The following is a 72,089-nucleotide window of genomic DNA, read 5'->3' on the forward strand; positions in this document are numbered from 1 at the left end:
ATATCTGCTTCGAACTAGACTATCTGAGTCCACACTGCCATATAATCCAGTTCAATGTGGATTTTATACAGCTGTGTGGAAGGGGCCTAAGTAATTTCTTTTGTGATATAGCAGTAATACTTTTAGGTGTGTGGATTCATCATTTGGATTTGTTTTGTGGTGTAATGTTGCCTTGTAGTTTTGCTAAGTGTAGTATTTTTTTTTAAAAAAAAAAGCTGTGAAGGGGTAACAACTGGGCCCCCTGGTGGCACAGTGGCTCAAACTGTTAAGGTGCTGAACTTGCTGATGAAAGGTTGGTAGTTCAAATCTGGGGAGCGGGATGAGCTCGCGCTATTAGGCCCAGCTTCTGCCAACTTAGCAGTTCGAAAACATGCAAGTGTGAGTAGATTAATAGGTACCGCTTCTGCAGGAAGGTAACAGTGCTCCATGCAGTCATGCTGGCCACATTACCTTGGAGGTGTCTATGGACAATGCCGGCTCTTCGGCTTAGGAATGGTGATGAACACCACTCCCCAGAGTTGGACACAACTAAACTTAATGTCAGGGGAAACTTTTACTTTTACCTAAAGAGTAACAGCTTTTTCTTCATAACAAAATTACTGTTTTAAAATGCTAAGGGATTAGGATCCACATGATAGTTGATATATCCTAAACTATTTCCTGAGAACTCCTAGCACTACCAAGAACTTTTCATTCCTGTTTCCTAGGTCAGTTTAAATTCACCCGATGTTTTATGAAATGTAATGTATCTCTGCATTCTGTGTGTATCATCCCAGAATTATTGTTTTGGATATTTTTCTTGGACAACAACAAAATCAAAACAACATTTGATAAGGAATGCTGGATCTTTAGTGAGGTTTTTCTATTTGTATGGTTGTTAGTTAGTTGCTTATAGAAAGCCTAAGTAACTTAGGTTTATTACATGCTTTGGAGTGACAGAAGCAAAGAAAAGTTGTCTGAACCAATAAGGGCTGATTATCTTCAGTGACTGAGTAGCTGAGGAAGACTTTGATTCATGGGTGCCATGATGGAATTTTGCAAATGTGTAAACTTATAGCAGAGGGAGCAGTCTGTCCTTGAAAATGAAATATGAGAAACAAGGGTGATTCAAAATGAGGGGCAAATAAGTGGGGCAAAAAAAGCAGGACCTGACAGCAAGTCCAAACCCAGATCTGTCAGCCCTGTTAAATGCCCCCTCGGCATCCTGACATCTTCATTTGTAGATGATTTTATAAATCTGCAAGATGGATGGGGGACATTTGGCAGAAGTTTACTTAAATTTTTTAAATTGACACTCTGAGATACGCTGGACCTTATATGCGCTGATGCAGATATCTATATGTACACACAAGCAAATGCCTTATTATCTCTCCTCCCTTACTGTAAATTCAAGTTCTTTTTAATGTCATAGACATCCAAACAAAGGAATGCTTGCAGGGAGTTCTCTTGGGAATTGGATTTGGAAGTTGACCACAGAGTTGTGCTGAAAGACCTCAAGGTTTCTGGACAGACACTTCTCTTGGCATTTATAGTTCTCCAATGCAATTCTATAGTTGGCTTCTGGCAGACTTTGACCACAGAAAAACTAGGGATTCTTAGAGAGATGTTATCTCAGGTTATTTTTTTTTTTTAGTATTTTTTAATTCAGGAAGACAGAAATGTCATTGTAAAATGACAGTTCCAACAAAATAAAAATTGCAACATCCTGATATATTTGGTCTTTGGAGGAATACATTGCTTCCTTCCTGTTCCCTAAATAGCGATTTTAAATGCTACCATGGTCATAATAATTTTTTTTAAAAAAAACAGCATAATTAGTTGCATTTAAGATCTCTCACCCAATCAATACTAGGTCAAAGCATTGTTGGCAGCAATTCGTGCTGTGAATCTTCTTTGACAAGTATCAACTTTGTAGGCATGGATCCTGCAATTCTTGGTAAAATTTTGTTCCAGTCTGTCAGATCGGATGGAGATTGTTGTTGAACATTTATGTCTTGAATTCCTGTGCCCCTCCTGCAGAAATGCACATAGCAAAAACAGCAAGGACTGGGAAAGGGAGGAGGCAGGAAGACTACCAAAAACTCTGGCGGAGAAAATGACCACTGGAGGGCTGCAATAGGAACATCACAACTCTAGAGGCCACTGCAGTGTAACAAGAAAGTAAACATGATTTGCATGATTACAAATATCTCAAAAAGCAGAAAGAAAAGAGCTTTCAAAGGAATAGAAGTGTTAGTCTGATGTGTGTAAAAAGAAAGGGAAGAGAGAGAGGAAGGAATCTAACAGCACCTCTAAGACTGGTGGGGAAACAGGGAGGCCCTTCTAACAGATCAGGCAGTCCCCAAGTTACAGAAAAGATTGTTTTGTAAGTTTGTTCTTAAGTTGAATTTGTATTTAAGTTGGAACATGTACATTTTTAAGTGCAACTCCAGCCACACACACAAACATATGTACGAGGGTTATCTGGAATGTAAGGTTACAAGTTTTTTTTAAGATACAAAGAATGAATATATCTTAATAAAACTTACATGAATTGTAGCAGTATTACATTATTTTTCCAAAAGATCCCTCAAAATATCCCAATCAACAACCTTGTATTGCATGAGCGGTATGCGGACGCGCATTGTCTTGAAAGAGACAGACTCCCACTGTCAGCATTCTATGATGTAAGTTTCTTCATGGTCTCACAATATATTCCATACCCATTTTGTCACATGTTGTCTTGACATTATGTTCTCACCATAAATTGAAACAATTTCGTGATGAATTGCAACAGTGTTTATGCCCTTAGCATTTAGGTAGCGTATCACTGTGCAAACTTCACACTTGGAGCAAAATGGAATGAGGATGCTCATCTCTAACCTTCACCACAATGCCAGTCGATGAGCTACTGACAACTGGCAGTGCTCATTTGCTTCCATTGGCTTCCCACTACATGGCAGTGATACCAACTTCCCCTGTGAAAATTCCTTGCAAGAGCTACGTGCCTTGTAACCTTACTTTCTGGTTAACCCTCGTGTGTGTATGTATGTATGTATTTAAGTTTTGCTTAGCATAGGGAAGGGTGTTTGTTTTGCTTTCTGTGCCCTTCTTCAGAAAATTTCATTGCACTTTCTGTCCCCGAGATAATTGGATTTTGAAAAAAAAGGCTTTTTGAAAACAATCATCTTTTCCCTTGATGTGAAAATGACAGTAACATAGGGACCAATGGGGCCACTAAGGAGATGACATTGCATAACCTGGGAGCCACAGCAGAAAAGGCCCTTTCCCATGACTTCTGAAAGCATATTATTTTACCTGATAGTAGTAAAAAAACCCAATGCCCCATGGTTTCTGTATGATATTCCAGTCAGCAATCTAACAGCTACATTTTGAGCTACTGTAACTGTGATTCCTGCATCATCATCCATGTTGTTTTCTGCACAAAAAATACCATAGGCAAGTTTTGCACAGAATAATTCCCAAACTGAAAACAATTATCTAAAATTGTAGTTTTTAGAGACATTCTCACAGTAGAAAGAAAATTACTGTTTGCTTCCTTCAAGAACAAAGGTTACAAAGAATTGCATGCCTAGGTGAATCATGCCCTCAGTGTACATTTGGAGTACTGTATATATGTTCCTATTTCTTTTATAAGTACGAAACTTCTTTCTTTTATAGTTTTTAAATCTGAAGCACAAATGATGAAGTAATGGAAGAAAGACCTAATCATCAGTTAAGATTTTGTTTTTGTTTTTAACAGGAGAGGTTACAAAGAACCATAATCTAATTCATTATAATTCTTCCAATGATTTGATTCATTATTATTTGAAATCTCTGTTCATGACTCACCAAGGATTGTTTTATTACTGATAGCTCATTGCCATTTGTAAATATTATCTGTAAATACATTTGTAAATACTCTCTGACAAGAACTTGCTGCAAGAAGCTGGCTAGAGTTCCTAATAAGAACCAGAAGTTAGGATAATTAGATCTACATTTCAATAAAATAGGAAATAGAAATGATGATACTGAAAAAGGGACTAAAATAGCTAGGAGAATGTCTAGTTTCAGTGTAACTTGTCAATGTAACTTGTATGATTCTCAAAAGACTACTTAACCATGCTCAGAGAGCTAATGTGATGCAGTAGAGTGTTGAAAAATGGAGAGTGAATTGAGAGATCTTTGTGAAAAATCCCATTTGAAATATTTTCAGGCAATAGAAGAAAAACAGCTTAGTCCTTCTCCCCAAGTAAGAGGTTTCCTACTGAAAAAGAGTCGTGTAAGAGCTGCTTACTTCAAACAGGAGGCTCAAAAACAGTTCTCAAAAGAAATGAAGAAAACAACATAGGAAGGTTTGAAAAAAATGAGGGAACGTTCTACTCATGAGGTTTAAACTGGGTTTTCTTTTGTCTCATACAAATTCTACTTGAAGGTTTTGTCAAATGAGGCAGTAACAGGTAAGGAAAAAGTCATAGTTTGCATTTGGTAACACCCTGATTGCATAGTTTTCTGTTTTATTACTTCCTGGGAATCTGAGAACAAGCACATCTAAGAGAGTAAGGTAAGTCCTCCTGGAGGGATTCAACTACTTTGGAAACACTATTTCATTTAACCAAGTGTTCAGATCTGAACATGAAAAAAGGGCTTTCCCCTCACTCCTGGATATACAGAACCTTGATAAAGAGGAGATTTGACATTGAAATGTACTTGTTTAGCTAGCCGTTAGGTGAACATTTGTGTCAATGAAGTGTGAACATTTCACATATGTTTCATATATGTCTTCAAACATTTTGAAATGGTCTCCAGAATAGATATACTTTGGATAACGTGGCTGAAATTCGGTACCTCTGATACTGTGGGAAATAAGAGACTACTACCAAGGTTGAAATGAAGGAAATAGGTGACTGGTTTTACCAGAAATAGCAATAAGGAGCTTAATACTCCCCCGAATTGTTTTTAAAACAGGCAGCCTAAGGCCCCATCTACACTGCCATATAATTCAGTTTCTGAATGACGGTTAACTACATTGAACTGGGTTATATGGCAGACTAGACTCAGGTAATCCAATTCAAAGTGGTTAATCCACATTCTGAAACTGGATTATATGGCAGTGTAGATCAAGCCTAAGAACCTCATCACACTGATGTCCTTAAGCCAGGGGACAGCAGGGGAATCCATTGAGCAGTAGGGCAAACCAGCGTTAAGCACCCCACATTACCCGCATTGCCCCTTTTCTCATCACACAGAGGAAACCATAGCTGCTGGTTCCCCCCCCCCCCCCACCCATGCTGTCTCCAGCCTAGGTAATGAGGACACAGGTAGCCACCCATGTTCTCAGGGCTCTATCCTGTGATGTTTCCAGAACAGAGCCAGGATGGAGCCTTGCCAGAAGTAGCCCTGTGCCATGTGAAGGGCTCCGTTGGGCTCTATCCTGGCAGCATCATAGGATGAGGGAGTCACAAGTCCATGTGATGAGGTCCTAAGTCTTTTTCTGCCTTTAATGTGGCAGCTCAGGTACTCTGTGACATTTAAGAACATTTCCAGATTTGAAGTCATTAGTGATGAAAAAATGGAAGTACAAGGTAGAAATTGCTAGGAACCAACTAAGCAAAACCAACCGAGTTCCACATTAAATTGGCTAACATAAAGGGACAGAGTAGTTAAATTTACTATTTAGTAAAGTGGAATTTCAGTTAAATGTTTCTTTAGATTCAGACCATTGATTACATGAGCCACAGTACTGAATGATTATATGAATAAAAGAACATTTTTGGTTTTTCTAAAATCCCAGTAAATATTCACTGAGATGCATGCATATGATGTGATAATTTTAGCTACTGTCAAAAATGGCAATGAAAAAGCAAAATCCGCTGTGAGTCTTGAACTATAAGGCAGAGATATGTGAACCCATAGCTGCAGTGTGAACAGATTTAATTTACACTTCTCTAATGTAAAATAACAGTGTCATGGAACAATCATGGTGAAATTTCGGCAGGGGTGTAGCTATAGAGAAGGGCAAACTGGGGCCTAAACAGAAGTTCTGCCTCCCCCAAACGAAGGTGTTTTTCAGTTTCCAAAATTATAGCACTGCAGAAAGCAAGATAGTGAAAACTGATCATTGCCTTATATTTAAAGCTTTCTTAATAACTTTGCTCTTTTTCCTTATATGCCTAAACTATATTTCTAAATTCCCAGCTGAAGCTTTACATTTTTCCAATGGTAGGAATTTGAAGACATGTATGTGTCTTCCCATGGGGAAACAATAATCTTATTGGGTAGTTGTAGGGGTTTTTTTCAGGCGATATGGCCATGTTCTAGAGGCAATCTCTCCTGACGTTTCGCCTGCATCTATGGCAAGCACCCTCAGAGGTAGTGAGGTCTGTTGGAACTAGGAAAAAGGGTTTATATATCTGTGGAATGACCAGAGTGGGACAAAGTACTCTTGTCTGCTGGAGCTAGGTGTGAATGTTTCAACTGACTTGATTAGCATTTGATGGCCTGGCAGTGCCTGAGGCAGTCTTTTGCTCAGAGGTGATTAGATGTCCCAGATTGTTTCCTCTCTGTTGTTTTGCTGTTGTAATTTTAGAGTTTTTTAATACTGGTAGCCAGATTTTGTTCATTTTCATGGTTTCCTCCTTTCTGTTGAAATTGTCCACATGCTGTGCATTTCAATGGCTTCTCTGTGTAGCCTGACATGGTGGTTGTTAGAGTGGTCCAGCATTTCTGTGTTCTCAAATAATATGTTGTGTCCAGGTTGGTTCATCAGGTGCTCTGCTATGGCTGACTTCTCTGGTTGAAGTAGTCTGCAGTACCTTTCATGTTCGTTAAAATTACAACAGCAAAACAACAGAGAGGAAATAATCTGGGACATCTAATCACCTCTGAACAAAAGATTGCCCCAGGCTCTGCCAGGCCATCAAATGCTAATCAAGGTGGTCAGCTGAAACACACCTAGCTCCAGCAGACAAGAGTTCTTTGTCCCACCCTGGTCATTCCACAGATATATAAACCCTTTTTTCTAGTTCCAACAGACCTCACTACCTCTGAGGATGCTTGCCATAGATGCAGGCGAAATGTCAGGAGAGAATGCCTCTAGAACATGGCCATATAGTCCGAAAAAACCCCTACAACAACCCATTGATTCTGGCCATGAAAGCCTTCGACAATACAATAATCTTATTGTTCCCTTCCCACTGTTACATGCATAAGTTGCTTTTTAGAGCCAGGAAACTCACTGAATGATCCTGGCTAGTCACGGTTTAGCTTGATCAACCTCACAAGTAAACACAATGGGGAGGAAAAGAGCTCTGCATATCACCTTGAGCACACTGGAAAAAAGGAAAGTCAAAAAATGTAAATAATAAAAAACACAGGAGACTATTGAATTACCACTTACCCTGGCTATAGATTCTCCACCCACCAGTGAATACTAATCTTATCACATGATGTCACCTGCCATCCCTCGGAGACTGATAGGTAAATCATAGAGGAATAGTTTTTGAAAGACGGAAAAATCCTGTGTTTATCCTCCTCACTTCAGAAATGCATTATTTTGTGTGTGATAGATCAAGCCCATAGGGGAAAGGTGGATATGGGCAAGGTGAGATATCTTTTTTCCTTTCTGGGAACCAAACAAAATGTGACCTTTTCTCTTCGCCTCAGGTGCAAAGATAGTGGATTTACAGCTTGACACCCCTTTAGCTGCCCTGACTCAATGTTTTGAATCTTAGGAGTTCTGTTTTCACAAGATCTTTAGCCTTCTTTGCCCAAGACTGATGGTTCCTTCTCAAACTTCCAGAATTCCATAGTATTGTCGAAAGAGTATAAAGCCAAATGAATTATGCAGTATTAGATCCACTATTTGAAGCAGAGGAGAGAGATCTGACAAGAAAAGGGTTAACCTCTTTCATCTCCTGGCTCTTCCTCTAAATGGAGGCAAGAAATAAAGTTAGGTCTGAGTCCAGAAGTACACTCAAGTTATGAACCTGAAATTTCAAGGGGAGTGTCATCCTGTCCAGTACGGGCCAAATCCCTATTTCCTGATCTGTCTTTCGACTACTTTTGGAGTACTTGCCTGGATTAAACTTCGGTTTGTTTTCCTCATCTTGTTCATTACTGTCTTCAGAGATCTGTTTAGTACCAGTTGTCTTGGTGTTTGATTAAAGGGAGAGATAGAACTGAGTGTCATCAATATACAAAAATCCCAATCTCCAGGTTTCCTCCTTCAAAAGTTTCAAGTATAAATTAAGCAGTGCTGGGGGGACTCTTCAGGACAGTGGGCAAAATATTGAACAGAAATCTCAGAGTGTGCACCTTCAAGGACTGTGACCTGCCAAAGTCCCATTTCAGATGGGTGGCCCAGAAGATCACCATGGTCAGTGGTATCAAAAGTTGCTAGCACAACCAACTGGGACACGCTATCCCATTTAGGCTGTGCTACAGATCACACATCAATGTGACCTAATGAATCCTGTATCCTATATCCAAGCCTGAAGCCAGATTGAAATGGGTTACCCAGTGACTCCTGGAGTTGGAAAGCCTCCACATGATCCAGAATAGTGCTGGAATAGTGCTTCTTGGGATATTTGTTGCACAGGACTGACAAATATATAGGTTCTTGTAGATTTTTTCGGGCTATAGGGCCATGTTCTAGAGGCATTTCTCCTGACGTTTCGCCTGCATCTATGGCAAGCATCCTCAGAGGTAGTGAGGTAGTGAGGTCTGTTGGAAATAGGAAAATGGGTTTATATATCTGTGGAATGACTCGGGTGGGGCATATATAAATTACAATTATATATTTTTATTTTTTTTCGAACTTATATTAAATTTGCGCTCATGGGGCACAATTGCTTCTTATTTTCTCTTGAAAGTTACAAGGAACTGGCAACCAATGGCTCAGGGACTAGCAACAGTCCAGAAACCATCACTTTGTGTTGCACTGCTCTAGAAGAGTAGTTTCCAACTTCTCGTCCTCTAGCTTTTTGGAGTTAAACACTCCGAATTCCTGGTAATTGGCCAAGCTTGCTGAGTCTTCTGGGAGTTGAAGTCTCAAATACCTAGAGGACCCAAGCTTGGGAATCAATGTACTAGCACATATAAAAATAGTGGGGTACAGGCAGGGCTGTAGCCAGAAAAAAAATTGGGGTGGGGAGGGTAGGGGTTGAAACTTTTTTTAAACGAATCATGAAGAGTAGTTCCATAACACAAAATAATTTAAATAGTATGGTTCATTCTATATTTTATATAGACTTAATTAAATCAATTTTCTATTTTAGTTACAAAATTTCAAGTCTTAAAATAACTGAAAATGACTGTTAATTGGTAATTGATAGTTACAAAAGAATACCACAATGTCTGTTGGAAACACTTGAAAACTACATCAATACACTTTTACAGAAATTGGGCTCCATTTATAAACTTCAGTGGACACTCAAGAGTGCAAATCCAGTCAGTCTTTCTTGCCCCAATGTGTTTCGTATGAATGTTTTCAAATGTTTAAGAGTTGAAAACAACCTATATATACACACACACTTTAAACTGGCATATCTAAAAATCAAGATCAATGACCAATACATATTATCACATTTTTAGAAACTACACAAAATACCTTTAATCTGGTACCTGATTATTCAAAAATTACTTGATAGTTTAGGTTTAAAGTATAAACTTTTAAAGCAAGCACAAATTATCACAGTTGTAACATCATAAAGTGTATTTAAACTTAAGTTTTTCTTATTGAGTTTTATGGGGATTATAATCCCCCAAATGGATGAGTCTTGGCATAAGGCAAAAGCACAGGCCTAAAAGACACTGGCAGGATATTCACCATAATGAATATAAGTAATATAATGAAGAATTATATTTAATTTGAGTGTGTGTGTGTGTGTCTTACCATATGGCTGACAGATTGTGCCTGCTTAACTTCTGTGCCTTTCAGGGGGCTAGAGCAAGCAGGACCACCCCCCCCCCCCCCCGCCACAGGAAACTGTGTGGCAATTAGCTTGTATGTTGGGATTTGTGGGGTGGAATTCTGTACTGGGGAATGTAAAAAGATGACGTTAAAAGTCTTGCTCTTGATATAATTCACTAATTTTGCTATTTTCCAAGTATTTGACAGGAACATCCTGTGGGAAGATGACCTGCAAAGTTTCAAAGGGAATGCAAGCACACCATACAACGTAAATAATTTTCACTGAGACCACAGATATACAAATTTATTTATTTATTATTTATTTATTTACTTTACTTATATACCGCTGTTCTCAGCCCGAAGGTGACTCAGAGCGGTTCTATTCCTACATTCACCCCTAAACTGATACTGTTAGTCTTCCTGATGCATAGCAATTTCTGGTTTAAAAAAAAACCCGAGTTTTTAGAACTTAATTAGACTTCCCTCTGCATTAAGGGATACCCTGGAGTTTGCAGGACACTTCAGCGTGTCCTCAGGTCTGAGACTCTGCGGTTGTCTGGATTGGGTCTGTTTCAGCTCAATCCACCAGAAGCAACTTGCAATTTCTCAAATCGCTCCCAACATGAAGAAGAAGAAAAAGCTCAATCCATCATCCATATGCATATCAACACCATCACCCTTTTGCTGTGCTGCCTTTCTCACTGTGTCCTCCAACAGCCCATGTCTTATTATGTGCTTTAAACAACAGCAACAGCAACAAAACAGATCAGTCAGTTTCTCAACATAAATACAAACCTTGGCAGGGAGCCCAAAAAGGGGAAGTTCTTTGGCATCATCCCAAGTATAGCAATGACCACTGATTTTCTCTTTGTATTTTTTTTTGGTTCAAAAAAGTGCAGGAATTATTTATGAACAATGGCTACACTGAATGTTTATTTGTAAGGCTATTTACAAGCAGGGAACTAATTTTTGTGAGCTAAGATCAAGTACAAAAAGGGTTCTGGACTGCCTGGCTGTGGTGGAAAAAAAGGAGCCTGTATTTCCCCAGGTTGCCTTTCTCCCTCCATTCAATGGCAGGGAGGAGGAGGAGAGGAGAAGGAGGAGGAGGAGGAGTGAAGCATCTCCTTCCTTCCTTCCTTCCTTCCTTCCTTCCTTCCTTCCTTCCTTCCTTCCTTCCTTCTCCTTCCTTCCTTCCTTTTTTCCTTCCACTGTTCCCACACATGCCTGGTTTGCAGGCTTCAACTTCCCCTCAGACCATAAGCCTTTTTCCTTTCCAAAGCCTGAGCTATTCAAGCAGGTTGTTGTCTTCTTTCCTGGAGGCAAGGCCACTGGCTCTTTTCTCATGGACTTAATCCATGCCCTGCCTCTTCCTGGTGCTGAAGCTATTCCACGTGTGTAGTTTTAGGGGTGCAGGCTGTGTAGATTGGCTGTGTTAGAAAGTCACCAGTGTGTCAAACAGATAGCTTGAGCAGGAAAAGGATAGGTTGAGAGGAGACCTGGGGATGTGTGTCTGTTTTGTGTCCCTCATTTCTTGCCTCTCAATGTCTCCATTTGCTGGGCATTCCTTTATACATTCATGAAGTGCCTGCGAGTCTCCTCCTTGCGTGTCCTGCCACTGCATTTTTTCCTATTTTGATCAATCCATAAACATCCATTCAGTCTTGTCTGGGGGGCAGAGGCGCAGGGGATTAATAGCATTTCAATTGGAATTTTGATTTGACATAAGAGTGATTTGAGTTAAGAGCTCAGTCACAGAACAAATTAAGCTCAGAAGTCAAGGCATCACTGTATGTGTATATGTTTTATATGATTTATGCCAAGACAAACCTCAGAGGTCTTCACCTTTCAGTCACCCTGCAGAGACAGGAGAGATTGGGCTGCCTCCCTCCTCTCGGCTATCCCTGGCAAGATAACAATCAAGATCCATTGTGTGTACATGTAGAATGATAGATAATTTCCATGCTTGATAAAACCAGCCGATGATGGTGCAGCCAGGTATCCCACTTGGGCTTAGAGACTGCTGACCATGAAAACGTACATTTACAGACTCTTTTTATTCCAGGTCTGGGATTTGATTACAAGAGATGATCACCTTTTGTTCCAGGGACCCCTTGCCTTTGTTTTCCGAAAACATTTCCCATCACCTGGAGCTGGATGATTAAGTCAATCAGAAATTCATTTCCATTTTCCAAATATGAACATTGATCTTCTGGAGCTCGTCCCCTCCCAGGGGGAGCACCTCCCACAACTGATTGAGCCCCTCAGACCAATCCCCTGTGGCCTCCATCCCACCAGGGGAAGTCCCTGCCTGGAGGTGGCAAGGTCATCAGAGTGCTGACCAATCAAGGCACAGATCCAAACTGACTTCTCTTTTGGCCAATCAGGGTAGGGAGTTTGATATAGCTGTCAAATGTATAAAACCTTGTGTCTTCATATTCATATTATGCTATAACTTTGGAAGGAATTGGTTGTACACACATCCTTTCTGGCCGGATCAAATAAACCTCTGTGGCTTGTCTTCATCCTAGTGAGTGACTTCTCTGTCCCAGTCTATTTCAGTTTAGCCTGAAAGCTCACTGGGCACGGATTCTCTTATCCAAGGTCCTGACTCTAAATCTGACTATGTTCTGATGCTTATTCTGTACAGAAGCTCATATGCTATGACATCAGGCACAGACCTCTTGGTAGCCAATAAATTGGTAGTTGGTTGATTGGCTGATGGTGAACTCAGATTCACCATGGAGAGCATCCAGGTAGAGGAGAATATAAGCAGAAATGGGCTGAGCTGCCTGGCAGATAGATTTTGTATTTACTACAGGAATTGATGGTATTCTTTCTAAGCCAACCTTTCATGCTCTTTCATAACTTTGTTTGTAGTTTGGGACTTGGACTACAGCCATTTGGATGCAAGGTTGGGCCTGCATGCCCATCTTTCATCCTTTGGAGTTCATTTTAAGGAATCTTGGATGTCATGATATTCAAAGGATACTCAAGTTGAGAAGGTGAGGTCCTGCCTCACTCTTTGATTGTATGTAGAAATATCCAATGGCTGATTCCATTTGCTGACACCCTATAGTTCCTTCTGCAGGCTGCCTGGTTTGTAGGATCCATTGGTAAGCAAAGAATTGTTTGATGCCTAGAACCATTGCCCTATGCAGTACCAAGCTGGTGACAACTATAACCAATATGGTTACAGTAAATATTGTTTCATGTTATTTTTTTCTGGTTATAGTCTGATGTCATGGTTGTATGTTATACAGCTGAACAGTATAATGTATAATTGCATAGTTTTTAATATTGTCCAAATTTGGGGCAGTGTTATTCATCTGTTTATTTCCTTGATGTATTTGCAGATACCTTAGCTGTGGCTGACTTGAGAGATCTTCTGAGAATGCCTAGTGGAACAGTAGTATTCCTTCCCCCAAATGGTGCCAATGTATACCAAGCAGCCCAAGGGGCTCCTGGTACAACTATTATCCAAGCACCAGGGACAGTACAGTATGTACAGTATGGAGGCCAGCAACTGGGAACTTCCAGCAACTCATCTCAACAAGACCCTCAAGTGGGCTTACTTCAGAATTTTCTTAAAGCAGAGGCCAAGACTCTGGGGGTGAGTTTGTTTAATATCTGTTTCTGTTGAGATACCTGATCCAATGTGTGTTTTCTGCAAGAGTGATGTTGTTGCAGGAAAGACTGCCAATAAGCCCAATTGCAGGGGGGAGTGTTACTCTGCCATTATGAGTAATGGCCCCATTTGGACCCTGGACCACTACTGGGAAAGGTTACACTTCAATCAATTTTGCTTCACAAAAGTGGTGCCAAATAAGATAACTCTCGCTCCCTCGCTCCCTTCCTTCTTTCCTTCAAAATTCATTATGACACCACAGCACTACAGACAGGGATCCTTTAGATCCACTGACCAATAGAATATGTAATTTGACACACTGATGGGTTTTCAAATGGGATGCACTATATATATATATATATATATATATATATATATATATATATATATCCCACATAGTTTTCACACAGGTGCATTTATATGAAGAAATTTTCAGTTTCATTTTTTAATATTTTAATTACTTTCAAAATATTAACTGAATAATTATGGTGGGGAAAGTGCATGCAGAACCCAAGGTCAAATGGTTTGCCCCCAAACAGGTGCATTGGGATATACTTTTTACCAATGTTTGCCTCTCTAGGTTATTTTAGGCTTTCTGACAAACCTCTTCTTCTTCTTTTTGGCACGCTGCCAGGATGGAGCCAGGATGGAGTCTTCTGGAGCCCATCATATGACGCAGGGCTATTTCCGACGGGTTCCGTACCAGCTCCATCCCAGCAGCGTGCTAAAAGGAAGAAAAGAAGATATGGGTGACTACCCATATCCTCACTAAAGAATCTGGGGGCAGTGTACAAGGAAAGTGAGGACAGATGGGAAATGTTATGGAATGGCAACCCACAACCAACCACAGTAAGGGGATGAAGCTAGGCACATCCCCACAGTTTCCGCTCTGTCCCACAGTTTGTCCAACTGCCCCCCACCCCCCGGGTTTCAGGACCTCAATCTAATTAGGTTCTTGTTGGCCTCCTCTTGGTCTAAAACGGGCCAGAAAATACCAAAAACCTAGCAGAAGGCATGGGGGGGGGGATTCTTATATTTGGCAGAACTCCAGCAAAAGGTTAATATGGGTTCATTTTCCACCAGCAAACATTGCAAATGACTGTGTTTGTTTATTGAAATTAGTTACGTCTGATTGGAATGTGGGCATTTCTCTCTCTCCTTCATTTTATTATTGTTGGCTTACAGTCTTTATAGTTCCGAATATTTCATCTTTATCTCAGTGTTGGGGCTGTCGATTATTGATTGATTTACTTATTTGTTGAATTTATAGCCATAAAAGCAATTATTTTACAAAAACATCACTAAGATATATACAAAGCAGCTATTAATAAATAAATATAATCTATCATCATCTTGACGTTTGCATGATTTCTTTGATTTACTGCCATGAAAGAATTAACCGTTTTTACTTTTCTTTTAAAAAAACATATTTATTAAGAAAAACAGTAACAACATATAGTAAGATAAAAATTATACCAACAAAACAGAAACATGAACAATAGTTACATAGGACATGAATTATATTTTTATCATCTCAAAACACAAAATGAATTCCTCTGTAATTATTTGTTCTATAGGATTAATCCTTTCCAGATGGACCTATGTGTCAGTCAGAAAAAGTAATATGGCTTTTCTGCTCACCAATTTGATTTAACATATTTATTAAGGATAATAGGAAAGTTTGGAATAAATAGTTTAAGGAATGCTGATATTTTAACAGCAGCCACTTGTCCTAACCATGACAGGTTTTCTTCCATTAATTAATTTTTTTATTTGCTCTATTATAACATTATAATTAGGTTTTATGAAGCTTAATAAGGGAATTGGAGATGGGCTTACCTAAATATCTAGATCTAGGAACTATGGCAGGTGGTATCCACTGAAGGGAAGGCAAAGCTGTCTCTTTCTTTAAATATGATTTGCCACAATTTATTAATAGAAGTGGGCCATTTATAGAGAACATTCACATGTGAGGATATTCTGTCACAAATAATGCCAATAGCTGGCATTATTCCTAACATGGTGCCAATGGCTTTTTGCATTCAGATTTTTGGGTTAAACCGCACATAACTTGTGCTTTTAGCAACAGATGTTAAGATGACAATGCCTGAGCTTGTCCTGCTCTCTTAATCAGAAAGACTCTAAAAGTGTCACCAAAGTAAGAAACGTTTGGTGTCCCAGAAGAATGGATCACAAGTAGGCATCATCCCACAAGTCCAAGCCCAAATTTTCATAGTGTGGGGAGGAAATTATTTTCAGTGTTTGAATGCTACCAATATCAGCAATTAATTGCCTTAGAACTTGTGAATTTCTTTGCCAACTTATAAACTGCTTTAGTTTTATATTAATGGAGAAGGGATTTGAACAGATCAAGATACGGAGTCATCCTGTATTTCAAGCAACTATTTTTAGACAACGTTAAAAAGTATTTCCAGGGACCTGATATATTTTGTTTTGTGCATTTTCTTTCCACAGGCCATCCAGATCTTTATTGGATTGATGCACATTATCTTGGGTGCGATCTCAGCTACTTTTCCGGCTTCAAACTACATATTTTTGGTTGTTTATACAGGCTATGTATTCTGGGGTGCAGTATTTGTAAGTAGTATGTTCTTTTTCTATGCTCAAATACTCTACAGTTCCCATCTGTTCTTGGTAGCTCTGGTTTTTACTTGGATGGGAAACTATCAATGAATACCGGTTGCTGTAGACTATATCGCAGACTGGCAAAACCACTTCTGATTACACTATATATCACAATTTTTGTTCCTGGGTTATAAATGTCATTTCCTATTTGGTTATATCATTAAAAAAACATGGACAATGTTTATTAAACTGCAAAAACTTGTTTTTGAGGGACATCCTGCAGCACATTTTGCTATAATTTTTCAATAAGTATCTCATAGAGTCTCAACCAATTCAACATAGTTGTGGCAGCCATAAAAATGAAGTTTTTGGAGTATATCAACTACTTTCAAATTAAATACCATACAGTTTGACAGGAAATAACACTTTCAAACCAGGAACAGAACCCACCCCCCAAATTATGTTACATAATGTTATTCCTTGTCTAAGAAAAATGTGTAAGATTTATTTATTATTTACTATACCGCTTTTCTCAGCCCTCAGGCAACTCAAAGCAGTGTTTACATGTTTACCATATGTTTTCATGTGATGAAGAAAGGCAGGTGTGCATCTATTCATATGTATGTTTATTATATTTCTGGGAGAACTACTGTGATTAGGGATAATGAGTCTGAAGTGAGACTACGCAGATCTGCAATGAAATCCCACTGGGATTTCTTTAACAGCTTATAAAACCAGTGCCCCATACCCTGCCTCACCCACAGCGACACTTCCCGCTCCACTGGCCCCATTGTTCCCAATGGAACATGGGAAGCCTCCCATGTTCTGGGTGTACCATCCTAGACATGACCAGTCTTTACAAGGCTTTTTCCGAATTTGTCATCCCTTAAGTTTTTTTAGATTGTTTTTCTCTCTAGGTTATTTTATAAACTTTGGAGTCCACCAAATTCATTGAAATATTCACCTTGTTTATTACCCATAATACCCCTTGGAGAACTGTTTCTGTGTTTATGTAGCAAAGATGCAGGTGATAAGATATTTCCTCCTTTGAAAAGAGCATTGCTTTATCTTCAAGGAAGAAAGTCCCAACCCAGTTTTTCTAAATGCAGAAAAATCTTATATAAAGGTTATGTGGACTGCATCTAATGTGCATTTTATTATTCTTTTGGACAGTTCATCATTTCAGGATCCTTGTCTGTATCAGCTGAGAAACGTCTAACCCCTGGATTGGTGAGAGAGAGGGAAGGAGGGAAGAAAGGAGGGGTTTTTTTTTTTGTTTTGTATTAGACGGGAAATGCCAACAAATGAATTGCATCTGCCACACCAGCAATGAAGATTGCTACTTTCAATGTCACTGGGATAGTTAAATGCTCTGGGGCAGCCCTCTACTAAATACTTCAAAGGCACCAAATCACCAAATCCCGTCTTACCAAACCCATTGTGAAAAATAAGTAGTCCAACGATTTCATAATTGTTATTTACTGCATTCTAGTTAATTTCACTGATAGCCCAAATGCCTTAAAGACACAAGATTCAGTCTGGCCTTGGAAGCTAAGCATGGGTATTCCTGTTTAGTCCTTGGATGGGATGTTGATGTTGTACCAGATGCTGTAGGCTATCTTTCAGAAAAAAAGGAACTGGCAAAACCACTTCTGAATATTCTGTACCTGGGAAAGTCCTATAAAATCCATGAGGTTGCCATAGATCAGGCCTGCACAATATGCATCCCGGGGGTTGGATGCGGTCCACACAAAAAGTTTGTGCAGCCTGCAGAGGGACAAAGTGGAAAAGCACAGTGCCGCTGCCACCTTCACCTCTGTGTTCCTAGCACACAGGGCTTCTTCCCATCTCCTTGCCACTGTGCCTCCAGAAATGTGTGTGTAGGTTTGGGGGGGGGGGGCAACTTGGGGAACCTGAACTCTGGATCTGTATCTAGTTTTTTTCTCTCTCTCATTTGCTCTCTCTGGATATAGGGAATGGGAAGATGGGAGGAAGCCCTATATGCCAAGAGCAGGGGGTGATTGAGTGCCAATTGCCCATGGCACACATGGCTTCTTCCTCCTATCTCCTGTCCCTGTGCCGCTATGCCTCCAGAAAGAGAAGGAAAGACAGGGAAGCCAGGTGGAAGAGGGTTAGCCTATTAAATTTTTGCCCCTTATTATTGCCAACATGTGCAGGCCTGCCATAGATCAACATGTGACCTGAATGTACATGCACACACACACACACATTATTCCAAATTTTAAATCAGCTACCCAAGTTTCTGGACCTGGTTAGGGGATAAGGTCCTGCACCTGGGGCAGTCTTTCTGAAGTTGGGAATGAATCCTAGGGTGTATTCAATGACTAAAGAGCCTCAGGCCATTTAGGAGATAAGTATTCTCATTCTAGCACTTCCCTACTTTCTAGGCAGGGTGATCCTACTGATGAGCAAAGGTGTATTACTGCACCCCCTTCTTATGTGACATGTGTCTGGCATAACCAAACTTATATTTGATTCAAGAGACAAAACTTTGTTAACTGCTGCTTTGTTTTTCTTTAAGAAGCAAAATGAAATTGTGCCCTTTGCAATCTTTCAGTAATGTAATCCAATTTCTGTCTCTTTCAGGTGAAATGTAGTGTGGGAATGAACATCACGAGTGCTATAATCACAATAGCTGGCATCATTCTGCTGATACTTGAGCTGGCTATAAATTCAACTATGCCTGATTCCGATGAGTCTACAAATCTAGTTTACTATTATTGGATACAAGTAAGTGAACTTGTTAATCACTTTGATAACATCTCCATTGAAGAAAGGCCTAGCTTCTCTCTTTTTTTATCCATTTTTTAAAATCCAATTAGGTATAAAAATAAGGTGTTTAGTTAGAAAAGGAAATAAATTATAATTACATTGGTAATTGAATATACAAGCTCCTAGATCTTCCATGGACCAAATCAGGTGGAATGGGTGGAAGAATCTCTTCATGCTAATGTCTTCTTCTACTACTGTGGGGTTATATAGTGCTTGAGATAGCTTTATTTACCTCCAAAATATTTCTTATAGCAGGCCTTTAAAATAAGCTCATATTATTTTAGTGGGAGGTAGCGAAAGCTAGGAGAAAATATATGGCACACTGATTATTAAAGGATACCTGTCAGAGAGTTGAACCAGTGGCATCCAGATTGATCACTAGGACCTCATCACATTGATGAGATTGCACGAGGTGATTTGCAGCCTCCATGGGGAATCAGGTTGGCAGCAGGGCAATCCCAGTGCCCCATACCCTGTCTCACACACAATGACACTTCCCCATCACAAGTGGGGAAGCATTACCATACGGCTTCCCACTGCACTGGCCCCACTGTTCCCAACGGAACACTAGAAGCCTCCCGTGTTCTGGGTGTACCATCATAGGATGCTTTCACCCCAGTTGGTCAATGGAGGCCCAGTAGAAGCGAGTGTGCATTGTGTGATGGGCAGCATGGGGCTCCGTGGATCAACTGGGGCGAAAGCATCCTACAACACTTGCAAAGACACATATGATGAAGTCCTTAGTCTCCAGTATTATATCCATTACATCTGTCAATCAAATTTTAGGAGTTTCTGAATTTTCTAAAATACAAATGGATAAACAGTCAAGGGATGTCTCCAGGTGAACATCTTTTAGGGCCAGTGTTGCAGAAACTATCTCACAGAGGCCAGCATTTGATAAACAATTATCAAATTTCCCCCTTTGATAGGAAACTCTGAAATATGGCACACATTTGTTATAGTGGAAAGTAGGTTATTGGAAAGTGAGATTTCTGGTGAACAGGGATGCAAAACGATTTGGCTCTAAAATGCCCCAGAACCAAAATATACAGTACACAACATAACCTCCATGTTACGTCAGCTCCACTGGCTGCCAGTCTGATACCAAGCACAATTCAAAGTGCTAGCTTTAGCCTATAAAACCCTAAACGGTTCTGGCTTTGCTTACCTTATCTCCCTCTATGAACCATCACGGAAGTTAAGATCATCTGGGGAAGCCCTGCACTCCGTCCTGCCTTTGTCACAAGTGCGGTTGGTGGGATGAGAGACAGGGCCTTCTCAGTGGTGGCTCCTTGGCTCTGAAACTCCCTCCTTAGCAAGATTAGATCATCATCTTCCCTCCTGACCTTTAGAAAGAGAACAAAGACATCGTTGTAGGATCAAGCCTTTGGCTAATAAATAATGCAGGACAAAGAATAACTAAGGAACATGTGCATTGACAATTTGAATGGCTATAGTATACGATTTCTGGAGTTGGGATTTTAATGTTTATACTAGGATGTTTTTATGCTTTGTCTCAATGTTTAAATTTTATGTATGTCTTATGTTTAATGGTATTAATGATTTTAAGTTCATAGTTATATGTAGTAATTAGTTATTATGATTTCTTTGTGTGCTGTATGTTGGCACTGAATTTTGCCATTAGTATGTTGTAAACCACCTTGAGGTGGTATATAAATACAGTAAATAAATAAATATTACCTACAGAGCCACTGATCCAGTACAGTTTATAAATACATACAAGTACTAAGAATCACAGGCCTACATTTTGTCTGAAATACGACTTCTGTTTTCAGTTAAAATGGAATGGCAGGATCGCAGTGCCAGCAAAGGCCAATCCCATCCCTTGCTATGTCAGGACTAGGGAGAAAGGGCAATAAAAGTGAGGCAATACAATTTAAAATAGAAACAGAAAGGGAAGTTGCCTTGAGATCCAAGCTGTACCTGTTCTCTGCAAAGCTAACCGCCCCTTTCTTAGAGAACACTGAATTTCTCAAGTCATCTCTGTACAGTTGTATATGGGGAAAAAATAGACAAGACCGTGTAGATGAAACCTACCAGCTGTAGTATGTGACTCTTATATTGTCACTTTTCTTCTCCTGTATGATTTCTAACATCTCTGCCTGGTGAAGGAGCCAGAAAACGTTTGACGTTTGCATGACGTATTTTGTGCATTTTGGTTGGCCAATAAAAGTCTCACTCCTTTGTCGATTTTCTTCCACATTTTACTCCTTCTTTTATATGTCCACTGGGAAGATTTTTTTTTTTATGCATTTGGTGGCATCACTTCACCATTCAATACAAAGCCAGCATATAATTAATGCTTAGCTCAGCATGTGATGATTTTTCTGCATAGCCCTATTTCAGGGTTTTAAAGTGCCACAAAATAGTGTTCTCTGTGTTCATGCATCTTGCTTGAGAATTTTTCAAAAGACAGACTAAATCCATTTCCAAGTCACCATCAAAGATTTCTATTATTTTCTATTTCAAGAGACATAAGCAAATGCTACAGAACCTTATTGACCACATGACCTTTAATTCCACAATTCAACCTAGTTGGAGTGAGAGTTGGCATGTAACAAACACCTTTCCTTGTGCAGTCAGTAGGTGCTGGTATCTCCAGCCTGCTCCTCTTGTTATCTCTCCTGGAGTTCAGCATCACTGTTTCAGTGGCTCATTTTGGGTGCCAGGCAGCCTGCTGCTACAAGGATCAGGTAAGAATTTGATTCCAAGCTTGCAGACTCAAGAGGTCTTATTGGGATGCCCAGGGGTTGCTATCTGTCTTTTTCTCCTTCAGAAGCAGAAGGATCTAGAAAGATTTCCTTTCCTCTTAGATTATCATGGTAGTGAAAAAAAGATTCTGGGAAGTGCAGTACAAAGAGGGGAAATAGTTAATTTCCCACCCCACTCCACTCCACCCCACCCCTCTAAACACATTTAAAATCATTGCTGAGAATTAAGAAAAATCTTCTAGTGACTGGAAGATTGAGAGTAACTTATTTTGGAATATGAACTTAGGAAGCTGAGGGAAAATCTGTTTTCCTGCCTCACAAATGTGTTTCAAAATAAGTCCAGCATAATGGCTGTGGCAATAAGAAGCCTGTTTTCTTTCCGTACTGCCTCTGATAACTCAGACTCCAAGCAGAAAACACAGTGATATCAGGAAAGTAGATGGCATATTTGCTCAAATGATACAAAGAGGGGTAGTATGACGTTCAGAACTACTATGAAGCTGTTGAAAATGACAACAGTAATAATTATGACAGTATTTCTAGTAATCAACCATTTTTTGTGTGTATGTTACAGCAGCCAGTGGTTTTTGTGCCCTACGCTGTCAACGGAGGTGTTGTGGCTCCCAGTGAGGGCCTCTCTCCTCCTCCTCCTCCAGCCTATACTGTTGCAGACCCATCCCCCAAATAAGAATGAAGGACACAACGAAGAAGCAATGACTTTCCAAGTCAGCTGTCCTAGAAGTGATTCATGAGTACTCTGGATTTCTACCTATACATGTGATTCCTCGGTCATCATTTTTAGTACAGTAGATCAATCCATTTTGTTAATTCATTACAAATTATTGAAAGATGTCCTCCTTTTGTTCCATATAGGAGGAAATGCCTCTTCTGTGATGGTTCCCATTTCCAATTGTATGTGCACTTTTTATTTAGTACTGCTGTTTTCTTGATCTAAAAAAGGATTCAGATCACAGTTGAGAAACATTCAATTCCAATTTATAAAATTGAACCATATATATATATATATATATATATATAGGTGATATCTCATCTTTTTTGTTGATACAAGTGAAGAAATATGGGTCCGTCCCCGTCCCCGTCCCTCCCCCCCCCCCCGCCCACTTAGTCTGGTGATTTCATGTTATCTTTTTGTGAAGGAAAAGTGTTTTGTGATATTTTATATTGATATGCATATCAGTGGCTGACTTTTATTTTTTCAAAAATACAAAGGTTTGTAGAAAATAAAAGGTAAACCAGGATTATGTGTCAATAAATGGATGTGGAAGCTGTAAGGAGGCTGATGATCTGAAACAGTCAGAGCAAGATTGACTCCTTGGGCCTCAAGGTGACCCTTTCAATATGGGCTTCCGGCTGTGTTATTGCATAGAATCATAGGGTTGGAAGAGACTGCATGGGCCATCTAGTCCAACCTCCTGCCTTGCAGAAAAAGTATAATCAATGTATCCCTGACAGCCTCTGTTTAAAAGCCTCCAAAGGAGGAGCCTCCACCAGACTTCGAGGCAGAGACCTCCTCTGTTGAACAGCTCTCATGGTCAGGAAGTCCTTCCTAATTTTCAGGTGGAATCTCTTTTCCTGTAATTTGAACCCATTGCTCTGAGTTCTAGTTTCCATTGATTCTTTTGTTTTGGTTTGCATGGCCTACTCCAATTCAGATGTGATAGAGAGCCAGAGATAGATTGAAAATAACAAGAACAAGTTTATTAAAAACAATAGGAAAATATATTAATGGTAAGAGCTGTTGAAGTACTTTGGCCACATCATGAGAAGAAAGGAAAACTTAGAGAGGACAATTATAGGAAAATGGAAAGAAAAAGGAAGTGGGGCCAACCAAGGGCAAGATGGATGGATGGCATCCTTGAAGTGACTGGCTTGACCTTGAAGAAGCTGGAGGTGGCCATGGCCGACAGGGAGCTCTGATGTGGGCTGGTCCATGAGGTCATGAAGTGTTAGAAGCCACTGAACAAATAAACGACACCAAGAGCTGTTCGGCAATGGAATATGCTGCTGCTTCAGAGTGTATTGGAGTCTCTTAAGATGAGTTTGGATGGCCATCTTTTGGGAGTGTTTTGATTATATTTTCCTGTATGGCAGGGGGTTGGACTGGATGGCCCTTGTGGTCTCTTCCTACTCTCTGATTCTATGTTGGTGCCAGTCTGAATCTCAGAGGCAAGTTTCTGTCTTTTGAAACATTCTTTTCTCCCATGGGCCCCCTTTACAGTTTCCCTGAGCCATGATTTGCTGCCTTCATGCCAAGTCTATCTAGCACCTCCTTCCCAAAAATTTTCTGCAAGACCTGCTTCCCTGAAACATGAGAGGGAAAGAACAAGAAAAGTGCAAGACCTACTGTATATTCCTCAAAGAAGTGTTGGACTCATTCACTGGACAAAAACATATTGCCCTATTTCACTTCCAATGCCATGCCAACATCCTATGGAATCCTATGGTGTGAAGTGGAGCTTCATGAAGGCAGATTCTAACAGCCTCTCCCTTTAATAGTCAATCCCAGGTATGTAAAGGATGTTGCCATGGTAGTTGAAGAGGAATATACTGCTACATTTGTGACCAGGTCCTGTAATGATAAAGGCTTAGTGGATTATCATATGAGGATTCTAATATGGGTTCTATCATCACATAATCTTACTTGCTTGATACTAAAGTGCCATATTTACTTGAGTCTAATGCACTTCTTTTTGCTAAAATATATTGCAAAAATGACTCCATAGCATTGAACCAGAGCAGTGAAAGTGGTGCCAGACTGCATTAATTCCAGCATAGATTCACCAAAGGACTTTGGAATCACTTAGGATGTTACTATATTGTAATAATTTATTCTGTTTGATAACACTTAGAATGCAATCATTCAGTGCTATGGAATTGTGGGAAATGTAGTTTGGTGAGGCACCAGCCCTCTTTGGCAGAGAAGGCTAAAGACCCTTATAAAACTACAACTCCCAGGATTCAATAGCATTGAGCCAGAGCAATGAAAGCAGTATCAACTTGCATTAATTCTACAGCATAGATGAACCCAAGGAAGTTGAGGTGGGATGAACAACAGAGGCGTCTTGGGGGAAGACTTACCTCTTTCTCTGGTTTTCCTTTCCATTGCTGGAAGTTTTGGTGTTCTAACTCTTGTTTTTAAATAAGGAATTCTAAGCACGCAAAAACTGTCATGCACACCTTTTGGGGCAAATTACAAAGCATGCACTTTTGCCACTGCCCATTGCATTCGCCAGCAAATACTTACTAGTTTCAGGGTTCTGAAAACTGAGATGCGCATTAGATTTGATTACACATTAGCACCTGAAAATATGGTATGCCTACCTGGCCCAGCTCAAAGCTTACCACAGCTGCTGGAACATAACCCTCCCGATCCATGCATTCCCTGTCTTCAGACATTCCCCCTTCTTTGTTTCTGTCAGAATTGCAGAAATCCAAGAGTTCACAATATTGCAAGACCAGCCTTTTGTTCCCTTAGAGTAGTGGTTCTCAACCTGTGGGTCCCCAGGTGTTTTGGCCTTCAACTCCCAGAAATCCTAATAGCTGGTAAACTGGCTGGGATTTCTGGAAGTTGTAGGTCAAAACACCTGGGGGCCACAGGTTGAGAACCACTGTCTTAAAAGTTTGAAGCTGCACAACTCTATACTTCAAGTATTAAAGCATTGCTCATATGAACACTTAAAATGTATTCTGTTAAAATATGACTGTAAAATAAATAAGCATTTTGCCATTAAAAAGTCTGCTTCTAGTGTGTTTATCCTGAAGAGGAGATGTAATTTTGCATTCGAAACCTTTTTTAGTGATGCAAAGTCACACACGGGAGGGGGAGAGGTTTGCAAAACGACCTTGCCTCACAAGCAAAGGAATTGATTCCCCTCCTAATGAGAGGGAAAATTCATATCAGCAACAAGGGTTTTAAAAGAGGAAGAGATTGAGAGAAAACGGCCCGGGTCCCCTACGAGAGATGGGATGGGATATAAATGAAGTTATTATTGGGAAAACTTTCATCTTTGCAGCCAGACCTAGAATTATAGAGTTGGAAGAGACCTTGTGGGCCATCCAGTCCAACCCCCTGCCAAGAAGCAGGAAAATCACATTCAAAGCACCTCTGACAGATGGCCATCTAGCCTCTGTTTAAAAGCCTCCACCACACTCCAGGGCAGGAAGTTCCACTGTTGAACAGCTCTCACAGTCAGGGAGTTCTTCCCAATGTTCAGGTGGAATCTCTGTCTGCCTACTGAAAGTAAACGCCATACATGCCACTGGCCCCAAAGACACACCTGGTTGAAAAAAAATCCTTTGGAAGACAGGTTGAAACATAAGTTGAGCAGCCCAAAATTGGTTTGCTCATTTTCAGAAAGGACTGCTTCAACATGATTTGAAGATTGCTTTGCAGAAAGTTTCCAATGACTTTATGCAATGTGTTTTGTTTTACTTTGTTTTTTTATTTGCGGCTATAGAGTTTCCAGCATGGCTTTTAAGCATCATGCGATAATGCCATTAGAACAGTGGTTCTCAACATGTGGGTCCCCAGGTATTTTGGCCTACAACTCCCAGAAATCCCAGCCAGTTTACCAGCTGTTAAGATTTCAGGGAGTTGAAGGGCAAAACATCTGGAGGCCTACAGGTTGAGAACCACTGCCTTAGAAGGATCCATGTATTTACTATTTTCCCCATTGATCAATTGGGATTTGCTGCAATATCTATTTTTAAAATAATTTGGGATATAATTGTGAACTCTAACAAAGAGATGAATGAGTTTGGGGGGGGGGCGGTATTTGATAGTAAAATATTTTCAGAAGGTATTGTGTACAACAGATCTTGGCTGACCATATCATATCTATAAGCGTACCAGTTTACCAACTGTGAAATAAAAAGTTTGGGAGCTGTGGAAACAACCCGAAAATACAAACTTCTACCTAGTGGCAGAGTGGAGTTCTGTTGAGTAAAATGTACTGTATTGCAAAGGACAGCAGATACATATTAGGATAGCCGGAGTAAACACTGGCAAGGACTCCTGTATCTTCAGTGGTTATATAACCGAGAAAATGTCAGCAGATGCTCCTTTTCAGACTGTCAGGTAAGAAGCAACATCTGCTGAAAATCCTCTTATGCAACCATTAAAAATACAGGAGTCTGCACTTTCCCCAATGTTTTCTCCTTCCTCCCCACACCATCACTGCCTTCTTCCTCACTTCCCCACCCACATTTCTAATAAACATAAAGGATCTATGTAACTAAAACTTTAGATTATTAACATTTAGCTGAACCCATTTACCCTTTCTCACTAACTTTGATATCTCTGAGAATATCTGATAACAGAAGTCTAGAAGGTCATAGCAAAATGAGATAATAACACGAAGGGAGAAACTGGGAGGCAAGAATCAAAGTCCAATGAGAATGACACTATTATTTTTCTCATTTCTTCCTTGTGAGATTATAGATACAAAGGGAAACACATCTAAGAGTATCAGGTAAGTCCTTCTAGGGGGAGTTCGATTGATAGGGGTCACTGAATAACACTATGTAATAAAATTTGAAAAAAAAAATCTGTTCCTGGTTTGAAAGTCTTATTTCCTGTTTAATTGTGCAGTATTTACTTTGAAAATAGCTGTTATACTCTAGAAACTTTGTTTTTGTGGCTGCCATAAACTACGCTGAATTGGTTGAAACTCTAGGAGATATTCATTGAAAAACTGCAGCAAAATGTCCCGCAAAAAAAAGTTTTTGCAGTTTAATAAACTTTTTCCATGTTTTTGTGATAGAAACAATTAATTAATGACATTTATAACCTGGGAACAAAAATTGTGTTACATAGTGTAATTTGATCCAAAGGTCTGCATTGAATGGCTTTTAACAAATAACAGGATTGAATTGAAAGAATAATAGTAATGCCTTGAATAAATACCAGGAATTACATTTGAACACAAGCAGAGCTCCCTTCAGTTCATACTGGAGAGGCAGAAGCTCTCCAAAGAGAAAAATAGATATTGAAAAATGCAGTTCAAATTAGATAGCAGTGACTCTATGGATAAAATCCCATGGATTAGTCTTTCGGGTTAAAATAGGCCTGGCTTCTGGCTCATTTCTAAAACAATTCAGAATGTTGACTATGGGTGTGTCTACACTGTAGAATCAATCCAGTTTAGTGTGGCACCAGCACTCTTTGGCACAGAAAGTTGAAGATCTTGTGAAACTGGTAATTACAGCAATGCAGAATTAATGGAAGACTTCCTGATCCTCAATGTAGCTGCCTATTGCTGATGCTTTATATATATGTGTGTGTGTGTGTGTGTGTTTATCTCACATGATTCATATTTGTTGTCAGTGCTATCCATTGGTGTCTTTCTTTGATGAGCTTGCAGATACTTTAACAGTGATTCATTCCAGGCATTCTCTGAAAATGGCTAGTGGAACAGTAGTCTTTCTTGCCTCAAATGGTGCCAACCAAGATGGCCAGGGGATTCCTGGTGTTGCAGTTACACAGCCACCGGGAATGATACAATATGTAGGCCAGCAGTTCGGAAGCCTGAGCAGGCCACTTCAGCAGAACCTCCAAGTGGGCCCAATGGAGAAATTTCTCAACGTTGCCAAGACTCTGGGGGTAAGTATGTTGAATGACTGTTCATGGTGAAGTACATTGTCCATAGTGGTTTCGCTGCCAGAATGAAGTCATCACCATAAGCCCATGGTCCAAGTTGGTATGTAAAGGCTCAGAGTTCAACTCCCCTGGCTAATGGAATGACCAGAGGACAAACAGATAGGTGTACTGAGATTTTTCGTGAATTTTTGATAACCAAAATAATGAAATCTGGTGGTCCAAAACACTCTCTATCCCAGGAGGACTTTGAGAATTCTTCTCATCTATGACCAACAGTAAAAGTATACTTGCAAAAGTGACTGGGACTATAGCTCAGTTTTGTTTGTTTATTTGCTATCCATAAACATAATAATAATAATAATAATAATAATAATAATAATAATGCTTTTATTGGTTAAAACTTTTTTGATAGATTCATATATATATACTCATGTATAAGTCTATACATTTTAGCCAAAAAATCAACCCAGAAAGCCTGGGTTGACCAATCCACCCTTCATATAAATACTGTACCTTATCTCTTATCTGTCCCAGGAGAACCTAAAACAGTGTTTCTCAACCTGTGGGTCCCCAGTTTAGGTCTTTTTTAGTTTCCAAATGGTAGAAACCAACTCAAACCAGTTTAGGATTTCTGGGAGTTGAAGGCCAAAAAATCTGGGTTGAGAACCAATGGCCTAAAACAAGCGCTGGCTTCACTGTGGTGCCACTTCTGGTATTTTTGAATTTATAGGTTGGGAAATTACTTTTAACATCAGAATATCTACTTCTATGTAGGAAGCAGAGGTCCCTTTCTTCTTGTACAGAAGTAGGCATTCAGATCTCACATTTTCTATGTCCAGAGAGGCTGAAAGCCTGGCCCTTCTGGAGTTTCAAACTCTTAAATGTTCTTTCTCAAACTCATGTCAGCTGCTAGTGTAGATCCTGAAAAGGAAGACACGGGAACAATAGCAGTAATTTACAAAAAAAATTGACTGGCAAAGATCTCCATGGTATTATGTAGCTCTATTACATAAGTGTTTAAATTAACCCTTTGTTAATTGAATGTGGTTTGTTCACAGTTATTGAATAATGACATTTTAACAGGTAGGTGGGTAGAAGTTATGGATAAATTTCTGTTTCAGTATCATATTAATGTAAGAGAACAGATCAGGCCTACATTGTGGATCTCCTTGCATTTTCAACAGCCTTTTTCAGATTTTCTAAATCTTTGAAATTAAGATTTTTTTCATTTTTGTTCACTTTCTTCCCCCAGGCCATCCAGATCATCATTGGATTGATACACATTGGCTTAGGTGGTGTTTTAGCTGCTGTTTGGGGTCAAGCACACTTCATTTCTATTGCTGTTATTGGAGGTTATGTGTTCTGGGGTTCACTCTTTGTAAGTAATATATTACATTACTGGGAAAAGTGTAATCATAGTTTTAAGGTTCCAGGTCAGCATTCAAATTCCAGATTAGATGTTATTTTCCATGTACACATTTCCACAGAGGGTGAGTGACTTGTGTTCAGTGTGAAATATCTCCTTCCCCTCTTCCATATACTTATCCACTTTAATGTATGAGTCCATCTTCTAAGCCAGTGATTCCCAACCTATGGTCTGTGGACCACCAGTGATCCCCAAGAACTAAAATATGGGCCGTAGCCTCACCATTACTACACCGTTGCAACAAGACCAGCTGATCTTGCGAAAACCTCCCAGAGTGCCGAGGCAACAGAGATGTCTCGGGGGGGGGGGGGCTGACTACCCACAAAAGGTGCGACAACAAGCCTCTTGACTGCTGCTTGTCCTCCTCCCCCCTCCCCCTAAGCGGAGCTGTTCTATGTGGCACATAGAAGTGGGGACACCTTGGTGTCTTCATTATTAGGCCTGTTCCTGGGTTGGGTTGTTGTAGCCTTTTCAGGCTATATGACCATGTTCTAGAAGCATTCTCTCCTGACATTTTGCCTGCACCTGTGGCAGACATCCTCAGAGGTTGTGAGGTCTGTTGGAAACTAAGAAAATTGGGTTTATATATATATATATATCTGTGGAATGTTCAAGGTGTGGGAAAGAACTCTTGTCTGTTGGAGGTAGGTGTGAATGTTTCAACTGGCCACCTTGATTAGCATTTGATGGGCTGACATTTTTAGGTGTGGCTTGTTACTGCCTGGGGGAATCATTTGTTGAGAGGTGATTAGCTGTCCCTGACTGTTTCTTGTCTGGAGTTACTCTGTGTTTGAGTGTTGTTCTTTATATGTTATAATTTTTTTAATCCTGGTAACCAGATTTTTTTTTTCATTTTCATGGCTTCTTCCTTTCTGTTGAAATTGTCCACATGCTTGTGGATTTCAATGGCTTCTCTGTGTAGCCCAATATGGTAGCTGTTAGAGTGGTCCAGCATTTCTGTGTTCTCAAATAATATGCTGTGTCCAGGTTGGTTCATCAGGTGCTCTGCTATGGATGACTTCTCTGGTTGAAGTAGTCTGCAGTGCCTTTCATGTTCCTTGATTCGTGTTTGGGCAATGCTGCGTTTGGTGGTCCCTATGTAGACTTGTCCACAGCTACATGGTATACAGTAGACTCCTGCAGAGGTGAGAGGATCCCTCTTGACCTTTGTGAACACAGCATTTGTTGTATTTTCTTAGTGAGTCTGTAGATAGTTTGTAGGTTGTGTTTCCTTATCAGTTTCCCTATGCCGTCAGTGGTTCTCTTGATGTATGACAAGAACACTTTTCCTCTGAGTAGATCTTTATCTTTACTCTCATGGCTTGTTCTTGGTCTTGCAGCTCTTCTGATGTCTGAGGTGGAGCATCCATTGGCCTGTAAAGCCCGGTTTAGGTGGTTCAATTCATCTTGGAGGAAGTGGGGTTCACAGATTCTTTTTGCACAGTCTGCCAAGGCTTTAATGGTGCTTCTTTTTTTTTTTTACTTGGGTGATGGTTGGAGTTGTTATGTAGGTATCCATCTCTGTGTGTAGGTTTCTGTAAACTGTGTGACTTAATTGTTGATCTGGTTTGTGGATGACTAGGACATCTAAAAAAGTCAGTTTTCCTTCATTTTCTTTTTCCATGGTGAATTGGATGTTTGGGTGGATGCTGTTAAGGTGGTCCAGAAACTTGTTTAGTTCTTCTCCATGGCTCCAAATGGTGACGGTGTCATCCACATATCTGAACCATACAGTGGGCTTTTTTGTTGCTGTTTTCAGGGCTTGTTTTTCAAAGTGTTCCATGTAGAAATTTACTATGACTGGGATGAGAGGGCTCTCCATAGCTACTCCATCTTTCTGTTCATAGAATTCATTGTCCCACTGAAAGTAGCTGATGGTGAGGCAATGGTGAAACAGAGCTGTGATATCTTCTGGGAAAAGGTCTTCTGGGAACTTCTGGTTGATTAGTGCAATAGTGTCTTCTACCAGTACCTTAGTAAATAGAGACACCACATTGAAGCTGATCAGTTTGTTGTTGGTATTGAGCTTGAGGTTGCTGATTTTTTTTCTATGAAGGGGCTGAGTTCTTGATGTAGTGCATAGTGAGCCCAACATGGGTTTGTAACTGCGCAGCCAAAAATTTTGCCAAATCGTTTGCGGGGGATTCAATGCAACTCTCGATGGGTCTGAGTGGGGTGGAGTCCTTATGGATTTTTGGGAGTCCATAAAGCCTAGGTAAGAGGGCTTCCGATTCGCCTAGTTGTTGACATATGTCAAAGTTGATCGAGGAGTTCTTGATCAGAGTGTTAGTTTTTCTGGTTATTTTGGAGGTTGGATCTTGTTTTAGTGTTTTGTATATTGTGGGATCCAGGAGTTGTCTGATCTTTGTATTATTTCCATGATTACTGTGGCATTCCCTTTGTCTACAGGAAGAAAGATGATATCTGGATTTGAGTTGAGGTCTCTGTTGGCTTGGCTTTCTTTCCTTGTAACATTTCTGGGGAAGTGTTGCCTTTCTCAGGATTTTTTCTGTTTCTCCTTTTACTTCTTCCGCTTCTTCCTTGGGGAGATGGTAAATTGCTGATTCGACATTGGCAATGATGTTTTATACTGAGATCCTGGTGGTGGTCACAGCAAACTTGCCTCCTTTTGCTAGTATGGATACTTGGCCTTCAGAGAATTGTCTGTCTGTCAGATTGATGATGGTCCGCAACGTATCCAGTTCTGGTTTCAGCTGTTGCTTTTGGAGTTTGTGGAATTTTTGTTTTTGTCTATTGGTGTGGAGAGCCATGTCTTTCTCCATTTTTCTATAGGTGAGGTTGTCTATTTTGCCCTAGTCCTGGGAATTCATCTTCTGGCTGATGTTGATATGGAGTTGCAACAGTTCCTTGTCTGTGTTTGCAAGTTCTTTGTGGATGATGTGATTTCTCTCTCATAAGAGGTTGCATTCCAAGTGGTCATAGATACGGTGAGCCTGTGGTGTTTTGAAAGCCCTTTTGGCTGCCAGAAATTGTGGGATAATATCTGTGTCTCTGCAGCGTAGAAAGAAAGTCAGAGGGCACAGTATTATTATTATTTATTATTATTATTAAACTTTATTTGTACCCCGCTAGCATCTCCCGAAGGACTCGATGCGGCTTACAAAGGCCAAGGCCTCGACACACAGCATAGCAATACAATATAACAATACAATATAACAATATAACAATACAAAACCTAAGCAAATTAAACAATTAAGCAAAATAAACACAGGCAATAAACAATACACTAAAACACAATACAACTGGACAGTAGATGTTCTTTCCTGGTCTTTAGATTCAATTTGGTTATTTGGGGTGCTGATTCATAAAATTGTATTGGATAGACCACATCAGCTATAGATTGTTAAATATTTATTTATTTACAACATTTCTACCCTGCCTTTCTAAACATGGGCAACTATTTGATGCCTTAAAACAATGTACAATGTACCATATGGTTTTATGTGGGAGAGCAGATGGCAACTACTGGATGACATATGTTCTGTTTCAGAAACTTGAGCTGATGTGTTCTATCCAATGCAATTTTCCAAATCTGTACCCCAAATAACCAAATCGAATCTAAAGTTGACCAAAATTTGATTTGTAACCCTTTCGGTACTAATGTTGGAGAGTGGGCCCTGGTCAAGAAAAGGTTGGGAACCACTGTTCTAAGCATATCTGTTCCCCTCCAGACTTTCCCAAGGAACAAAAGCTACACCTTTAGTATTTGCCATTGCTCTTTTCAGTAGTATAATGCTTTTGTTTAAAGATACCTAGGCCCCATTTAAACTGATAATATGCAGTTTCAAACTGCATTATATGTTCAGTACAGATGGGGCCAACAACTCAGAAGCTCAGAGATCCCTCTGCAGTTACAGGACTAGTTTGCTTGATCTAATTTCTTGAATCGAGCACCAATATGAGAAACAGAAAGAGAGAAATCCAAGGAAGTCAGAAAGCAAAACTCATTAAAGACCACCACTTCCACCTTTCTGTGTCCTCCATGCATACCCAGTCCTTACTGGACCTTTAATTTACTTTTCCTTGACTTTTGCTACTAAATATTTTGGCGGACCTCTTTAAACTTTGAACTTCACCCATTTTTTAAACTCCTATTTGGTGTGTAAATCATGCTGTTTTAGCTCTGTAACACACCTTGGAGTACTGAGGGGAAAAATAACAGAAATAACACTTTTCTTCCTTTAAGGATGACATTAATTAACTTTCAAGGGTGATGTTAAATAAAGTCCAAAGAATTTCTGTAAAAGGAAAGTGGACCACATCTAATGCTTATTATTATTATTTTCTTCATTTGGACAGTTCATTATCTCTGGATCCCTATCAATAGCAGCTGAGAAACAAGCAACTCCTGGACTGGTAAGGAAGGCTAGTAACAGATCATATATTGTGTCCCTTTAATTGTTCTTCCCCAATGTAGGAGCCATTGCCTCATAGCGCATGTCTGCAGCCATAGCTAGAGAATCTAAGGCAGGTATGGGCAAACTAAGGGTTGGGGGCCAGTTGCAGCCCCCTGGATGCTTACCTCAGCCCATCCTTATTTTCCCTGTCCTCTTGACAGAAGGACATGGCAGTCCGTCTTGCCCTTATGCCAAAAAGGTGGGGGAGCAAGGCACGTAGCAGCTGAGAGCCCTCTGGAGTGCTCTCAGCCACCATGTGTCTTGCCCTCCTCTTGGCATAAGGACGGTGCAAGTGGTCCCATACTTATGCCAGGAGGATGGCTCGAGGAAGACACATAGTGGCTAAAAGCCCTTCAGAGCACTCTCAGCTGCCATCTGTCTTGCACTCCTCCCAGCATAATGGCAAAAGGACAACCCAAGGATTGGGGGAAGATGATCGGAGGGCAAGGTTGAGGCAGTCACCATGTGTCCCACCTTCCTTCCATCATAAGGATGGGACGAGCAGTTGTCCTCCTTATGCTGGGAGGACAACCTCTCCTTCTCCTCCTCCATCTCTCATGCAAGGAAGGCACCTCCAGCCCCCCTCCTCTTCCTCTTTTGTTCTTCTTACTAGCCTCTAGAGTAAGAGGCATGAAGGAGGAATAGGAGGGTGGCTGGGAGGCACCTTCTTTACATGAGAGACAGAGGAGGAGGAGGAGGAGAAGGTGCCCAGCCAGGCAGCAAGCAGCATCAACAACCCAAGGTGGCAGCTCCAAGAGCTGAGGAGGAGAATGCCTTGGCCGCTACACCCTCTCCAAGGAATTTTAAGGAGGCTTCCCACTTCCAGATAAGGAAGAGTGATGACTTTCTGGAAGAAAAGATTAAATAAGGGTTTACGTTTTGTTTGCTGGGGGATTTTGTGAGCATATTTTGTGAGCATAGATTAAACTATGCTCACAAAAAGCAGGCAAGGAAACAGTACCCACTCCCACTTTCTTTTGTTTCAAGCTAATTTTCATTCCGGGGGGGAGGGTCCTGTTTTGTGCTCCAGCTTGAAACAAAAGGGATGAAAGAACATATGAAACAGGAGAAACTGATACTGCACACACCTCTACTGGGTACAGGGAGCAGATGACTCCCCTGTTGCAGCAGCTCCACTGGCTGCCAGTCTGTTTCCAGGTACAATTCAACGTGCTGGTTATGACCTTTAAAGTCCTAGATGATTCAGCTCCAGGCTATTTGGCCGACCGCATCTCCTTGTATGAATCTGCCCGATCTTCAGGAGAAGCTCTTCTCTCGGTCCCACCTCTATCTCAAGCATGATTGGTGGGAATGAGAGCAGGCCTTTTTGGTGGCTGCCCGTCGACTCTTGAATTCCCTTCTTTCCAGGGAAGGCAGAATGGCCACCTCTGTGTTGTCCTTCTAAAACCTTTTTATTCAGGCAGGCTTTTAAAGATGAAGGTATTTAAGATTTAGTCAGGGATGCTGTGGTTTCTAACTTTGAATATGTTTTGATGGATCTTTAACTGTGATTTTTTTGTGCTGTTTGTGTTTAATTCTGTTTTAATGTTTGCATATTTGTATATTTTAAATTGTATACTAATACTTTTATGTTAAGCCACTTTAAGTACCCTTTGGGGAAAGAAAAGCAGGGAATAATAATAATAATAATAATAATAATAATAATAATAATAATAAGAAGAAGAAGAAGAAGAAGGTGGTTCTGGCATAAACCAGTGCAGGTGGTCCCAGTGGTCATTGGCACACTGGGTGCCGTGCCAAAAGACCTCAGCCAGCATTTGGAAACAATAAACATTGACAAAATCACAATCTGTCAACTGCAAAAGGCCACCTTACTTGGATCTGTGCGCATCATTCAAAAATACATCACACAGTCCTAGACACTTGGGAAGTGTTCGACTTGTGATTTTGTGATACGAAATCCAGCATATAGATCTCATTTGCTGTGACATAACTGTGTTTTTCTGTCAACAAGAAGAAGAAGAAGAAGAAGCAGCAGCCGCCGCCGCCTAGGAAAATACCTTATAGCTACAAATAAGAGGGTGTTATGTGTAAATAACAACAAAAATGGAAAATATGTGGGGATGGTACTGAGTATGATAATTAGGGGTCAATGACAGGAAGAAGCATGTTACCTAAAGCCAAGGCAAGTAGATACCTATATGAATGATGGAGGTGAAGGGAACTACTTTAATTAGGCTGGTGACAGAAGGCAAACCGTCTCCGTAGGTGAAGAAAAAATCTCTTTATTTCCAAGTGTGGCCACACTGGGACAAACAGCCAAGACAAGTCAGTGTCTTCAAAGAAGGCTGTCTGTGCCATTTGAACCTTTCAGTCCCCTCTTATACATTGTTTGTTTGTTTTTTAAATCCTCAAAAACTGCTCAATCCAAGGAGACAATAAATTCTTTACAACTACTTTCTTTTCCTGAAACAAATTTTTTTTTTGATGCACTTATTAACCGCCATTCTCAGCCCTTACGGGCGACTCATGGCGGTGTACAGTACACATAAAAAGACAGTTACAAAGGCCAGTATCAACAACATATAACTATACGACAAATACAAACTACATAAAAATCCGCTTCGTCTCTTAGTAGAGTCATAGCCAGTCTCATCTTCCTTATACCATTCCAGTTCTCATTACCGTAATGTTGTTGCTTAGCACTTAATTAAATGCCCTCTCGAACAGCCAGGTCTTAAGGCTTTTTCGAAAGGACATGAGGGAGGGCGCCTGTCTGATGTGTGCCGGGAGAGTGTTCCACAGCCGGGGGGCCACCACCGAGAAGGCCCTCTCCCTCGTCCCCGCCAGCCGTGCCTGTGACGCAGGCGGGATCGAGAGAAGGGCCTCCCCAGACGATCTCAAGGTCCTCGTGGGCTCGTAGGCCAAGATGCGGTCCGAAAGGTATTTTGGGCCGGAACCGTTTAGGGCTTTGTAGGCCAAGACCAGCACCTTGAATTGGGTCCGGTAGCAAATCGGCAGCCAGTGGAGCTGGGACAACAAGGGCGTTGTGTGCTCCCTGCTACCCGCTCCAGTTAGTAACATGGCTGCCGCACGCTGGACCAGCTGAAGCTTCCGGGCCGTCTTCAAGGGCAGCCCCACGTAGAGAGCGTTGCAGTAATCCAAATAATAAATCCAAATAATTTATTTCAGTGTCTGTCTCTTTCAGGTGAAAACCAGTGTGGGAATGAACATTTTAAGTGCTATAATGGCACTAACCGGCAGCATTTTACTGATCGTAGATCTGCTTTTGCTTACTCTCTCTTCTTGTACATACGACCGTGACCGTGAATATGAATGTTACATGGGAAGAGTAAGTGAGCATGTGAAACATAAATCCTTTTCCCCCTGCTAATGTCACAGATGAAAAGAAAAGTCCCAGCTTTTCTCTTTGGGTGCATTTACTCTGTAGAATTAATGTAGTTTGACATAACTTTAATTGCCATAGTTTAATGCTGTGAAATCTTGGGAATTGTAGTTTGATGAGGCACCAGCACTTTTTGACTTTGTCTCATTCTTATGCTTAGATGAAGAAATAAGGTGCTCCCTTGAAGGGATGAGAAAAGGAAAAGAATTTTAAAAGGGCTGTAAAAATGCTTCTGGCAGCTTCTGGTTCTGCATGAACTGAATGTCTTTCTGCTGAATGTTCCTGTTGAGCAGGACTGGGAATTGTGCTGTCCTTCAGATGTTGTTGGATTGCAGGTCCCAGCATCCTCTTATCAGCATGTAAAACAGTGAGGGATACTAGAAGTTGCCCTTCAACTATGTTTGAGGAGCATGGTTCCCATTCTTGCTACGTACTTTTGGAAGAGGACTGGAAAAGGCGAGAGTCAACACCATGCAATTAATTCAATCATCTGTTGAAGTTGCTTCATTGCAGTTTTCTGCCTTTGGAAGACTAAAATGGTAAATATGCACAAAACAGTATATTCAACTACATCAGCCTGAAATAATGTACCAAAATATTGAAAAGCTGCAAAATAACATTACATTACTATACTTCAATTAACATTCTATTTCTACATTTGCAAAAGGGCAAGCCAGCCCCAGACTCTCTCAGAAGCACCAGTATTTCAGTCAAAGTATCACTAAATTAGTTTCACCCATTTAAAAAAAGAAGTGGGGAAACTCTTTTTTTCTGTTGTTACAGACAAGATAGTTTCTGTAGGTTTAGGTACATTTTTAAGTGCAACTCATACATACACACACACAGAGAGAGAGAGAGAGAGAGAGGATTTGGATTGCATTGGGAAGGGTTAACGCCCTTGTGGTGTTTGTTTTGCTGTCTGTACCCCTCTTCAAAAGATTTCATCTCACATTCTGTCCCTGTGAGAATTGGATTTTGAACTATTTGGCTTGCTGTGGGCACAAGGATTGGTGAGAAAGCTTCAGTGGAGACACCTTTTTTCCCATGATAACTCTTTCGGGAGTGGATTTCCCTTCTGAGGGTTAGATTTCCCTCACTTCCCTCACTTTCCCTCACCCCCGTTCTTATCTATGAGTTGTTTGTAAGTCAGATGTTTGTAACTAGGGGACTGCTGGAATTCTACATCTGAATTTCAATTTCATTGCATTTTATATACAAAGACGCAACATTGTAGCTTCCTGCCTGCTTCAAGAAGACCTTTTCAGGCAAATGTTTTCTGTTATTGTTCAATTATATGATTCTTTGGGATGCATCTGTACTGTAGAATTAATGCACTCTGGCAGTACTTTAACTGCCATGGCTCAATGCTACGGATTTATGGGAGTTGTAGTTTTAAAGATCTTTAGCCTTCTCTTCCAAAGACTGCTCACCAAACTATAATTCCCAGGACTCCAGAGCAATGACTCTTTGCCATTTAAATGATATTAAACTCCGTTAATTCTACAGTGTAGATACACCTTTAGAGTGTGTTCCATGCTTCTTAAGCCACACCTTTGAAACAGGGTGCACATGCATAAGTAGATGTGTACTTTCCATCAACATGTTTGCATCTTTCCCTGCTGAGGCAATCATCCTCCTTCAGTTGCACATCAGGTTGCACATTTAGTTACTCATTCACTTCTGCATCCCGTTTCACCTTTCTTTGAGCATTCAATTAGGTTTTTTTGGCTTGAGCATTTAGTTGTGTAATGTTGCTGTGCATATCCATCTTCTTCCCCTCCTGAGGTTGACTATAATGCTCCTTTGGTTGCACATCCAGTTTCATATTCAGTTATGCATTCCATTGTGCATCTATCTGCATATTAATTTGTGCACTTGGACATGTAATTTGACAATTGAACAAGAAATTTATGCAGCACAAGCTGTGCCTTAATGCATTATTCCACACACAAAGATTTGCGCTACCCAGTCCTGATGTTGGATCTTAGCCTTAAAATTTCATTGCCTCCCAAACAAGTTATGTGTGAGTATGTTATGCTTGATGATTTTTCAAAACACAGATCCCATAGGTTTTTTTATAATTTTCTGTTTGGAGGGGAAAGTATGTATGTGTCAGTCAAATGATTTAAAACTGTCACTGCTATGTGTCTCATCTCTTCCTAAAATAGATTTATTTTGAAAAAAACAACAACCAACAACTTGATATTTTAACCACATTGCAAGTAATTTCTACATCACTTTGTCATGTCTTAGTTCAACTGAATGGGAGTGAGGGGTACATAGCATTGTTTTCTTAATATGGTCTCCATTCCACTTGCAGTCTTTCGGCACTGGGTCCTCTGCCGTGCTCCTTTTATTCTCTTTCCTGGAGTTTTGCATCACTATTTCGACAGCACATTTTGGATGCCAGGCAACTTGCTGCCATAGTGATCAGGTAAGCCTTTGGTAGTAGGTTTGGAGACTGAAAAGATATTACTGAAATGCTTGGTGGGTTGCTTCGTATCTCCTCCTTCTTTAGAAGCAGAAGGCTGCAGGAAAGTAACATGCTTTTTCTCTTGGGCTGCTTGGGTTGCATTTAGTCATGTTCTCAAAGGCCGGGCTTTAGCACAGCTGGTAAATCACTAGCAATGATAAGATCTACCAACCGAAAGGTTGCCAGTTCGAAGCCCCGGGTCAGCGTGAGCTTCCCGACTGTCAGCCCAGCTTATTGTTTACCTAAGCAGTTCGAAAACAGCTTGAGCTGTAAGTTGAGAAATTAGGTACCACTAAAAACAAGCGGGGGAGGTATTTTATGGCACCATAAATAAAAAGATCAGAAAATGTCCAGTGACCAAAAGGAAGAAGAAAATCCTGATGGCTTTTTGTCATAGAGGATGGAGTGATAGCACCCCCCATGGGTGGATTTGAGCACAACCTCCAAGGTGCCAAAATCCTCCTTTCTGTTCTGTCTGTCTCTGTCCTGTCTATCCAAAACACCATTGAATGTTTACCGTGTATGTGTACTATGAACCACCCTGAGTCCCCTGGGGGAGATAGGGCAGAATATAAATAAAGTATTATTATTAATATATTTATTTAGAGATATAAAAGTGGGAAAAGGATAATATAGCTAAACACATATGATGTGGATTATGGGGCATGGGAGAAAAATGCCTCCAAATCTTTCAGTTTTGATTAGATGATTCAGAGACTAAGTTTATTTGTTTGTTTATTTATTTATTGCACTTCTACACCACTTTTCTCACCTTTAGGGGACTCAAAGCGGTTTGCAACACCATAAATGGCAAAATTCAATGCCTCACATATGTATAGAAATAAATCACATGTCTAAGATAACATATAACTGTGGGTTAAAACCATTAAAACTACAAAACATCAGACATAGACATAAAATATTTTGCAATTTCATTATTAAATGCCTTTGGAAAAATAACTTGGGTGACAAGGAATTTTTTTTTCTTTATTCCGTAATGTACTTTCAGAATGACTCTAACACAACAGTTTTGGTATTAAGACACTCCCCTCCCCTCCTTAAATTTCTGGTGATTCAGCTACAATACAGAAAATACAGAAGGGGATAGTAAATTGAATGATGATGACTAGAGAGGTGTTATGGTACTCAGGACATTTCTGAAGATGACAAGAATGATGAAACTGACAATGCTGGCAGCAAGGACAGTTTTTCTTATAATGAATCATTATTTTGTGTTACAGCAGCCAGTGGTTTTTGTACCCTACACTGTCAGTGGAGGTGTGGTGGCTCCCAGTGACCGCTGCCCTCCTCCTCTTCCAGCCTATAATGCTGAAGACCCATTTCCCAAATGAGAATGAAGAACACAAAGGAAGCCAGCTATGTGAAAAAAACATGGATTCCCTTCTCCCTCCTTCATAGAATCATAGAGTTGGAAGAGTCCTTGTGGGCCATCCAGTCCAACCCCCTGCCAAGAAGTAGGAAAATTGCATTTAAATCACCCCTGACAGATGGCCATCCAGCCTCTGCTTAAAAGCCTCCAAAGAAGGAGCCTCCACCACATTCCGGGGCAGAGAGTTCCACTGCTGAACAGCTCTCTCTCACCGTTAGGAAGTTCTTCCTCTTGTTCAAGTGGAATCTGCTGCTTTGTGTCATTCCAAACCGTTTCCATTTCTGACCCCCAGTATGGATTTTGCTACTTTGGCTCTGATCTTTTGGGCTGTTCAGGTGGAATCTCTTCTCCTGTAGTTTGAAGCCATTGTCCCGCATTCTAGTCTCCAGGGCAGCAGAAAACAAACTTGCTCCCTCCTCCATATGACTTCTCCTCACATGTTTGTACATGGCCAACATGTTTGTGCATGGCCAACTCTCTATGTGGGGTTGCCTTTGAAGACGGTCCAGAAACTTCAACTAGACCAACGAACAGCAGCCAGGTTGTTAACAGGAGCGGCGCTCAGGGAGCATACAACCCCCTTGTTGCGCCAGCTCCACTTGCTGCCAGTTTGCTACCGGGCCCAGTTCAAAGTGCTGGCTTTGGCCTATAAAGCCCTAAACGGTTCTGGCCCAACTTACCTGTCCAAACGTATCTCCCCTTACGAACCACTGAGGACTTTAAGATCATCTGGAGATGATCTGCTCTCGGTCCCGCCTTCATCACAAGCACGTTTGGCGGGGACGAGAGACAGGGCCTTCTCAGTGGTGGCCCCTCGGCTATGGAATGCCCTCCCTAGGGAAATCGGATCTGCTCCCTTCCTCTTGACGTTTTGGAGGCAAGTTAAAATGTGGCTCTTCGAGCAAGCGTTTACAAATTCAAAGTAGCTAATATAGGAAATTGAATGACCTGACAATGGAATTGGACAATGCTTGAGAATAATGAGACGCTGATGATGTTGCTTTTATTGCTTTTGTTATGTTTTATACTGTTTAATATTTTTTATCTATTACGTTTTATGTATACTGATTTGTTGGAAACCGCCTTGAGTCGCCAATTGGCTGAGAAAGGCAGTATACAAATACAGTAAATAATAAATAAATAAATAAATAATATTAAGATTACACTGATCAATAACTGTTCATCTACAAACCATGCAATGTAACTGATTTTTCCAACAAAGATAGCTTTGATAACAAAAAGCATAAAATGGAATCCTCCTCTTTGATTTTACTGAATTACCTATTAAGTGGGAAATGGGAAATCATTTTGTTGCTGCTCATTTTACTTTAACATATATTCTTTGTAAATCTTTCTCATCTTGTTTCCATGTAAAACTGAAAATGATAAACTTGCATTTGAAAAGAAATAAACATATTTTAAAATTTTATTTTGTCTCAAAAATTTATTTATTTCTGTATACTTACATGATTTGCCAAACTGAGCCGATAAAGATATTTTTGTAGATCTTGCCATCAAAACTATTTGGTATTTATACCTGGGAGTGGCTTAACAAGAGCTGACTTCCCTATTTATAGGTCTGTCCTGGCAACCATTCTGGAAAGACTATGCGCTGTCTATTTCTCTCCAGCAAGAAAGTAAAAAATGCAACTCTAGCAGCAAATGAATATGCAATGTTATTATCAGGCGATCAAATGCAGTTTACAGTCAAATGAAAATCAATAGCAATCAATTAAACAATAAAACAAGAAATAAAGGCAGAATAATTTTAGTAAATCTTCAATACTTGATCTTCCCTCCATCTTCTTAAAGTTTTTAAATGAGATATCAAAACAAACATCAACATAGCAAGAAAAAGGAAAAACAAGGTCCAACATATTAACTCTGTCCATCCATTATTCTCAATTTTGCTAGGGGACAGTTCTGAGATGTGCTGCTATCATTGAAGATCTACATATATTAACTAGGAATGATTATTGAAATAAACATTAGTATATAGTGTCATTCCTATAATCAAGGCCATGTACTGTCTCTGAGTACCTTAGCAAGTAATTATCTCTTGAGATTACGTACAATTTACAATGTAACATATAAAGTATTATGATCTCAGTCATGTAGTTTCCACAGTCATAGACAAAATTAACAGTGGGAGCAATGTACTTTTCAAGTGGATGATTTGATATTCCGACTGCAGAAGATGGGTAATAAAACATTCATTGTTCACACTGGGATTATACCTTTTAGTTTGAAATTTAAATTGGCTAGCAAATTGGAGAAGAATTTAAAAAAAACACCCTAAATGAGATTAAGAGACAGATTAAGGCAGGAGTCCTCAAACTAAGGCCCGGGGGCCGGATGCGGCCCTCCAAGGTCATTTACCCGGCCCTTGCTCAGGGTCAACATAAGTCTGAAATGACTTGAAAACACAACAACAACAACAACAACAACAACAACAACCCTATCGCATCAGCCAAAAGTAGGCCTACACTTCTCATTGAAATACTAATAAGTTTATATTTGTTAACATTGTTCTTCATTTTAATTATTGTATTGTTTTAAAGTGTCTTTTGCACTGCAAATAAGATATGTGCAGTGTGCATAAGAATTCAATCATGTTTTTTTCAAATTATAATCCGACCCTCCAACAGTTTGAGGCACTGTGACCTGGCCCTCTGTTTAAAAAGTTTGAGGACCCCTGCAATAAGAAAATTATGGCATAGTGCAATGACAATTGGAACGGCCATGGACTGTGATATTGGATTGTGTGATTTTAAATAAGTGGTTTTAAGATTTTATATGTTTTTCATGATTGTTTTAATGTATATGTTCTTATTATGTGTGTTTTTGGCATCAAATTGCTGCCTATATATGTAAACTGCCTTGAGTTCCCCTACAACAGGCATGGGGAACCTTCGGCTCTCCAGGTGTGGTGGACTTCAACTCCCACAATTCCTTGAGGCCAAGGTAAGCCTTTGGGGTGAATGCCGAGCCTCAAGGAATTGTGGGAGTTGAAGTCCACCACACCTGGAGAGCCGAAGGTTCCTGACCCCTGCCCTACAAGGTTGAGAAGGCAGGGTATAAATACAGTAAATAAATAAATGAATCAATGAATTTCCTTCATTTCATCCACAAACCAATTTCTTCGCTGAAGACTGATTTGTTTACTTGCTCTACTATGATGTGCTTAGTTGAATTCAGTTGGGGAATTAAGTACTCAGTAATTGCACAATTCCAAAAGATGCATACGCTGCAAAGAAATGCTGTCACATTACAATGTAGGGGAACCAGCAATGTGACCATGGTGCATTGTGATTGATACACAGTGGGATCAAATGCACAATCTGACCTGATGCACATTAGGACCAATGACCAAATGAACTGGCATACATTGGGGTAATGTTCATCAGGACCCGATGCACAATGCAGCCTACACACTTTGGGACCAACATGCAACATGCACAACACAACCAGTGCTCAACAGGATTGGGATTCCAGCTAGACAGTGCCAATAAGTATCAATACAGCCTGATGCATATCAGAACACTTTTGCCAGTGTCCCACTACACATATCACAATTAATTAACAGAGCTTTTCAGGGTTCTAAAGGTAAAGGTTGCCCCTTGACATTAAGTCTAGTTGTGTCCAATTCTGGCAGGTGGTGCCAGGGGCGGCTCAACCCATTACACAAAGTAAGCATTTGTAGTATAGTTGATTTTGCCCAGGGGTGCTCTTGAGGCGCTCTTGGGGGGAAATAGACCTTGACATATGCGAGTTGTAGTCACTGGGAAGTATAGTTCCCCTAAAATCAAAGAGCATTCTGAACTTCACCAATGATGGAATTGAACCAAATATGGCACACAGAACTCCCATGATGAACAGAAAATATATATCAGTGATTGGTTGGGGGGCGCCAAAATACTGTTACCAATGAAAATTACCTAGGGCCGCCTCTGGGTGGTGCTCATCTCTATTTCTAAGTCGAAGAGCCAGTGTTGTCCATAGACACCTCCAAGGTCATGTGGCTGGCATGACTGCATGGAGCGCAGTTACCTTCCCTCCAGAGAGATACCTATTGATCTACTCACATTTGAGCTTACCCTGCTTCTCGGATTCAAACCGCCAACCTTTCAGTCAGCAAGTTCAGCAGCTCAGTGGTTTAACCCGCTGTACCACCAAGGGTTCTATTACAGGGCTAAGTATATGTAAAGTTGTGTAACATAGACCATCATAAAGCATTCTAGCTATATTTCCCCTATAAATTAAAGGGCTGACACATTTTGCATAAAGATGCTTTGAAGTGATTCTACCTCAATTCTCGGCAACCCACAAAGAAGACATACAACAATTCTCTCTTTCTCTTTTTTCTGGAAAGGAAAAGTAATGTCTCCTCCCCACCAGAAGAGCCAAAGCTCAATATTAATAACACTTTCACCTTTTGCTGCTTCCTTGTGAAATGACAGATACATTGGGAGGTTTAGAGAACTCACATCTAAGAGTGAAAGGTAAGTCTTTTTGAAACGCGTTTGATTAATTTGGGAACATACTTTAATTTGACTTAGAGTTCATCCAAGAGTGATTTGACGGAATTAAACAACTGAGTATTAGCGGAGGGCCTTCCCTTTACTACTTGATAACTAGAATTTCTCTAAAGAACAGTTACAGTTTAGCTAACATGCTGTGTCCATGAGTTTTTAAAATAGCCCCTAAAATCATTTGTATCGCTAGAGTGGCAGGTGTCCAACAGACCATTCTGAGGGGCTTTCCAAGGGTTTAGAAAACACGAGTCTTTATTTGTTATTTTTACCAGCTGGGATTTGGAGATCAAAGCTGGGACTTGGTACTTGAAAAGAAAAACTCTGGCCCCTTTCAAACCAACCCCCCAAATATTTTATACCCTTGGGCTACATAAACTTGTGGGCCAAGTGGCAGCCACAGATTGGTTAAAACTTATATGAAAAGTATGAAAAGCTTCCCAGTATACACTCAGGGTTGGCTAAAGTGTATATTCTTGTTATCTTGCGCCTGACCTTCCCCAGCGAGGGTTGGGTTTACAATCTGGTCTGCCTGCAATTTGACGCATCTGTTTTTGTTGTTTGTTTTTTTTGTTTTTTTCTGGTACAGTGGACTCTTAGCATTTCTATACAGTCTTTGTTCTTGAAAATTCATTTTTGATTTCTTATTTTTATCATCGCATCCATCTTGTACCAACTGCACTGGTTTCCAGTTTGTTTTGGAGGACAATTCAATGTACTGTATTTACTCAAATCTAATGCTCATCTTTTTTTTTAATTTCTTTTTTTGCTTAAATCACCTTTCCAAAATTAGGGTGTGTATTAGATTAGTGTCATATTTATTTATTTATTTATTTATTGCATTTGTTGACCGCCGTTCTCAGCCCTAGGGCGACTCACGGCGGTGTACAACATATAAAAGACAATTTACAATAAAGCAATACACAATAATATAAGTACACTAAAATAATCCGCTCCGTCTTATCGTAGAATCATAACCAATCTCATAATCCATATTCTGTTCCAGTTGTCATTACCAGTTAATGTAACACTCAGTTAAATGCCTTCTCAAATAGCCATGTCTTTAGGCTCTTACGGAAAGACATAAGGGAGGGTGCCTGTCTGATGTCAACAGGGAGGGTGTTCCACAGCCGGGGGGCCACCACCAAGAAGGCCCTCTCTCTCGTCCCCGCCAGACGTGCCTGTGAAGCAGGCGGGATCGAGAGAAGGGCCTCCCCAGACGATCTCAAGGCCCTCGTGGGCTCATAGGCCGAGATGCGGTACGAAAGGTATTTTGGGCCGGAACCGTTTAGGGCTTTGTAGGATAACACCAGCACCTTAAATTGGGCCCGGTAGCAGATCGGCAGCCAGTGGAGCTGGAACAACAAGGGCGTTGTATGCTCCCTGCGTCCCGCTCCTGTTAGTAACATGGCTGCCGCGCGCTGGACTAGCTGAAGCTTCCGGGCCGTCTTCAAGGGCAGCCCCACGTAGAGAGCGTTGCAGTAGTCAAGGCGGGATGTGACCAGAGCGTGTACCACCGTGGCCAAGTCAGACTTCCCGAGGTACGGGCGCAGCTGGCGCACGAGCCTAAGTTGTGCAAATGCTCCCCTGGTCACCGCTGAAACCTGGGGGTCCAGGCTCAACGATGAATCCAGGGTCACACCCAAGCTGTGAACCTGCGCCTTCAAGGGGAGTGCGACCCCATCCAGCACAGGGTGTAACCCTATACCCTGTTCGGCCTTGCGACTGACCAGGAGTACCTCTGTCTTGTCTGGATTTAATTTCAGTTTGTTCGCCCTCATCCAGACCATTACAGCGGCCAGGCACCGGTTCAGGACCTCGACAGCCTCCTTATTAGCAGGTGGGAAGGAGTGACAGAGTTGGACATCATCTGCGTACAGATGACACCGCACCCCGAAACTCCGGATGATCTCACCTAGCGGCTTCATGTAGATATTAAACAACATGGGGGACAATATAGAGCCCTGTGGAACCCCACAGGTCAAAGGCTGTGGTGTTGAACAGGAGTCCCCCAATAACACCTTCTGGGTACGGCCCTCCAGAAATGACTGGAGCCACTGCAGAGCAGTGCCCCCAAGACCCATTTCCGCAAGGCGCCCCAGAAGGATACCGTGGTCGACGGTATCGAAGGCCGCTGAGAGGTCCAGGAGCACCAACAGGGACACACTCCCCCTGTCTAGCTCCCGGCGCAGATCATCCACTAAGGCGACCAAGACCGTCTCGGTTCCATGTCCCGGTCTGAAACCAGACTGTGCCGAATCCAGATAATCCGTGTCTCTCAAGAATACCTGGAGTTGTGAGGCCACCACGCTTTCCATGACTTTGCCCAAAAAGGTGAGATTGGAAACAGGCCGAAAGTTGTCGAATTTAGTGGGGTCCAATGATGGTTTCTTCAACAGCGGTTTTATAATAGCTTGTTTCAAGCTCGCTGGAATCTTGCCTTCCCGAAGGGAGGCATTAACCACCACCGTTACCCACTCAGCCAATCCCCCTCTGGCCTCCTTCAGAAGCCAGGATGGGCAGGGGTCTAGGATGGACGTGGTGGGCCTCATTCCTCCAAGTATCTTGTCCACATCCTCGGGCTTCACAAACTGAAAAGAATCCATCAAAATAGGACAAGCAGGTGCTCGTGTCACATCCTCAGAGACTGCATTTAACATGGTGTCCAGCCCAGAACGGATCAAGGCGACTTTGTCTGCAAAGAACCGAGCAAATGCTTCGCAGCGCGTGACCGAATTGTCAGGGCTCCCGCCTGAGGTAGCGGGAGTTAAAAGACCTCTGACAATCCGAAACAACTCCGCCGGACGGTTTTTTGCAGACGCAATAGTGGCCGCAAAGAAAGTTTTCTTTGCGGCTTTTATTGCCGCGGCATATGCCCTTAGAAAGGACACAAACCGTGCTCGATTTGACTCGCTTGGGTCCGAGCGCCACACGCTCTCTAGTTCCCTCTTCCTTCGCTTCATCACTGCCAGCTCCTCAGTAAACCAAGGAGCTGGTTTAGCTCGGCTACTTGAGAGGGGACGTTCCGGAGCGATCATGTCAATTGCCCTGGTCATCTCCCCATTCCAGAGAGCGACCAAGGCCTCAACATGGTCACCTACCGAGGTGGCGGGAAAATCCCCAAGAGCCGTCAGGAATCCATTCGGATCCATAAGCCTCCTGGGGCGGACCATCTTAATGGGTCCTCCACCTTTGCGGAGGTTAGGGGGCGCAGTGAGCCTAAATCTGATCAGGAAGTGGTCGGTCCATGGCAACGGAGAGATGGACAACTCCTCCACCCCGCCACCCTGCTCCCATCCCTGGCAGAAAACCAGGTCCAATGTATGTCCAGCACAGTGGGTGGGGCCAGATATTTGTTGGGACAGCCCCATGGTTGCCATGGCAGACATGAAGTCCTGAGCCGCTCCTGTGAGGGTCGCCTCGGCATGGATATTGAAGTCCCCCAGCACAAGAAGCCGTTGAGACTCCAACGCCAGGCTCGAGACTACCCCCGCTAGCTCAGGTAGGGAGACTGTAGTGCAGCGAGGTGGACGGTACACTAGCAGAATCCCTATTCTGTCCCGGTCACCCACCCTCAGGTGGACGCATTCAAAATTTGTGGTCTGCGGGATGGGACTCCTGGTCAGATGGATGGAATCTCTATAGACCACTGCGACCCCGCCTCCCCGTCCTCCGGATCTCGGTTGGTCCTGTACGGAGAAGCCTGGAGGACAAAGCTGGGTAAGATTTACGCCTCCAGCTTCATCCAGCCAGGTCTCCGTGATGCATGCCAGATCTGCCCGCTCATCCAGGATTAGATCCTGGATAAAGGTCGTTTTTCCGTTGACAGATCTGGCGTTCAACAGCACCACCTTCAATCCAGAGGGCCCGCTCACCTGGTTACACCAATTTACCTTAGGAGACCGGTTTGGGATTATTAATGTAGATAAGCGGTCTGAATTAGGCCGAATTTGAGGTCTCCTTTTTCCGCATCTCCCCCTCCCCACCACGACCTCTATGGGGGCCCCTCGGCTAGTGGAACACCTCCCCTCCTCCATGCCGCAGTCCAAAACCAAGGTCTTAGTTCCTGTTTCGCTAATTGTTTGGTTTGTTGGCCCTTGCCAACTCCCTTGCTTCCCTTTCTCCCCCCCTCCCCGCCTCATTGTTGTTCACAGGCTCCAGCCCCCTTCCTCCCTTGCCCCTTCCACTGGTCAGTAATAACAGGGACAGTACAAATAGGGGGATGGGGAACCACATGGATAATAATAGATTCAGATGGTGATAAGCGTTCCAGCCACGACAGTTAGATAGTTCATAAAGTGCAAGAGTCTTAAAGTGCAACACAGTCAACAACACAACTCAGTCAACAACACAACTGCGTGCCGTTGGGGTAAATTCATAAAGTGCAAAGATCTTAAAGTGCAACAAATACCCGAATCTGGCTCTCAACGCTAACTAAAGTGCGGCATAGAGGGATAGGGAAGAGGGCATAAGTGCTAGTACAGTTTAGTAGCAAATAGGCAGGCGCCTTAAAGTGCTATATTGCGTTCTTATGCCAAATTAGCAGCAAAAGGCAATCAAGGAACGTACTATGTTAGTAATATGTAAACACACTATTAAGAGGATGTCAGTGATAACAATCGGGTAAGGTTATTATGATTCAAGGTGTAATCTCTGGACGGTTGATGTAGAAAAGCGGATGAGTCTTCAGTCTTCCGGAGATGGTCAACACGGCGGTGGTCAGCACAATTGGTCTATCACAATATCGATCAACACAGAGAAAGGTCAACACAAAAAGGTCTACACAATATCGGTCAACACAGAGAGGTCAGCACAAAGAGGTCTACACACTGCTTGCCCAGAGGTCTACACACTGCAAAGAGGTCTACACACTGCTTGCCCAGATGGTGAAGGCCCAAATGGTGAAAGATGGTAATGGGCCAGGCGGCCAGGTCCGGCTCAAGTAGCCCAGGGCCCAGTTCCAATGGCTCCTGCGATGCAGCGGCCCGCTCGGCAGGGCCTGGAGGGTAGAGGCCTAGTGTCTGGGATAGGCTCAGATGGAAGAAGCCCAGTTGGGAGGAGCAACGATGTTGGGCCCGACGGCGGGGCGTCTTGTGCAGGCCAGATGGTGAAGGCCCAGCTGATAAGGTCCAGATGGTAAGGGCCCAGCCGGACGACGCTCACAGCGCAGCGGCCTGCATGCCAAACACAGGGGGCAGAGGTCCTAGCTGGGGCGGCGTTCACGGCGACGGCAGCCTCAGTAGCCCAGGCAGCAGAGGTCCCAGCCGAGGCGTCCGCAGTTGCCGCAAACCGCCTCCTCTCGGCCTCTCGGCCCCTCGGCCTCACACCAGTGGAGGAAGGCAAGCCGGCCGCTCCGATGCTCTCGCCGAGCAGCCTCCGCGTTGACACAGCTAGGCGGTGGCGGCGATGGCCCTGGTGGGGATTCAGCCGGCAGCGGTCCCAGCACGGTCCAGCCCGGCCTGACTCCCCAAAACAGGGAGGATGTTTCCGGCCTTGGCCCCACCGCAACAGCGGCTCGCCGTTTCCTGCCGTTCGCCACTCCCAGCCCGGGGAGGGGGGGCGCCTCCGGCCGTTGCTTTGCTCCGCTCGCCTCTGGAGGCAGCTCCACAGCCTCGCCCCGCTTCGCCCTGATGGAGGGGGGCGAGCCGGCCGCTCGGATGATCTCGAGCGGCCTCCGCGTTGGCGGCGGCGGCGGCCCTGGCGGAGGTTCGGCCGGCAGAAGTCCCAGCGACAATGCCCAGTCGACAACCACGGGTAAGACAGTTGCCGGCTTGGTTGGAAGGCAGGCCGGCCGCGATGCAATGGCGCCGTTGACTTCTCTTTCTCTGCCTTCCTTGTGCCTTCCTGGCTCTTTCTCCCGGCTCTACGACCCTCTGTGGGGAGCCTGAGGCTCAGGGTCTCTCTCCCCTCAGTTTGAAGGTGGCTGGTGAGGGGGGGACTCAGGATTCCTTCAGATTTTAATTTGTGGTTGAGCAGCTCAGCGTTTCAGCTGCCGACCACCATACCGGAACCGGAAATCCTATGGTAATCTTAGTGTTGAGCCAAAGCAAATGGGGAAGCTACTTCAGGAGCACCCGGAGCTCCTATTTGAGGGGCATCATTTCTAACTTAATTGTCATGGCTCAATGCTATGCAATGCTGGGATTTGTAGTTTGGTGAGGCATCAACTCTCTTTGGCAGCCCTCATGATCCCAAACTACAGCTCCTATGACCCCATTGCATTGAACCAAGGCAATTAAAGTGAATTCATTCTACAGCATAGATGCATTTCTTTTCCATTGCTGAAAGATTTGTTGTTGTAAGACTTTTGTTTTTAAAAAAGAAATTCTAAGCAGACAGACATTGTAATGCACACCTTTTTGGCCACATGTCAAAGAGTACACTTTTTGCAACATTTGCCTGCAAATACTTATTTTTGGTTTCAAGGTTTTGAAAATTGAGGTGCACATTACATTTGATAGCGCATGAGACTCAAACAAATACAGTATTTGCCTATGTAAGCCAGTGTGAAAGTTAAGATCTGCAGGGGAATGCTTTCTTTCAATCCTTTTATCCATGGTGGCTCCCAGAATGTGGAACTCCCTCCAGTGAAAGATCCAGTTTTCCTCCCTGCTTTCCTTTTGTCATAAAATAAAGACATTTCTATTTAGGCAGGCTTTTGAATTTTAATTAAAGCTTTGTAGTGTGAGCTGTGCTGTTCAGAATAATGCATTAATTATCATTTTAACTGTTAAACTGTCTTTAGCCATGTTCTAATAATTTTGGTATTTAATTTCTAACTGTTTAAATTACATTTTATCTGCATCTTTTAAAAATGGACATATGTTGCTATGAATCCCATTTTGGAAGACAAAATGGAATATAAAATCTATTAATAATAAAAAATTAAATTTATAAACAATCTGGAACTCATTTACAAAAATCTATGTAGTCTTCTCTGTGTGCAGTCTTTAGGTCCAGCAAAGAGCTAAAGAATTATTCATAAAAATTAAGCTATTGATTGATTCTGAGACAATTTCCTGGCAGAAGGCTCCATATAACAGGTTCAGTTTTAGTATGCATGATTTAACTGTACACATTTTGTGACAGATATGAATGGTAAATAGTGTTATTTACCATAGCAAGATAGTGTTGTTCATTCATTTGTTTCTTTAATGTACTTGCAGATAAACGTAGCAGTGACCGACCACAGGCATACTGACAGAATGATTAATGGGACTTCGGTCTTCCTTCCGCCCAATGGTGCTGACACAAGCCAAGCAATCCATTGGGTTCATGGTACTGCTGTTATCCAGCTACCAGAGACAATACAGTATGTACAACATGGAGGCCAACAATTGGGAGCTGCCAGCAACCCATCTCAACAGAACCCTCTGAAAAAAATTCTCAAAGTAGAGGCCAAAACTCTAGGGGTGAGTTTGTTTGATATTGGATCACATGGAAGTCAGTGAGAATAAAAGTGGTTTCCCTGAAGGGATGATATCAGAATAATTCAAAATGCACAAAGAAGGATCATTAAGCTCTTTCCTTAAAAATCTATTTGCTACCCATATTGACACACAAAGAGTTTTTAGCTCAAGTTGCTGACCCTCCAACCCATCAATTCACTCGTGGGACACGAAGATTTTATTTTTAGAATGCTGTACTTCCAGTTTGATCAAGCACATGTCAATTGACAGTTTAAGCCATTCTATCTACAAACTAGGAACATTTCTCCTTTAAATGGGCTATACATTTATCACCAAAAATAACTGGGGCTACACTCCTATATCCATCTCAACAAGGAGTAAGACACATTGAACTCAATGAGAGTTATTTTCAGGTAGCCATGAATACAGTTGCAAATTTAGTTCATGCGAGTGTATTTGCAATTTCAGTCTATAATAGCTATCATGAATACAAAACCTGGGCTTCAAAAACATTATCTAGATTTATGGTTATTGTTGCTATTGCTGATGTTGTATGCCTTCAAGTTATTTCTGAGTCATGGTGACCCTAAGGTGAACATTTTTTGAGGTTTTCTTGGCAAGATGTATTCAGAGATGACTTCCTCTAAGGATGTGACTTGCCCAATGTCACCTAAAGGGTTACAATGGCTGAATGAGGATTTTATTCTTGATTCATCAGAATTCAGTGCTCTGACTGTGACACTGCACTGTTTCTTTTTTTTTTTTTTTAAATAATTTTTATTAAAGTTTCAACAGGTCAACACAAGGAAAGAGGGGGAACAATAACAAGAAGACAGAACAGTAGGAAGGGAAAAAAGAGAAAAAAACAACAATACAAACAAAGTAGTCAATACATAACCAACACTCAATACCAACAATAAAACTACTTAAACTATTCTAAAATGACTTCCACTTCAGCCTCAGGATCTTTTCCATATATTTCTTCTCCTTAATATCTATTCTCTTCCCAATGTTTTTTCTATTTTTTTCTCATAATCATAAATTGGGGACCAATCCGTCCTTCTTAGAGTTTTTCCATTATTCCTTCTCAACAAAAAAGTCAATTCATCCATATCTCTTATTTCTTTAATTTTCTTCCACCAATCCTCCATATTTGGTACATCTTCATTCTTCCAGTATTTGGCAAAAACCATCCTTGCCGCCGTTGTACAATAAGTAAGTAATTTATCTTCATTCTCCTCCAGTTTAAGATCGGAGTCTGTAAATCCAAGAAGATAATATTCGGGTTTCTTTTTAAATCTTTTCTTTAATATTTTTTGCAGCTCCTCGTGAATCATAGACCAGAACTTACATGTCTCTTTACAAGTCCACCACATATGGTAAAAAGTACCTACTTGCTCACTACATTTCCAACATTTATCTGATACATTTTGATACATATGACTCAGTTTACTCGGTGTTAAGTACCACCTATAAAACATTTTATACCAATTTTCTTTTAAGTCCATGGCATATGTATATTTTAATTTTTTATTCCACATCTTTTCCCATTCGTCGAAGTGTATGGGCCTTCTTATATTTTCTGCCCATTTAATCATACAGGCTTTCACCTGTTCAGTTTCTGTCAGCCATTGAAGCAGCTTATTATATAGTATTGTAACCGTTTTCTTTTGTGTTTTTAATATTTTATCCCATATACTCTCCTTCCAGTCAAAACCGATTTTTTGATCTTGCTTAAAGTATTCTTTAATTTGTAGGTAGTTTAACCAAGTTATATTACTGTATACGATCTTTAACTGTTCAAATGATTTCATCTCCGTTTTCCCTTTCACTAGTATATCCTTATATCTTGGCCAAGTCCTCCATCCTAATAATCTTCTTTGATGTGCCTCCATTGCTGAAATCCATAGTGGTGTTGTTTTATAGAAGAATTCTTTATATCTCATCCATGTCCGTAATAAGGAGGCTCGCACAAAATGATTTCCAAAATTTTTCTCCTTCTTCTCTCTATTGTACCAGACATAGGCGTGCCATCCCACTCTTAAATCATAACCTTCTAGGTTTAGGCACTTTTCTTTATCTAGAGTCATCCATTCCCTTATCCAGGATAGTGCGCAGGCCTCATGGTAGGTCTTCAGATCGGGGAATCCCAACCCCCCTCTCGTTTTCTTATCTATTAAATTTGTGTATTTAATTCTCGGTCTTTTTCCTTTCCATACAAATTTCAATAGGTCTTTTTTCCACTTTTTAAAGAGGGTTTGATTTCTTATCACCGGTATGTTTTGAAATAGAAATATAAGTTTTGGTAGCACATTCATTTTTATCAGAGCAATTCTGCCTAGGAGGGATAGTTTCAGCCGGTCCCAATTCTGTATATCCTTTTGAACCATTTTCCATACTGATTCATAATTATTCTTCAAAAGTTGTCCATTTCTGGCAGTTATCCAAACTCCTAGATATCTGATTTTCTTCGCACCTTCTATTCCCGTCTGCTGTTGAATCTTCATTTGTTTCTCCTTGTTAACATTCTTGAAGAGAAGTTTAGTTTTCTTCCTGTTAATTTTAAAACCTGCCACCTTTCCAAAGTCTTCAATTTTGTTTATCCAACTTTGCAAATTTTTCTCTGGGTTTTCAATTGTACCTATTAGGTCATCCGCAAACGCTCGTATCTTGTATTCAAATTTACCAATTTTTGCTCCTTTAATCTTTTCGTCGTCTCTGATTTTCTTCATCAGGATTTCTACTGCCATAACAAAAATCAATGGAGAAAGTGGGCAACCTTGTCGCGTACCTTTTGTAATTTCAAATTCTTGAGTAACCTGACCATTCACTTTCACTCTAGCCTTTTGAAATTCATAAATAGCATTAATTGCATTATTAAATTTCTCGCCCATATCCAACTCTTGGATCAGAATCTTGAAGAAATCCCAGTTCAAATTGTCAAATGCTTTTTCAGCATCTATTGCTAAAAGGGCAAATTCTTTCTGATGATTGGTCTCATAATATTCCAAAAGATCTAATACGTTGCGTATATTTTCTTTCATGTGTCTATTTGGAAGAAACCCTGTTTGTTCTTCTCCAATCCATTTACTTAAAAAAGATTTCAGTCTTGTGGCCATGATATTTGCAAACATTTTATAGTCCGTATTTAACAAGGAGATCGGTCTATAATTCTTAATGTCGGTTTCTGGTGAGCCTTCTTTATGTATCACAGTAATTTCTGCCTCCCTCCAGGAGTCTGGTATCTTCCGATGTTTCAATGCTTCATTCGCTATAACCTTAAAAATGGGTGTCAGTTGCTGTTTGAATGTTTTATAAAATCCTGCCGTGAGTCCATCCGGTCCCGGGGCCTTATCAGCATTCATTTTACTTATGGCTTTCTCTATTTCCTCTTCTGTTATCTCCTTGTTCAATTCTTCTCTATCTTCATCTGTAATTTTCTCTAGCTTCATTTGTCCAATATATTCCATAATATCCTCTTTCTTTATGTTCTCTTTTGTATATAACTTTGTATAGAAGGCCCTGAATTCTTCCAAAATTTCTTTATCAGTCTTCAGATCCTTTTCCTTAGTACTTATTTTGGCAATATGGTTAATTTGCCTCTTTTTTCTCACCTGGTTTGCTAACCATTTACCCGGTTTATTAGCATTTTCAAAAGCCTGTTGTTTTAGGAATTTCATCTGTCTTGATTGTAGTTCCAATTCCACATAGTTTTTTTCCTGTTTCAATGACACCAATTGTTTCTCTACTCGTTTGGATGGGTTTTTCTTTAATTCCAATTCTTTAGCTGCTATTTCAGCCAGCAACTCGTTTATTCTTTTGTTCCTTTCTCTATTTCTTCTTGCTCCTTGTTGAATGAAGTGCCCTCTCAAAACTGCCTTAAAGGCATCCCAAACTACCCGTGGCTCCATTGCATCCAGTTTATTTATTTGTAAGTAATCCTGGATTATTCTCTTGAAATATTCTTTGTCCTCTTCCGTTTTTATCAGATTCTCATTCAATCTCCACTTTCTGTGATAATTTTTTTGATTAATGACCATTTCCAGGGGACAGTGGTCCGACAAATCTCGTGGTTGAATATTGATCTCTTTCAGTTTCGTAGAGAGGTTCCTAGTTATCCAGACCATATCAATCCTCGACCAGGATTGATGTCTGTTCGAAAAGAAGGTATAGTCTCTTTTATCTTTGTTTTTACTTCTCCATGCGTCTTCCAGGTCAAAATCTTTTTGTAGATCCATAAATATCTGGGGGAGTTTCCCTCCCTTAGACTTCTTTTTCTTCCAACTTTTGTCCATTTGAGAGTCGACAACCCCATTAAAATCTCCTGCCAAAATCAGCTCATCAAACTCTGTTTCTTTTAACTTGGTATTTAAATATTCCACAAATTTCCTCTTTGGTCCATTGGGAGCGTATATATTACAAACCAATATTTTGGAGTCTCCGATTGTCATTTTCACTGCTACACACCTTCCTTCTGAATCTCTAAATGCCAATTCTGAGTCTATTGAGTCTTTCACATAAGTTACGACTCCTCTTTTCTTTTTTTCATAAGCCGAATAGTATTCCTTTCCTAGTTTTTTATTTGGGAGGTGTGCCACATGTTTATCACAGATGTGTGTTTCCTGTAACATTATTACATCAAAATCTTGTTTCTTCAAGCTTCTCCATATTCTCTTTCGCTTCTGGGGGGAGTTCATACCATTGATATTATTTGAAACACATTTTATTTGTCTCTCCATCATTTTATTCATTCTTATCTGATCCCAGTCCTGTGTCGCCAAAAGCCAATTCCATTGGTGCAGTTACCGATTGTTCCGAACTCTGACCTCCTTTTTCTTCTTTTTTCCGTGGTGTCGTTCTCTGTGGTTTCGGTTCTTTTCCAAGAAAGCCATAGTCTTTAGGTGATTTATATCTTGCCTTTTTTGCCTTTATTCCTTTCCTTGGTGTAGATAATCTTCTTTCTTCTCCTTCCTCTATCTCAACTTCTTCTCCTTCTTCTTCTTCTCCTGATTCCTCTTCGTCTTCCTCTTTGCCTTGTTCTTCATCTCCTTCCTTTTGCTTCATAAGCTTTTCATAAAAAATCTTGGCCTTCTGTTCAGTTGTCAACCAATATCTTTCTTCGTTGTATGTCACCATTATCCCTTCTTTTCTTTCCCACCTAAATCTTATCATTCTCTTCTTCAATTCATCTGTTAAAAAGAAGTATTTTCTTCGTCTTGCTAGAGTCGCCTGTGGAAATTCCTTCAGTACCGCAATTTTCTTCCCTTTATAAAAGATTGGTTTTTTGTTATTATTATAGAGCACATCATCTCGAACCTTCTTTCTTGTGAACTTTACTATCACGTCTCTATCTGTCTTGTTTCTTCTAGAATAAAATGATGTTATCCTGTAGACCTGATCGACCTCTTGTTCTAGTTCATCTCCCTCACACTCCAAGCAGTCTGCCAAAATTTTGATTGTCAATAATCTTATATCTTCTTTGTCATCTTCCATTATATTTCTCAGTCTCAATTGGAAATCCATTTGCGTCTGTAACAGTCTTTCTTGTTCTAATTCCATTTTTTCTCTTTGTCTATCCAATCCTTTTATTTTCTTTATCATCTCTGTTTGCGTTCCCTCCATCTTTTCTTTAGAGACTTTCAATTCTTTCACTTCTCCATCTAACTGTGATATTTCTTTTCTTATCTGTCCGAATTCCTCCTTTATTTCCGTCTTCATTGCTTTAAATTCTTCTGTCATTTTTGTAATCATTCCTTCTTGTTTCTTGTAGTATTCTTCATGTTTGGTCTTCACTTCCTCCTTCAGTTCTACTTTCAGCGCATCTTGTTTTTCTGATATCTTTTTGATCTCTTTCAATAGGTTATCCATTTTTGGGTTTATGTCCAATGATCCTCTTCGTGATTCTCCTTTAGGGGTTGTCATTTCCAATTTAATTCTTGTTTTCAAAAGATTTACTTTTTGCTCACCAAAAGTCTCTCCTCTAATAAAATCCAATTATCTTACTTAAAGTCTGAAGCAGGAGATCGTTAATCTAATAATTAATTGGTTAATTACTTCTATAATCAATCAATAAAAGGGGGCAAAATTAATTTCCCGTTTCTTATTAATTTTCAGTTTTGTTATTTATAGCTTATAAAATCAATTCACTTTCTCACAATATATTCTCCCACTAAGAATCAAAATAGAGTATATTAATAGCTATATCAAACAGTCTCTTATTAACCCGAATATTATTATTAATTCATTTAATTTATTTAAATTTAAATTAAAATTCTCCCCTATTTAATATATTGGACTTATTTTATATAAAATCAATTTCTTATAATAATATAGTGTCTTCACTACAATTTATCTAGTTATCAAATTAACAATTTATCAAAAAAGATATATAGTTTCTAATAAAAAGTATTATTTTCTTCTTTTATTCTTCCATTTGGAGTTGCCAAAAATCCAGTTAATCTTTTACTTATCCACTTCTCTCCAATGTATGCTTATTATCTACTTCTCCTCCTCTTTATGATGCCTTTCGTCTGCTTCTCCTCCTTGTCCGCTGTCGTCTACTTCTCTTCCTGGTCCGTCGTCGTCTTCTTCTCTTCCTGGTCCGTCGCCGTCTTCTTCTCTTCCTTGTCCGTTGTCGTCTTCTTCTCGTCCTCGTATCTCCTCTCTATTACTACTATTTATAACTGTTGTCTTACTCCTCTGTTCCTCCGGGTCTCAATATCATCAAAAACATAAAATTTCTTCTTTGCCGGTCTATAGCGCTTTTACTCTATTGTCCAAGATGGCGCCGTTTCTTCTTCCGCTTCGTCACTTCCTCTCTTGCATTCCCTGTCGGCCCCTCTTGGTTCCCTCTCTTTTCTCAGTCCTCCACTGCCTCCAGCCTTCCGATTATGTCACTTCCTTCAAGCAGCCAAATTGTTTATAGAGAAGGCTGGGGTAGACTCAACAATAATGGCGCCAAGGTCGGTATTGTTTATGTTCTTTCTTCCATCTCCAAATTTTGAAAGTATTTTAAACAGGATCACAGGGTAGGAGCTCTCCGTTCTCCACTTCTTTGTACTAAATTGTAATATATATTTAAATCATTTATTCCCATAAATCAATTTTCTAGTCGGGTTCTGCCAAATTCCTCTTATCCAGTTTGTCCTAGTTTATCCTGATTAGTCCAATTTATTAATTCACCTAAATATAATTTACGTTTCCAGTTTCCAGTTCCTTAGTTCTCTTTATTCGCTCTTTACTCTTTATCCTCTATCCTTATTATTTATTTTTGTTGGCTTCCCAACCTCTTTATCTTCCTCCTCTTCGCACCGTTTCTCCCTCTTTCAATTACTATCAATTGGGAGCACTCCCCCGTTACCTGAGGGTGAAGTCTTTCTTATTTCTTTCCCCTCACTGGGGGTTTCTTCAATCTTCTTTTCTTCTGTTTGGAGTGGGTTGGCGGCGGTAAAACAAGCCTTGCGGCTTGATCCTTGCGGGGTGGTTCGCTTCCCCTTCCCGCTCGGACCCTCTCGACCTCTCCTCCTTGAGGGGGGAGAGATCTTTGGGGTCTCGGGCTTCCTTGGGGTTCGCGACACCTTTGCACTCAATCCGGCAAAGGGGGGAGCCTTTTTGGCTCTACCTCACCACCACAACGCCGGTCCTCGTCGGGAGCTCCCTCTCGACGAGGCTACCCCGTCGCCATGTCCACCGGAAGTCTGCACTGTTTCTTTACATTGTTTCACTATAAATCAGTTATTCCAGAAATTCATTCAGCAGCAACCTTTCACAAATCCTTATGCATCCTTCCAGTCCATTGGTTGGTACTTGTTGATTGTCTCTCAGCCTGTTGAGCTTCTTTAATTTTTATGGATTCTGTTCAGAAGCAAATTGTCTCTCAGAAGAACAGACCAATATTAGCCTCATCACATCAGACCATGGATCCACTTTAAATCTGGTTTCTGCCTCCTGCAGAATTCTGGGCTTTGTAGTCTAGTGAGGCCCAGGACCTGCCTGGCTGATTGGTTTAAATGTCCCTCCCCTAAACAACAAGCCCCAGAATTCTGCAGGAGGTAGAAACTGCATTTAAAGTGGATCTATGCTCTAGTGTGATGAGGTCCCAAGAGCAAGAATGATAGCGCTAAGGTCCAGGGCCAAATCATTTACATTTAGTAAGTAGGTTGAAATTCTTCTCAGCACCAGTATGTCACCAATGCCAGGAATAATATCTCATGAAAATGGTGAGATCCTTTGGCATTCTGGGTACATAAAATTCTTGTTATGAGAAGATTAGTTTCCATTTTGTTTGATTATTATGGTAATAGAAAAGATTGAAATCATTCTGCTCCATCTTCCTGGGATTTCAAGAGCCATATTCATATTTCTTGGACCCACCTTCCATCATATATCATAGAATTATAGCAGCTAGACACCACTTTAACTGTTACTGCTCTGTCCTATGGAATCTTGGGATCTGCAGTTTGTTGTAGAACCAGAACTGTTTCAGACTATTTCACAAAACTACAAACTCCATAATGGCAGTTATTGTGGTGTCAAGCTGCTATAATTCAATATGCGCCTGAAAGTTAGTCTATACTGCTTGTGCATTTTCTTTCCGCAGACCATACAGATCTTAATTGGATTGATACACATTGGCTTTGGGGGACTCTCTCTTGTTCTGTCTCAATGGAACTATTTTCCTCTCACTGCTTTTACAGGCTACCCCTTCTGGGGTGGAGTATTTGTAAGTAATATCTTCTATTTCTGTGAAACCCTTGTGCTTAGTCCTTGCATTTTAATCCTTGCATTTGAATGTTTATAGCATAGCATATAGAAAAATGTAAGGGTACTATGAATCCCATAGACATTTGTTTATTTATTTACTTAATGCATTTCTATACCATTTTTCTCACCCCCGGGGGGACTCAAAGCGGTTTACAACATAATAAATGAAAAATTCAATGTCTCACATATATATAAAAATACCACATATCTAAATCAAATCTCAGAATAGAATACTTTCTCTTTCTCTAAATGTTAACAGAATTGTTAAGTAATTTTTCTTCTTGTTCTTCTTTTCTACAGTACATTACCTCTGGATCCTTGTCTGTATCAATTCAGAAAAACCCAACCAATGTCTTGGTGAGAGATACAGATATGATAATTGTACTCACTGTTATAATACTGGAGGCACATTAACATTTTTTCTCATTACACATCCAGAAGGTAGCTGCTTCTACCTTCTACCATGTAAATACAGTAGAATGTCTCTGAATACTTAGGCAGGAAAAACTTTTTTTTTTAGAATTATAGCTGCATATATAATACAATTAAACTATAATCACCCATGGAAAAAAGTCAGCAATCAAATTCACAATTGGGAAACATTGAATTGGGATATGTCAAGCAAAATTAAGATAGCCAAAATGATGATTCTCCTTAAATTTCGATTTTTGTTTCAAGTCCTACCATATAGCATCCCCAACAAAATAATCAAGAAATGGGACAACTCAATAAAAACTTAGATAGCAGGAGCAAGCAAAAATAGATTCACCAACTCAATATTTTAATCCCTGGAAGAAAATGGAGGGTGGGGGGCACCTAGTTTACAGAATTATTTTGAAGCCTGCTAATTAACAAGACTGATAGAATTAGATTTTGATGATTCAAGAAGATGGGCCAGAATTGAAAAAAAAATAATGGATGGGATCACTGTCTGTGTTTAAAAGGGAGGATTGACAATAAGATATTAAAGGGGGCCCAATGATTTCATCCATTACTGGAATAAATGGCAAAGCAAGTTTCCAATAAATAAAGTAGATATACTACCAATAGGGGTCTTAGACAATAAAAATGAAAAAAATGACAAAATTATAACAAATTTGAATCCACAGTGCTCTCTGGATATAGGTAAACTACAACTCCAAAATTCAAGGTCAATGCCCACCAAAATCTTCCAGTATTTTCTGTTAGTCATGGGAGTTCTGTGTGCCAAATTTGGTTCAATTCCATCATTGGTGGAGTTCAGAGTGCTCTTTGATTGTAGATTTGATAAATCTCAGAAACTGCAAGTCACAAATGACAACATCAATCCCCCCTCTCCCGCTCCAACCCCACCAAGTATTCAAATTTGGGCGTATCAAGTAATTGTGCCATATTTGGTCCAGTGAATGAAAATACATCCTGCAAATCGGATATTTACATTACAATTCATAACAGTAGCAAAATTACCATTATGAAGTAGCAACGAAAATAATTTTATGGTTGCGGGTTACCACAACATGAGGAACTGCATTAAGGTGTTGCGGCATTAGGAAGGTTGAGAACCACTGCTTTTTTTCTGTAGGTGAGAATTTGTATTTTTTACTGAATGAATCTTTTGATTTTCTTTAAAAGAGTCTGATGGATTTTCTTCTGTGAATTGACTTGAAAAATAAATACACAATTTATATATTGTTACTGTTTTTCTTAATCCATTGTGTATCTCTTTCAGATGAAAACTAGTGTGGGAATGAACATCACAAGTGCTGTAATGGCATTAACTGGCCTCCTTCTCTTTTCAGTAGAGATTGCTGAAAATACTTATTCAATATATCCAGAATACCAAAACTGGCCAATTGTAAGTGAACACCCTTTCCCCCAACTTAGATGTATTGGGGTAGAATCCAAAAGAGAGGATGTACAAATAACAAAGAAACTAATTGCTCAAAACACTAGCAAATGTTTCATATGAATGGTAGCTCTGGAAAAAAACAGCAAGCAAATTGCAATTGCATATAAGGCTCTTCCTCCTAAGCACATCCCCTCTTTTGTTTGTGGCTTCAGAAACCACCAAAATAAAACCCATACAGTTATACGTGAGGATCTGGGCTTATATAGAGTATTTTCCCCTACTTTAACAAATAGAAAAAGCAACAGATTTTTTCATTATAGTATTGTTAATTCTGTGATTCTGAACAACACAGACATATTCAGTGGAGCCAGATAAGTTTGTCGTTAAATCACTTTGATAAATATAATTTCAAATGTTTATTAGAAACCATACTTGTGATATTTCAAAACACAAAAATGGACTAAGGGCACAAATTTTTTAGATAGAGGGGAGCAGAAGACATTTCCATCTTGTCTTTACTAATAATATAATATAGTTTATTGTATATACATATAATACTTATAATATTATAATGTAATACAATATAATACTAGTAATAATAATACAATATTATAATTATAATTATATATTTACATTACATGTAATATTACTAATAATATTACAATGTAATGGTATAGTGCAATATAGTAATATATAATACTGATATTGTACTATGCTAATAATATAATATATTGTATGAAAATATATATTGTAAGCCGCTCTGAGTCCCCTTCGGGGTGAGAGGGGCGGCATATGATTGCAGTAAATAAATAAATAAAAAATAGTCCATTAGACTTGGGCCTTCCTGAAAGACCTGGGTCTAATGGAGTATGGACCCTTGGGAACTGACCCCTGAGTCGTCTTGGAACTGCCGAGGAGTCAGTCTGCATAGCCCAATATGTTCTTCGGGTCCTATGGGCCCGGAGAAGCAAAGAGGCAGCCCACCTCTTCCCCAAATCCTCCTATAAAAAACCTTTAAAATAAATTAAAAACTTACTGGGCCACCATTATGCCTCTCTGGAGGTTTCCAGTCATGCACCAATGTTGCACCAGGAAGCAGGTAGGGGAAGGAGCAATTTGCCCCACCCCTGCCTCCTAGCGTAACATTGGTACATGCCAGGAAGCAGGCATGTAGCCAAGGGGGGGGGGGGCTTGAGGGGCTTCAGCCCCCCCCCCCCCCCCCCGAAATTCTCATGGTGGTTCGCAAAAAGGCCTTACTGGTGCATTATTTAAACTGTTATGTTTATTCATATCATGATCTGATCACCATACTCAATATATCCCATATGCATGGGGTTTTTGGGGTAATGATACAAAAGGTTTGCTAGGCTAGACCCTCTTTCACTCAGACTCGCCCCCCCCCAAAACTCAGCCCCCCCGAACCCCCCCTGAAAAAAATTCAGCCCCCCCCCCCCAAACGAAATCCTGGCTACGGACCTGCCAGGAAGCCTCCATAGAGGCATAATGATGGCCTGGCAAGCTTTTATTTTATTTTAAAGCTTTTAGGGGGGATTTGGGTTGTTCCCATTCCAGCGTGCTAGTTACCGCACTGAAATGGGGACAACCCATGGGAAACCTGGTTGTTTTCCCGGGGTGTGGGGAATTAAACCTGCTTTGGAACCGGTTTCTTAAACCCACTCTGAAGCAGGTTTAATATATGCCCGGAAGCGCCCTAAGAAGGGTACATCACTGCAAAGTTTTATATCCACTGTTACAGATTTTAGTTTCCTCTTCAAAGTGGCATATGTGTTGGGCAAACATTTTTACCCAAATGGCCATCACTGTTAGTCCCAGCCCTTCCCCCTGAGAACTGTAATGTGACCTTTCAAAGAAGATTACTAGAACCTGTTATAATACTGCAACTGAGTACTTTACCAGCAATGGGAGAGCTATAATAAGTGTATTCTTGCATTTCTTGTCTTCAGACAAGAATGGTCTCTGTGCCCTTCTCTTCTTGTTCAGTCTACTAGAGTTCTGCATCACAGCTTCAGCCACACATTTTGGGTGCCAGGCAACCTGCCGTCACAGCAACACTGCAAGCACTTGATACCATGGTTTCAGTTTTAAAAATCATGTGGAGAGGAACAAAGAGTTATTACTCTTTTGTATATTATTTCCTATTTTTATTGCTTCTCAGGGGTGACAGTCAGGCTTATTAGAAGGTGACACTCCTATCCGCTTATTAAGGAATCAGATTTACTAACTCTGGTCATCCAGCCTCTGCTTAATCTCTCCCATTGCATATTATTATCATTGTGTTTATCTAAGTGTTAATCCAAAATTTCACTTGATAATTTGGTGGTTTATATTTGCCATTGCTTTGACACTAATAACTAATAAATTGTTTCCAAATACATAATGTTAAATTAGTCTTCTTTCTCATTCTGATGCCTTCATTTATAGGTTGATTTCTCTTTTAGTTCATACCTGGTTCAACCAATTCTTTATTGATAAATTATTTAGTCCATCTCTCCCCCCCCCCCCCCCCATTTTAACTCTATCTAGTTTCACAGCACATAATGTTAAGTACTGAAGCATATATTATTTCGATCCAGAAAGCATATATTGTTTTGACAAATGCTATGGCCTGTATTCAGTGAAAGTGCACCTTTTCTAGATCCAAAATCAATATAATCTCTCAGTTACTCACACACATTTGGTTGTCAGATGGGAGGAAGGAGATGTTATAATAACAAAAAAATCAATGGTTACTTTCTATTTACCCCCCCCCCCCCCCCCCGGCAAATTCCTGATCACTGACAATGCTGCTCCAGAGATGATGGGAGGCTGAATCCAACAAAATTGAAGACAACTTGCTGCTCTCAAGTATGAGAAAACTTCAAAACAGCAAACATTTTTAAAAGCAATGGTTCTGCTGTAACCCAGCTCAACAGGAGCAGAAAATATTCCTGGATGAACCAGTGGTGAATCCTAATATACCTCCAAAGAGAGGTTTTTTTTTCTCCCCAGAAGGGGAGAAGAAATAGGAAAGGATAACAGGTTATTGAAGGAGTGCAAAAGCAGTGAATGGACTGTAGAGAGCTCTCCAAAAATTAGAGTACTACTGTATATCTTGATGGGTGAGAATTTGGTTTCAATTTGTTTCTGTTGAGTGCTTGCCAAATTCACAATTGTCTACATATTCAGGTTGGAAACAACTTGAATTTGTTACCTGTTTTCATGAATGAGGGAAAATTAAAATGAAAAATACTGCTTTTTCCTCACCACTCTACTGTTTCAGATTTTCTTCTTCAAAACATTAAAACTTCACTCCTATTCAAAACCATCCTGGGTGTAAGTGGCTCGGATGGGCCATATTTCTGAGCAGAGCTGCGCAGAATCACATTCTTTAGTGTGAAAAAGGATGTGAGTCCTGGCATGCTTTCTACATAGATCCAAGATTGATTGCCTCATACATTAGAAGTGAAACAGTGACACTCTGCAGCCAGCATTATACCAAGCCAGGCTCTTGTAGTAGTGAAGCCACTTATGTGATGCTCTACACAAGCATACTTGGCACACACTAAGAAGAGCCTAAACAACTTCTAAAGGGCACCAACCTTAAACATTTTAAAATATTATTTCAATCCCTTCTCCCCCCCCCCCATCCCGCCCCCCAACCCGGTTGTTGCCCAAATGATATGAGCACTAAAAGTGGATGAATGGCACTGAAAAATCACTTTACAACAGTGGTGTTTAACCTGTGGGCCGTGGACCACCAATGGGCCACGAGGACAAAAATCTGGCCCATTAACCTCCTTCCTTTTTATTTATTTATTTATTTTATTTATTTTATTTCTGGGTTGTTGTAGGTTTTTCGGGCTATATGGCCATGTTCTAGAGGCATTCTCTCCTGACGTTTCACTTGCATCTATGGCAAGCATCTTCAGAGGTAATGAGGTCTGCTCCTTTTGTACTACCTGCCACTCCTTCTCTGTCACTGACCATAGCATATGTTCTGTATCAGAAACTAGAGCTGATGTGGTCTATTCAATGCAATTTTCTGAATCAGCATCCCAAACCAAATCTAAAGTTGACCAAAAACTGTTTTGTAACCATTTGGTACTAATGTTAGAAAGTGGTCCCTGTTCAAGTGGTCCTTGGTCAAAGTGGCCCCTGGTTAAAGTGGTCCCTGGTAAAAAAAAAAAAAAAAAAAGGTTGGGAACCACTGCTTTACAAGATGGGGTCTTCTCCAGAGAGGTTTCAATGCACTAGCAGCCAAAGGCAATTAGAAATACATTTAGGGTTTAATGCTGAATCCTTGAAAGTCTTCAAATAAACTGATGGATTCAGTTGCATTGACATTGCATGCTCTCTACTGACTTTTAGGCTACATGTGTTCAGGCAGACAGCTGCCTAAATGGGACTAAATAGGATCAGGAAAAATATACAGAAAGGGGGAAACTGGAAGTGCTCTAGATGAATGAATTGATGAATAAAAATCAGAATGAGGCAACAGCAGAAGGAGGAGATTTGGAGGGAGAGACAAACTCCTCCTTTATTTATTTCAGTTTTACCTACTTCCTTGTAAGTTGGGAACAGTGTGAAGCTGAGGAGGATATCAAGAAGTGTAGCGTAAGTACTTTTTCTGGAGAAAGTGTAATCAGTCTGAGGCCAGTGTTCATGTTGATTCAGAGATCAATTCAGAAAAGCTTGGAAGAATAACTGGGTGTTTTTTGAAAATGGCCAGAGGAGTAGAACTATAAATGGGCCTGTTTGCTGATGGGAGCAATGTTTGGGGCACGAAGGAGATGCTAGCCTTTCCTGGGACAGGCAATTCTCCCCTGTAAATTCTTCCCCATCCACCACCTAACAATTTCTCCCTAAAATGCACTTCCCGAAGTCTTGGACACCACTAATTTATATAATAATAATAATCCCAAAATGTACAGGTAGCTATTTCAAGAGTAGAATTACTGGGTGGGAAAGGGTTGAATCCCCTCACCTACGTATTCTTTGCTCATTTAAATCCCCTCACTTACCCACAGATGCCCCCTATATGGGGAAATGAAATATGAGAAGACATTACACTTATGCAACATAAATGCTTTGTGACTTTAAGCAATTGAAAGTGTTTATAATCTACTTCAGTCTTTGGAATTTCTGTCCATAACTGTAATTGCTCTGCTTCATTCAGGCTAGTTTAATTCTTTCTGAAATGAAAAAAGCAAATATTCTTTTATATTTTTAAAAGGAAACTGTCTATGCCTCTGTGTCACCCAGGTTGCAAAGAGGAGCAAAGGAGCAGTTCATGGAGAATTCCCCTATTCCTTACTTACCCATTGATCCATCCGGTGGAAAAGAGTTCATGTATGTTGCAAAACTTGGGGAAATGCTTTTTTGAACTACAAATTGGGAAATTCCTGCAAGATTGCCAAGCAGTATATTATTGCAGAGATTTGTAATGTTAGCCAATGTTTGTAAGTATGTGTGTAAGGTGTTCAAGATTTATAATAGTTATACGGATTTAATAATCATCAAATAGTTTATTGTATGGGCCCAAAGCCATGACAAAAAAACCCACCACATGCACACAATATTACCCTCCGAGCAACAGGAAACAGACTTTAGAGGAGGTTATTTTCATTTGTGTGTTTCTTTGTTTCATTTACAGATAACATATCCGTGACAATACATCTGGTAAGAATGGCTACTAGAACAATAGTGTTAATTCCTCCAAATGGCGAAAAGGGCCAGGATTTCCCTGGTAGCATTATTCAACTAACAAACCTTGTACCACATATTCCATATGGAGCTCAGGAACGGGATAACAATCTATCTCAACAAAACCCTCCGGTGGAATCATTGGCAAAACTCTTGAAAAGAGTGAGAAAGACTCTGGGGGTAAGGAATTGGTACATCTTCTTACTCTGGAAATGTAAGGGACTATGGACAAAATAACTATTCTTCTGGCTGGGTTGAAGACAATGCAGGATAATTAAAAAAAGGCATTAGCCATAACAACGATCCATAGGTCTTTGTTCTAATACACATTGTGAAAAAAGAAAATATATCATTCTCTTATCTAACATGTATTCTGGAAATTGGCGGGAAGCAAGGATGAGGACCATTAGGTATTCTATCCACCAATAAGATGTTCTTTCAGTCCTCAAATTTCCAGTAGTCCAGTAACGTAAGCCTGGAGCTTTTGGAATTATAATTTCTGCACTTAAAGAAAAAGGGGGGGGGGGGGGACACAATCAGACTAAGAGTTTGAGTTGTGAACAATTTTTAATATCTCATGCTTTGAAATGCTAAAATTTGGGGACTGAATAAAAATTTCATTAGGAGACAGAATTATTATTTTGCCTCCTATCCCCAATAGTTACATTTCTGCATATATTATATGTTTTAATTTGTGGTTCACTGGTTGACTACACAATTACTTGGCTAATCCTTCACACATACATGAAAGCATTAATAGCTATTATGACCAAATAATAATAGTATTATTATTATTATTAGTAGTAATAATAACAATAATAATAACAACAACTTTATTTTTATACCCTGTCTCCATCTCCCTGAAGGCCCTCAGGGTGGCTTACATGGGGCTAAGCCAAATCAATAAAGTTAAAACATAACACATTAAAATGCATGATATCAATATAAAACAACATAAAAACAACATTATAACAATAAATAAAACAAGCATCAAATCATTAACAACAGTATAATTCAAGTCTTGTTATGAGTGTGCGGACTGGCGCACAACAATTTAGAGGACAGAACTAGTGAGTAAAGTGCATAGGCTGAGAGATTTTTCATAAATGTTTGCACAAGAGGTGATGCTTAAAGTGTCTTTCAGTTCAGGGAGGATGCTTTTATATGTACAAAGCTTTTATATGTACAAAGATACTTCCTTCTGAGATATTGTGTGGAAGTGAAATGTTCTGAAAGGCTGCATGAGGACATACGACATTTTGGGGTTTCAGGTGAAAAATGTCTCTGTAGAAAAGATAGAAAATTCCTAGTTTTCCAACCATTTTTCTGCACATTTTTTCCCTTCCACAGGCCATCCAGATCATAACTGCATTGATACATTTTGGCTTTGGAACTGTGTCATTTTTTCTGATTGGCCAGGACTACAATCTTTTGGCTGTTTTTGGAGGTTATCCATTCTGGGGTGGATTAGCTGTAAGTTTTGTTTTTGTTGTTGTTGTTACTATTATTTTCAATTGTGAAGCACAGTTTATTTCTATGCCTATGGTTTGGAATTTCAACTTTGCAAAAATGTTTGGAGAATTTTGCATTCAAATCTGATTGGCATATTGACTTTGTGTGTGCAGAAAATAAATAACTGGGGCTAATGTACCTGTAAAGTGACATTGGTATATTATTACTGTAAAGACTAACTGTACATGTTCTACAGATACACATATATGTAAAAATAATTAGAAACAGACACAGAGATATCCCATATTAACAAATTTCCACTCAATCTAGTACTAAACGCGGAATGAAATTATGCATGCAATACCTTTGTCAAAAGTTGGGATTGCCAGAAGCAGGGAAGTAACTAACTTAGCCTAATCTACAACACGAATGAGTTGCTGCCATTCCTTGTTGTGCAAGTAAAGCTTGTCCTCTTGCTTTGATGGTAAATGCCATGAATTTGAATACCCTCTGACATTGAGGCACCCTGCACACACAATGTACAATCTCATTCTGTTCACACTGTTTCTGTCAAAGGCTTTCCCACAAGGAGTGCAGATTCAGGCCCTGTTTCCAAAGTGACAATCATTTTTTTTAAGAGAAACACTATTCCCATCCAGAAATTTATCTTGGAATAGCAATGACAGTTCGTCTAAATTATTTCCTTCTGAATATAGGATGATTTATTCTGTCCTTTTAAGAGGGTTCTGTTTTATGTCAGATGCTGGGATCTGTAGTTTGGTGAGGCACCAGACCTTCTAAAATTCCCATGCTTCCATGGTTTGACCCATGGCAGTTAGAAGTGGCATTAAGCTACATTAATTCTACAGTGTAGATGCACCCTAGGAGAACTAAATTCTTGCTAGTAGTCTATATGGATAATAAATGAATAATTATTTTCCTCTTTGAAAGCTGACGTGCATTAGTATTTAAGAGAGAAAATGAGCTATTATTTTTCTGACAGAGAATTCTTTCTCTAACTGCTGTAATTGTTCTTCTTCTCTTCCATATGAGCAGTTCATTGTTTCTGGATCGCTATCCA

The 72,089-nt window shown here is 40.5% G+C and overlaps 3 protein-coding genes across 3 annotated transcripts in view; all 3 read left to right on the plus strand.

Annotated features, from left to right (window-relative positions):
* The first annotated feature begins 11,874 nt into the window (after positions 1-11,874).
* Positions 11,875-22,316, plus strand: LOC132763311 (membrane-spanning 4-domains subfamily A member 15-like). Its single transcript, XM_067466059.1, has 7 exons — positions 11,875-11,887; positions 13,246-13,502; positions 15,993-16,115; positions 17,277-17,333; positions 18,711-18,854; positions 21,497-21,610; positions 22,203-22,316. Exons 1-7 carry the CDS (start codon positions 11,875-11,877, stop codon positions 22,314-22,316), a joined length of 822 nt encoding a protein of 273 aa, XP_067322160.1.
* Positions 22,317-28,142: 5,826 nt separating this feature from the next.
* Positions 28,143-42,447, plus strand: LOC132763212 (membrane-spanning 4-domains subfamily A member 8-like). The gene is made up of 5 exons (XM_067466102.1): positions 28,143-28,250; positions 29,500-29,625; positions 31,433-31,550; positions 39,732-39,892; positions 41,173-42,447. Exons 1-5 carry the CDS (start codon positions 28,143-28,145, stop codon positions 41,281-41,283), a joined length of 624 nt encoding a protein of 207 aa, XP_067322203.1. The 3' UTR covers positions 41,284-42,447.
* A 27,075-nt stretch (positions 42,448-69,522) lies between these two features.
* The window catches only part of LOC137095471 (membrane-spanning 4-domains subfamily A member 8-like), a 9,424-nt gene continuing 6,857 nt past the window's right edge, over positions 69,523-72,089 (plus strand). The window contains exons 1-3 of the mRNA XM_067462185.1: positions 69,523-69,736; positions 70,907-71,029; positions 72,065-72,089. The exon at positions 72,065-72,089 is cut by the window's right edge and continues 32 nt beyond it. Coding sequence (XP_067318286.1) covers positions 69,539-69,736; positions 70,907-71,029; positions 72,065-72,089 — 346 coding nt within the window. The 5' untranslated portion in view covers positions 69,523-69,538. The remainder of the gene's footprint in view (positions 69,737-70,906; positions 71,030-72,064) is intronic.

Source organism: Anolis sagrei, chromosome 1 (assembly GCF_037176765.1).
Source record: "Anolis sagrei isolate rAnoSag1 chromosome 1, rAnoSag1.mat, whole genome shotgun sequence".
NCBI classification, from domain to species: Eukaryota; Metazoa; Chordata; class Lepidosauria; order Squamata; family Dactyloidae; genus Anolis; species Anolis sagrei.

What these genes read in the sequence shown, in the direction of transcription:
- LOC132763311 (XM_067466059.1), top strand. An exon ending in AACGTCTAACCCCTGGATTG is followed by an intron (nt 17,334 to 18,710) that starts GTGAGAGAGAGG and finishes TGTCTCTTTCAG; the next exon opens with GTGAAATGTAGTGTGGGAAT. An exon ending in CCTGCTGCTACAAGGATCAG is followed by an intron (nt 21,611 to 22,202) that starts GTAAGAATTTGA and finishes TGTATGTTACAG; the next exon opens with CAGCCAGTGGTTTTTGTGCC.
- LOC132763212 (XM_067466102.1), top strand. Translation starts at nt 28,143, where the DNA reads ATGATACAATATGTAGGCCAGCAGTTCGGAAGCCTGAGCAGGCCACTT. An exon ending in ACGTTGCCAAGACTCTGGGG is followed by an intron (nt 28,251 to 29,499) that starts GTAAGTATGTTG and finishes TTCTTCCCCCAG; the next exon opens with GCCATCCAGATCATCATTGG. An exon ending in CCCACTGAAAGTAGCTGATG is followed by an intron (nt 31,551 to 39,731) that starts GTGAGGCAATGG and finishes AATGGGAGTGAG; the next exon opens with GGGTACATAGCATTGTTTTC.